Source organism: Eschrichtius robustus, chromosome 1 (genome assembly GCF_028021215.1).
Source record: "Eschrichtius robustus isolate mEscRob2 chromosome 1, mEscRob2.pri, whole genome shotgun sequence".
Classification (NCBI taxonomy): domain Eukaryota; kingdom Metazoa; phylum Chordata; class Mammalia; order Artiodactyla; family Eschrichtiidae; genus Eschrichtius; species Eschrichtius robustus.
In genome coordinates, this window is record NC_090824.1 from 53,472 (window position 1) to 125,560 (window position 72,089).

The 72,089-nt window shown below is 40.3% G+C and overlaps 1 pseudogene and 1 gene segment (V, D, J or C); both read left to right on the forward strand.

Moving 5' to 3' along the window:
• Positions 1–19,704: 19,704 nt before the first annotated feature.
• On the forward strand, positions 19,705–49,691 carry LOC137770152 (uncharacterized; annotated as a pseudogene).
• Positions 49,692–55,579: 5,888 nt separating this feature from the next.
• Positions 55,580–56,119, forward strand: LOC137770250 (Ig heavy chain V region MC101-like). The segment is given in 2 exon segments: positions 55,580–55,643; positions 55,728–56,119. Coding segments are annotated over 2 exon segments (456 nt in total).
• Positions 56,120–72,089: the final 15,970 nt, after the last annotated feature.

Genomic DNA, 72,089 nt, shown 5'->3' on the forward strand with positions numbered 1-72,089 from the left:
AGTTACCAGCATAAAGGGTAGTGGGGGAGGGATAGATTGGGAGTTTGGGATTGACAGGTATACACTACTATATTGAAAATAGACAACTAATAAGGACCTACTGTATAGCACATGGAAATCTGCTCAATATTCAGTAATAACCTAATGGGAAAAGAATTTGAAAAAGCATGTATACTTGTATGGGTATAACTGAATCACTTTGCTGTATACCTGTAACTGACACATCATTGCTAATCAACTGTACTCCAATATATAATAAAAATATTAAAATTAAAAAAATTTTGCAGTGATAACACAGAGTCCTAGTTCCTCCTCAAGGGATATACATAACAATATATCTTTTAGTTCTTTGACAGAACATCAGGCCCCCACCCAGGTGGAGGATGGTAAATTCATGTTGAGCACAATATTCCTGGAACACCATGCTGTTCCCTCATCACCAACCCATCAGAAGAAAGTCACACGCTCTGCAGCCCTCACCCAAAATTTCACCTTTCAAAACTCTTTCCCAAAAACTGTTGGCGAGTTCATATCTTTTGAGCGGGAGCTGCCCATAGACCTTGCTGGGCCCTGAAACAAATGCTATACTTTTCTTCATTACAACTTGGTGTCAGTAAACTGGCTTTGCTGTGGGGCGGGCAAGAGGCCCAAGATCAGTTCAGTAACAGGTAGAGAATGAAATAGTTTTGAGATGAATGATACAACAAGCCTACATTGCCATGTAGGGTTTATTAAGGGTGATTTTGCTAAGGGCTCAGAAAAAACAGAGGACACCTATAGAGACAGCCCCAATCTTCTGAGAGAACTAAGTAGTTGTGAGCAGAATTCACTAGAAATAGACACTCTGATGAGGTGTCAGGTAGAATGAGAGAAATGCCATTTGAAACTGGAGGAAATGTAATCATGTTATAAAGTGCAAAGTTGGTTGCACTGTGCTTGTGTCCTAGTGTTTTGTGGAAGATAAAACTTGTGAGAGATGACTGTATATTTGGCTGAGGAAATTTCTAAGTGAATGTTGAAGAATCAACCTCGTTTCTCTTGAATACTATTGTAAGTGTGAGATGAGAGAAATGACTTAAAGACATAATTGTTAATCATGAAGAAATACAACTTAAATTTTTTCAACAGCCTCAGCCTATCCATATTTCAAGAAAGTTGAAAGCTTGTTCCAAATAAATTAAGAAGGGTGTCACTAAACCTGATATTGAGAGGAATATGGATTGACCAACTCAAAAGAACCTAGTGGATATTCATCAGGGCATGGGGATTTTTTCAGATCTTTATTGGCGTATAATTGCTTTACAATGTTGTGTTACTTTCTGCTGTACAGAAAAGTGAATCAGCTATACATATACATATATCCCCATATACCCTTCCTCTTGAACCTCCCTCCCACCCTCCCTATCCCACTGCTCTAGGTTGTCACAAAACATCAAGCTGATTTCCCTGTGCTATGCAGCGGCTTCCCACTAGCCATCCATTTTACATTTGGTAGTGTATATATGTCAATTCTACTCTCTAGCTTCATCCCAGCTTCCCCTTTGCCCCTGTGTCCTCAAGTCTGTTCTCTACATCTGTGTTTTTTGCCTGCCCTGCCACTAGGTTCATCAGTACCATTTTTTTTTCAGATTCCATAAATGTGCGTAAGCATACAGTGTTTGTTTTTCTCTTTCTAACTTACTTCACTCTGTATGACAGACTCTAGGTCCATCCACCTCATTACAAATAACTCAATTTCGTTCCTTTTGTGGCTGAGTAATATTCCATTGTACATATGAGCCACATCTTCTTTACCTATTCATCTGTCAATGGACATTTAGGTTGCTTCCAAGGGCATGGAGATATTAGTGAGCCTTCTAAACAGTTTCCACACACTAGGAAACCCCTTCACTTGTGGAGACAGGGGGTGGTGGGGTGGAAGCTTTGGAGTCATGGAGGAGAGCGCAGCAACAGGGGTGCAGAGGGAAAACTGGAGAGATTCCTGCACAGAGGATCGGTGCCGACCAGCACTCACTATCCTGAGAGGCTTGTCTGCTCATCCACTGGGGCTCGTGGGGGCTGGGAGCTGAGGTTCCAGCTTCAGAGATCAGATCCCAGGGAGAGGACTGCTGTTGGTTGTGTGAACACAAACTGAGGGGGGCTGGTGCACCAGAGCTAGCCAGGAGGGAGTCCGGGAAAAACTCTGGAACTGCCTAAGAGGCAAGACACCATTGTTTTGGGGTGCATGAGGAGAGGGGATTCAGAGCACCACCTAAATGAGCCCCAGAGTTGGGCACGAGCCGAGACTATCAGCCGGACACCAGAGACAGGCATGAAACGCTAAGGCTGCTGCTGCCGCCACCAAGAAGCCTGTGTGCGAGCCCAGGTCACCATCCACACCGCCCCTCCTGGGAGCCTGTGCAGCCTGCCACTGCCAGGGTCCCGTGATCCAGGACAAATTCACGAGGAGAACACACAGCGCGCCTCAGGCTGATGAAATGTCACACTGGCCTCTTCTGCCACAGGCTCGCCCTGCATTCCTTACCCTTCCTTCCCCCCAGTCTGAGTGAGCCAAAACCACCTAATCAGCCGATCCTTTAACCCCGTCCTATCTGGGCAAAGAACAGATGCCCTCATACCTACATACAGAGGCGGGGCCAAATCCAAAGCTGAACACAAGGAGCTGTGGGAACAAAGAAGAGAAAGAGAATTTTCTCCCAGCAGCCTCAGGAATAGTAGATTAAATCTCCACAAACAACTTGATGTACCCTACATCTCTGGAATACCTGAATAGACAACGAATCATCCCAAAATTGAAGTGATGGACTTTGTGTGATTTTGTCTGTGTAGCTTCGATTTTACCATTTGTCCTAGCGTTCTGTCTGTCCGTTTTTGCTTCTTTGTTTGCTTGGCATAGTTTTTAGCGCTTGTTATCATTGGTGGTTTTTTTTTTTGGTTTGGTTGCTCTCTTCTTTCTTTCTTTCTTTTTTTTCATTACTTTTCAATTTTTTTATTTTTAATATTTTTTAATTTTTGATTTTAATAACTTTAATTTATTTTATTTTTCCCTTTCTTTCTTTTGTTTTTCTCCCTTTAATTCTGAGCTGTGTCACTGACAGTGTCTTGGTGCTCCAGCCAGGTGTCAGGTCTGTGCCTCTGAGGTGGGAGAGCCGAGTTCAGGACATTGGTCCACCAGACACCTCCTGGATCCACATATAGCAAATGGCAAAGCTCTCCCAGAGATCTCCATCTCAATGCTAAGACCCGGCTCCACTCAATGAGCAGCAAGATAGAGTGCTGGACACCCCAGGACAAACAACTTGCAAGACAGGAACACAACCCCACCAATTTGCAGAGAGGCTGCCTAAAATCATAATAAGGTCACAAACACCCCAAAACACACCACCAGATGCAGTCCTGCCCACCAGAAAGACAAGATCCAGCCTCATCCACCAGAACACAGGTGCCAGTCCCCTCCACCAGGAAGCCTACACAACCCACTGAACCAACCTTAGCCACTGAGGACAGACACCAAAAACAACAGGAACTACGAACTTGCAGCCTGCAAAAAGGAGGCCCCAAACACAGTAAGTTAAGCAAAATGAGAAGACAGAGAAACACACAGCAGATAAAGGAGCAAGGTAAAAACCCAGCAGACCAAGCAAATGAAGAGGAAATAGGCAATCTACCTGAAAAAGATTCAGAGTAATGATAGTAAAGATGATTCTAAATTTTGGAAATAGAATAGAGAAAATAAAAGAAAGGTTTAACAAGGACATAGAAAAACTAAACAGCAAACAAACAATGATGAACAACACAATAAATGAAATTAAAAATTCTCTAGAAGGAATCAATAGCAGAATAACTCAGGCAGAAGAATGTATAAGTGATCTGGAATATAAAATACTGCAATTAACTACTGCAAAGTACAATAAAGAAAAGAATTAAGGACAGTATCAGAGACCTCTGAGACAACATTAAATGCACCAACATTCAAATTATAGGGGTCCCAAGAGAAGAACAGAAAAAGAAAGCCGCTGAGAAAATATTTGAAGAGATTATAGTTGAAAACTTCCCGAATATAGGAAAGGAAATAATCAATCAAGTCCAGGAAGCACAGAGAGTCCCATACAGGATAAATCCAAGGAGAAACACGCCAAGACACATATTAATCAAACTATCAAAAATTAAATACAAAGAAAAAATATTAAAAGCAGCAAGGGAAAAACAACAAATAACATACAAGGGACTCGTCATAAGGTCAACAGATGACGGAGAAATTAAAACCTTTACAGGCAAGCAAAAGCTAAGAGAATTCAGCACCACCAAACCAGCTTTACAACAAATGCTAAAGGAACTTCTCTAGGTAGGAAACACAAGAGAAGGAAAAGAGCTACAATAACAAACCCCCAAAAATTAAGAAAATGGTAATAGGAATATACATATTGATAATTACCTAAAATGTAAATGGATTAAATGCTCCAACCAAAAGACATAGACTGGCTGAATGGATACCAAAAAAAAGACCCGTATAAATGCTGTCTACAAGAGATCCACTTCAGACCTAGGGACACATATAGACTGAAAGTGAGGGGATGGAAAAATATATTCCATACAAATGGAAATCAAAAGAAAGCTGGAGTAGCAATTCTCCTATCACACAACATAGACTGTAAAATAAAGACTATTACAAGAGACAAAGAAGGACACTACATAATGATCAACGGATCAATCCAAGAAGAAGATATAACAATTTTAAATTTTTATGCACCGAACATAGGAGCGCCTCAATACATAAGGCAAATGTTAACAGCCATGATAGAGGAAATCAACAGTAATACAGTCATAGCAGGGGACTTTAGCACCCCACTTTCACCAATGGACATATCATCCAAAATGAAAATAAATAAGGAAACACAAGCTTTAAATGATACATTAAACAAGATGGACTTAATTGATATTTATAGGACATTCCATCCAAAAACAACAGAATACACTTTCTTCTCAAGTGCTCATGGAACACTCTCCAGGATAGATCATATCTTGGGTCACAAATGAAGCCTTGGTAAATTTAACAAAATTGAAATCTTATCAAGTATCTTTTCCGACCACAATGCTATGAGACTAGATACAAATTACAGGAAAAAATCTGTAAAAAATACAAACACATGGAGGCTAAACAATACACTACTAAATAACCAAGAGATCACTGAAAAAATCAAAGAGGAAATCAAAAAATACCTACAAACAAATGGCCATGAAAACACGATGACCCAAAACCTATGGGATGCAGCGAAAGCAGTTCTAAGAGGGAAGTTTATAGCAATACAATCCTACCTCAAGAAACAAGAAACATCTCAAATAAGCAACCTAACCTTACACCTAAAGTAATTTGAGAAAGAAGAACAAAAAACCCCCAAAAAGTTAGCAGAAGGAAAGAAATCATAAAGATCAGATCAGAAATAAATGAAAAAGAAATGAAGGAAATGATAGCAAAGATCAATAAAATTAAAAGCTGGTCCTTTGAGAAGATAAACAAAATTAATAAACCATTCACCAGACTCATCAAGGAAAAAAGGGAGAAGACTCAAATCAATAGAATTAGAAATGAAAAAGGAGAAGTAACAACTGACACTGCAGAAATACAAAGGATCATGAGAGATTACTACAACCAACTGTATGGCAATAAAATGGACAACCTGGAAGAAATGGACAAATTCTTAGAAAAGCACAACCTTCCAAGACTGAATCAGGAAGAAATAGAAAATATGAACAGACCAATCACAAGCACTGAAGTTGAAACTGTGATTAAAAATCTTCCAACAAACAAAAGTCCAGGACCAGATGGCTTCACAGGTGAATTCTATCAAACATTTACAGAAGAGCTAACACCTATCCTTCTCAAACTCTTCCAAAATATAGCAGAGGGAGGAAAACTCCCAAACTCATTCTACAAGGTCACCATCACTCTGATACCAAAACCAGAGAAAGATGTCACAAAGAAAGAAAACTACAGGCCAATATCAGTGATGAACATAGATGCAAAAGTCCTCAACAGGGCTTCCCTGGTGGCGCAGTGGTTGAGAATCTGCCTGCCAATGCAGGGGACGCGGGTTCGAGCCCTGGTCTGGGAAGATCCCACATGCCGCGGAGCAACTGGGCCCGTGAGCCACAACTACTGAGCCTGCGCGTCTGGAGCCTGTGCTCCGCAACAAGAGAGGCCACGATAGTGAGAGGCCCACGCACCGCGATGAAGAGTGGCCCCCGCTTGCCACAACTAGAGAAAGCCCTTGCACAGAAACGGAGACCCAACACAGCCATGAATAGATAAATAAATAATAAAAGAAAAAAAAATCCTCAACAAAATACTAGCAAACAGAATCCAACAGCACATTAAAAGGATCATACACTATGACCAAGTGGGGTTTATCCCAGGAATGTAAGGATTCTTCAATATACGCAAATCAATCAATGTGATACACCATATTAACAAATGGAAGGAGAAAAACCATATGATCATCTCAATAGATGCAGAGAAAGCTTTCAACAAAATTCAACACCCATTTATGATAAAAACCCTCCAGAAAGTAGGCATAGAGGGAACTTTCCTCAACATAATAAAGGCCATATATGACAAACCCACAGCCAACATCGTCCTCAACGGTGAAAAACAAACCATTTCTTCTAAGATCAGGAACAAGGCAAGGTTGTCCACTCTCACCACTATTATTCAACATACTTTTGGAAGTTTTAGCCACAGCAATCAGGGAAGAAGAAGAAATAAAAGGAATCCAAATCAGAAAAGAAGAAGTAAAGCTGTCACTGTTTGCAGATGACATGATACTATACATAGAGGATCCTAAAGATGCTACCAGAAAACTACTAGAGCTCATCAATGAATTTGGTAAAGTAGCAGGATACAAAATTAATGCACAAAAATCTCTTGCATCCCTATACACTAATGATGAAAAATCTGAAAGAGAAATTAAGGAAACACTCCCATTTACCATTGCAACAAAAAGAATAAGATACCAGGAATAAACCTACCTAAGGAGGCAAAAGACCTATATGCAGAAAACTATAAGACACTGATGAAAGAAATCAAAGACTAAACAAACAGATGGAGAGATATACCAGTTTCTTGGATTGGAAGAATCTATATTGTGAAAATGACTATACTACCCAAAGCCATCTATAGATTCAGTGCAATCCCTACCAAATTACGAATGGCATTTTTCACAGGGTTAGAACAAAAAATTTTACAATTTTTTGAGCAGCAAAAGCACACATTTCTTTGTCCTGTCAATTCCTCACAAATATATTGGATCTTTGTCTACAAGTATAAAAACTCTTTGCTTTGGTTACTTCTGGGTCCATTTCTATGACAAGTCATGTCCATGGTTAAAATTTATTTCTTTTCTCCTATTAATCTCTCTTTGTCCATTTTATTATGAGTGCAACCTCAAGAACTCAAGAGGGGCAGAGGGGCAAAAATTTCCCTCCTGACAAACCCAAGCTGTCTTCTCTTCAGCCTCACTCTGTACAGCCTCTCAGGAGCCTCAGTTCTCACGGACTACTTTCACATTCCTGACATCATCTTGCCAGTTTTGTTGTTCTGGCATCTCTACTTTGCATCTCCATCACAACCTTGGAGTTTTCTTGCCAAACTTTGGGACATTTCAGTGTCCATTTGCTGCATGTACACAGTTTATTCACCTATGAAAAGACATCTTGGTTGTTTTCAAATTTCGGCAAATGTGAATAAAGCTAAGTAAATATCGTGTGCTGGTTTTTCTCTTGACATAAGTGTTATTCTCTTTCAGATACATACAAAAGAGTACTACTGCTGAAACATGAGGTGAGAGTATGTTTATTTTGTAAGAAGCCACCAGAATTTCTCTCAAGCTGCATCCCATTTTGCATCCCCACCAGCAGTGAATGGACCCCCTGACTTTGTCCAGGAGGGGAGATGTGGATGTTCCACATCTCCCCAGTGTTTGAGGGTTTCAGTGTCCTGACTTGGACCACTTTAGTATGTTTGCTGGGATCTGCCCTTGTTGTTTTATTTTGCATTTCCCTGTGACATACGTTCTCCCATAGCCTTATTTGCAATCTGTATGTCTTTTTGGTGAGGTGTGTGTTAAAGATTTTGACCCATGTTTTTAGTAGTCTGCTTGTTTCTTTTTTTTAAAAACATCTTTACTGGAGTATAATTGCTTTACGATGGTGTTAGTTTCTGCTGTATAATAAAGTGAATTGGCGACATGTATACATATATCCCCATATCCCCTCTCTCTTGCGTCTCTCTCCCACCCTCCCTATTCCACCCCTCTCGGTGGCCACAAAGCACAGAGCTAATCTCCCTGTGCTATGCAGCCGCTCCCACTAGCTATCTATTTTACATTTGGTAGTGTATATATGTCCATGCCACTCTCTCACTTCGTCCCAGCTTACACTTCCCCATCCCCATGTCCTCAAGTCCATTCTCTATGTCTAGTCTGCTTGTTTCTTCTACTTGAGATTGACTTCTTTGCATATTTTAGATAACAATCAGATATACTACATATGTCTTTGGCAAATATTTTATTCTAATCTATGGTTTGTCTTTGGGCAAATTTAAATATATGTGTTTTTTTCATGCTTCTCAAATATTAGGTGTTTCTACTTCAGTGAAAAGTGAAGTTAAATGAACTTTCACTGCCTAAACCTTGGGGAACTTTATGCATGAACTTGTGACAGTGAACTCAAAGACCTCTTTTAGATACGAGGATGGAATGCGTAAATGGAGGATGGGTTTCTTCAGAGATGCTCTTCTGGATAAACTGAAATGCCCCAACAAACTTCCCTGTTGTCTTGCTGATGAGAACTATGCTGCATGTCCACAGAGACACAGATCCTCCAGGAGAGAGAGTGAGATTTCATCTATCATAAATACCATTTTCTAACCCTAACTTTTACCAGAGATGGATATCAAGCTGTGAATGATTGTTATTTGAATTATTCTATGGATTTAGCAATGCCTGAAAACAAAATCAGTGGTTCTTTGTATTATTATCATTAGCCTTAATTTATTTCACCCCAGTGCAGTGATTGACAATTACAATATCAGTAACATATTTACATAGCTTTGACTTATACCTCTTAAAATTTAGGCACCATTTTGTTTCGTAATAAATAAGTTTCATCTATATCCCTCATGTTTGAAATTGGATTCCAAGTGGAACCAGAGTATGAAATGTGAGGACAGTGAATCCTTGTATATTCAGTAACATCTACGGCAAATAATCTAATATCACCTGGGCACACTGATGTTTTCCAAATATAGTTTCTGGTCCCTCTTTTCTCACTGATTCCAGCAAAGATGCTAAATGACCTCAACCATCTGGCCTCAACTCTCCTGAAGTCCACACCTCATTCTAAGCTTATGCTCTCGAGCATTCATAAAGGGAAATACAGAGGCCATGAGATGTACCTGTCCATGTGGTCAACACCAACACGAAGTCCACCAACATCTGTCCTTCTCCTGCCCATCACAATGGTTGTCCCTATTTCTGTGACCATCACTGGTAACCTGCAAAAGTATGTGATTTAATCTCACCACTTCTTTTTACCATCACCCATTGCTCCCGTATAATGGATATTACCTCCAGAATTATAATATGATCTGGTCTCCAGAAATAAAGCCCTCCAATTATCTCCACAAAGGACAAAATTAAATTTTTAGTCCTGGTGAGCTAACACATTTTTCCTAGGGTGAAATAGACACTAACAACAAATCCCCACCCACTGAAACATAAAGACACCTGTTATATTTCCTTCTATTTTAACATGGATTTGTATGGGTCTCCTCCAGTCCACCAGCTCATGAAGGCCAGGTCAGATGCTAGTGCATCTGTTCAGATGTAGCCCCTGCTTCCACCTGGGGAATAATGGGTTCACCTTGTTCTAGGTGTTGGATGCCATCCCTTCCCCAACCCTGTCCCACAGCATCTCGACTCACTTTTCAGATCTAGACCATAAGGTCCAGAATTCTCTGGTGATTCTTGCCCAACCTGCCTTAGTTGACTCTCTTATTATCTACAATTCAGACAGGCAGATTCTTTATTATTTAAATAACTCTAATATTATTATTAATATTATTAAATATTAATTATTAATCAATTAATTTATTAATAATTAATTATTAAATAACTCTAATATTATTACTAATATTATTGAAATGAGAGAAGCAATTTAGGACTCTGTTCAGGAAAGAGTATGGAGGAAATATTTTCTCACAGACAGCGGGCTTGACATCAGTCAGTGTACAGGTGAGATCACTGGGCTGAGGGAGAGCTGACCTCCACCAGACCCACAGGTGTGACATCTCAGGGCAGGAGTGGAACCAGTGTTACATGTACAAGTGTGTCAGTCAGAGATGGGGACTCACATTGGCTCTTTCTTATTCCTAGGAGAGATAACATCACTGAGGACAACATTCAACACCCCTGGCAAACCCACTATAACCTTCAGACATACCATTACCATCGTGGTCCCCAATTTACATCCTTGCAGACTGAAATGCAGATGGTGAGGTCACATCCTCAGTGCCCACAGTGAGATGGGGTGGAGCTGTGTTCTGCTCTCCAGCACCACTTACTTATATGACCTCAGGCACAGTCTCAGGACTCAGTGACCCAGGGACTCGGGAAACCTGATCTCAGGTGGAGTTTTCAAGGGAACCTCCTTCCTGATTTGGGAGCTTTCTTCTGACCATGATGCCCTCATATTCTGAAGCCATTCAGGTGCAGGTTTACTTCCAAGAACGTTGCATATTCTCTCACACACTGTGGTGGGAACTATGTTCGCTGAGTTCCGATTTGACTGGCAGTGACACACAGAGTAAGAAATAAACACTTCTTGAAGGAGTGTGTCTTTGCACAGTGACCAGGTCACCTGCCCAGCATATTGGAGTCCTGAGGATCTTCCAGGAGCTGACTGTTTTTAGTCCTTGTTAGCCTTAGGGATTCCTCAATCTCCACCCTCAATGAGGGAGTCCTGAGGTTCACAGTGTTCCTGCAGACACTCAGTTGTGCACAGGAAAAACAGGACAGGCTCCTGGCCAAGCCAGCAGTGCTGGGAAAGATGACCATGTCAGCAGAAAAGACTACCTTGTCCACAAAGTAAACTGCATGTTTTGTTGTTATGAACAAACCCACCTCCAGAGCAACTGTTCACAATATTTAAGCTGTTTAAGGTGAAGAAATGGTCACCAAACTTAAGTGAGACAGTAAATGTCTTGTGATTTATGTTAAACAGTGAATTTTACACAACTTTGTCTGAATTCAAAGTGACTATTGCATGTAAGTTTTGTCTCCAATATTTGAATAATCAGTAAATAAACATGAGCTAATGCAGAAAGGAAAAAATGAGTTTGTGTCTGACAAATTTTAGGACCCTGAATGTGTGGTGGGTATTTGATAAGTGAAGATATATACTCCCATGGAATTAAAGTCTACACCCAAAATCTGCCATTGATGCTTGACCACAACTGATTTCATGACCAGCCCTTTAGCATCATTTCATTCGTGGGCAAAGAGGAACCCAGGCATGGGGAGGGAGAACCCATGTGGGGGCTGAGGTCTCTAAGGGCAGAGCCAGAGCCCTCCTCACAGGGGAAGCCCCAGAGATTGGGACTTACCTTCACTCCTTTCTACGTTTTATAGAAAGGTCCCCCCCATATGCAAATATCCACCTAGGTCACAAGGTAAAACCAACGGACCAGTTCACTTAAATTCAGTTTTCTTCTCATGTTTGATGAGATTTTCTGGGTGTCATGAATCTCATCTGCAAGAAGGTGAATCAAATGTTGTTCTTCCTCTTTCTGGTGTCAGCTCTCAGAGGTGAGTGTCTCAGGGATTCAGACATGGATGCATGGGGAAGCTGTAGCTGAGCTCATTAGTCACCGTGGTTGTCCCTGTCCACAGGTGTCCTGACCCAGGGGCAGCTGCAGGAGTCGGGACCCAGCCTGGTGAAGCCCTCACAGACCCTCTCCCTCACCTGCACTGTCTCTGGATTCTCATTAACCAGCTATGCTGTAGCCTGGGTCCGACAGCCTCCAGGAAATGGGCTAGAGTGGGTTGGTGCTATGTGAAGTGATGGAAACACATATTATAACCCAACTCTTAAGTCCCGGCTCAGCATCACCAGGGACACCTCCAAGAGCCAAGTCTATTTATCGCTGAGCAGCCTGACAACTGAAGACACAGCTGTGTATTACTGTGCGAGAGACACAGTGAGGGGAAGTCAGGGTGAGCCCAGACACAAAACTCCCTGCCCGGGGACCCATAACCACCAGGGGAAGATCAGGACACATCAAGGACAAAGCTACGCCCCAAGAGCAGGTGCAGCGGGGGCTGGGATGGGATTCTTGTTAGAACCAGTGCTTTCCTCTTCCTGCCCAGGAGCTCCACCAAAGATCCTGTTCTGTATCCTAAAGTTTCATCGTTGTGGTTTATGTCACGCTCAGAAAATTGTGTGTGTGTATATATATCTTAATTTTTTATTGAACTATGGTTGATTTTATACACACACACACACACACACAAAAACAAACCCACACACTTCTCAGCAGTTAAGGTTGTTTTTTGGCTTTATTTTTCTTCTTCTCAAAGGAACTCAATACAACACTGAGGGTCACCATCATATTCCGGGTGAGTCTGAATCTCAAAACTGGTGAATATCCTGAGAAGGCACATGAGATTTTTAAACATTATTCATTTGGGGTTTTTTTGTACATGTGGAAGGAAGAAACACACCCTCCTACTTTCAGTCATCCTGCACAAACAGTTTGAATTCTGCAGCAGGCACTGTTATAGACTCTAATGTCAGTGTGCCCCAATACTGCATATGTCACTATCCTCATTATTCAGACCCCATATTTTCAAATTCACCTACTTGCTATCTTTCATTAGCAGCCCAAAATAAATACTGTCATTTTGTAGTCATTCATGGACATTTACAATGTGGCTGGTCCTCTGAATCACCCAACACACACACACACATTCGCCGCTGAGGTCAGTCAAGGTGATGCTCTCCCTTCTTGTTTCAACTCCCGTCATGTAAATCAGCACTTTCTGGGGCCAACTTTGTGTCATGCTTTTCACATTTCCATGATTTTTGGCAATTGTTTAAAGTGACCCCAGGCATAGTGCTCAAGAACAGTCTAGTGTCCCTCAGCACAAATGGCTGTGAGTGGAGTTAGGAGAAATAATACATGACAGATCAGTTTCATTCAGGCATGAGTTATATGGCCATGGGCTGTGAGGTTGATATTCATGTTTCCAATATAAATTTCATCCAAAACATGAAGACAAAACTCACTGTTGCATATCTGAGGCAGCCTTGGAAGCTGGCTTAATTCCAAATACAGCATTGCAGGTGGGAGCTTATGACCAAGAAGAGGGTGGGGTGGAGGGGATTGGAAATTACTAACAGAAGAAATACATGCTAAGGGGATTCCGGTTACACAGACTCAAAAGCATTCTTGCTAAAGGGAGACCAGGGTGATCAGATATCATGTGGGTGAGAGGGGATTGGATGGATTTGATAAAATATTGACGGTGATCAGAGTTCAAGTGTTGGGGATTCTCATTATTCTCTGTTAGCAGGGTTCTTGACAAAACCTGGCCATGCAAATACAAACACAGAAACCCACAGGTCATGACTAGTTGAGAAGAGAATTACAAGGACCCTGTTGGGTAAGGTGTGGTCAAGGGTCTTTGTCACACTTACGAAGATTAATATTGACACACAAAGAAACCAGGGATGCACACACACACACACATAGAGAAAAGACAATCTGAGGATTCAGTGAGAAGAGGTCCATCTGCAGGCAAAGGAGAAAGGCCTGAGAAGAACCCAAAACCTGCTGACAGGTTGACATTAGACTTCTAGTCTCCAGGCCTGAGAGAAATACATTTCTGTTGTTTAAGATACCCAGTCTTTTATTTTGTAATGGTCACACTAGCCAGCTATTGTACAAATGATATAGACCCAGATAGAAATATATAGAAAGGTAAGTGTCATGTTGGAAAAGTAAAATCACCCATCCTCCAGTGGCGACTTGAACATCATCCCCAAAAGGACATATAAGTGCCCACTGTAACATTATTTAGAATTCATAATAGGATGTGAAATGATTGTGGGATAAATTAATGTCAGAAATATTTCTTCATGAGAACTTTATCTGAAATTTAGGCCACTACCTACTCTTATTAGTTGTCAAGTTTTTAAGTGTTTAATAACATAAATGATTCTTCTGTTGAACTTCAAATCTACTTTCCACTCTCATATGGATTCCCAAGTTCTTTCAGCCTGAAAAATTCCCTCAGTCCTTTTTGATGCAATTCCTTTCACTTGAATAGTATGAGTAATGTTTATATTTGGAAATTGTTGTCCATATAGCACTGGAGTCATTTTGTCCCCTAGAGGACATTTGGAAATGTTTGGACACAGGTTGGGCTGTAACATTTGGGCTGTGCTGTCAGTACCTAGTTATCTAGTGGGTAGAGTCCATCCGTGCTGACACACATCCTACAATGCACACGACATCATGAACCATGTGCAAGTCCCCAGTAAAAATGGAGAGAATAACTCTTTTATCAAGGTAAAGAGGGAGTTGAGAGGGCTATAGAGAACTAAGTCCATTTTTTTTTTTTGGCTGAGTTCTTGCCAGAAAAGTAGAGGTAAACTTTCTTCTTGTAGGATTCTGAGATCTCCAAAGGGAATGAGAATTCCCCTTTCTGTTCACCCGATTTTATTTAATTGAGGTTTCTCTTCATTATTATTATTGTTGCTGTTGTTGTTTTATATTTTCTACTTTTTTTAAACATCTTTTTCTAATTTTAATCAGAGATGAGGTTTGACATAAACAATAACCTTTGGAACCAATTGAATACAATTGTACCAATTTTGCTTCATGAGTTGTAATTATCCTACCATAAGAAAACACATGTCATTGCAGAGAAAAGCTTTTTTTTTTTTACTTTTTATTTTTTAATTAGTTTATTTTATTGAAGTATTGTTGATTTACTATGTTGTGTTAGTTTGAGGTGTACAGAAAATGATTCATTTAAACCTACATATATATATATGTATATATATATGTATATATATACATATATATATATATCCTTTATCAGATTCTCATCCCATATATGTTATTAGAAAATATTGAGAAGAGTACCCTGTGCTATGCAGTAGGTCTTTGTTGATTATCTATTTTATATACAGTAGTGTGTATATGTTAATGCCAAATACCTAATTTATTCCTCCCTCCCACTTTTTCCTTTAGCTAGCCATAAGTTTTATTTTGAAGTCTCTGTGTCTCTCTTACGTAAATAAGTTCATTTGTACCATTTTTATTTACATTCCACATATAAGTGATATCATATGGTATTTGTCTTTATCTTTCTGACTTACTTCACCTAGTATGATAATTTCAAAATCCCGTCACATTGCTGCAAATGACATTCTTTCATTCTTTTTTATGGCTTAGTAGTATTCCATTGTGTGTGTGTATATATATATATATATATATATATATATATATATATATATATATATATATATGTATATATATATATATATATATATATATATATATATATAATCACATCTTATTTCTCTATTCATCTGTCAATGGACATTTAGGTTGCTTCCATGTCATGACTATTGTAAATAGTGCTTCAGTGAATATTGGGGTGCATGTATCTTTTTGAATTATGGTTTTCTCCAGATATATGCCCAGGGATGGGATTGCTGGATCATATGGTAGTTCAATATTTAGTAATTTAAGGAAACTCCACTCTGCAAATTGGCTGTTCCAATTTACGCTTCCATCAACAGTGTAGGAGGGTTTCCTTTTCTCCACATCCTCTCCAGCATTTATTAATTGTAGACTTTTTAATGATGGCCATTTTGACTGGTGTGAGGTGATACCTGATTATAGTTTTGATTTGCATTTCTCTAATAATTAGCGATCTTGAGCATCATTTCATGTGCCTTTTGGCCATCTGTGTATCTTTTCTGGGGAAATGTCTATTTAGATCTTCTGCTCAATTTTTTAAATTAATTTTTATTGGAGTACAGTTGCCTAACAATGTTGTGTTACTTTCTACTGTACAGCAAAAAGAATCATCCATACATACATGAGAGGTGACAATTTTTGTTTGGATTGTTTGTGTTTTTGATATTGAGCTGTATGAGATTTTTATGCATTTTGAAGTTTAATCCCTTGTTGGTTGCATCATTTACAACTATTTTCTCCCATTCTCTAGTTTGTCTTTTTTTCCCCCCCAATTTCATTTGCTCTGCAAAAGCTTTAACATTTAATTAGGTCTCATTGTTTATTTTTGTTTTTATTTCCATTACTCTAAGAGATGGATTGAAAATGATATTGCTGTGATTTATGTCAAAGAGTATTCTGTCTGTTTTCCTCTAAGAGTTTTATAGTACCAGCCTTACATTTAGGTTTTTAATCCATTTTGAGTTTATTTTTCTGTGTGGTGTTAGAGAATGTTCTAATTTCATTCTTTTACTTGTAGCTGTCCAGTTTTCCCAGCACCAATCATTGAAAAGACTGTCCTTTCTCCTTTGCATATTCTTGCCTCCTTTGTCATTAGTTAAATGACCATATGTGTGGGTTTTTTTTTTTCTGGGCTTTCTATCCTGTTCCATTGATCTATATTTCTGTTTTTGTGTCAGCATAATAATGTTTTAATGACTGTAGGTTTGTAGTATAGTCTAAATTCAGTGAGCCTGATTCCTCAGCTCTTTTTATCTTTCTTGAGTTTCCTACTTAAGGGTTTTTCCTGTTTTCATACAAATTTAAATTTTTTCATTTCTGTTATAAATGCAGTTGGCAATTTAATTGGAATTGCATTTAATCTGTAGATTACATCAGGTAGTTCAGTCATTTTCACAATATTGATTCTTCTAGTCCAAGAACATGGTATATCTTTCCATCTGTTTATGTCATCTTCAACTTCTTTCATTGGTATTTAATAGTTTTCAGAGTACAGGTCTTTTGTCTCCATAGGTAGGTTTATTTTTAAGTATTTTATTCTTTTTTGAGTGATAGTAAATGGGATTGTTTCCTTAATTTCCGTTTCTGATCTTTTGATTTTAATGTAGAGAAATGCAACAGATTTCTGTGTATTAATTTTGCATCCTTCAACTTTACCAAATTCATGGACGAGCTCTAGTAGCATTCTGGTGGCATCTTTAAGATTTTCTATGTATAGTATCATGTCATCTGCTTCTGTCACCAGTGTCCTCACTCCCACAGTAAGACACAGCTGACCCCTGCCTCCCCAGGAGATACTACAAGGCATGTAGGTATGTCTGGCCCAGGTTCCTGTGGAGTCACTGCTTTGCCCTGGGTCCCATTGCACGTGAAAATTTGTGTGTGTCCTCCAAGAGTGGAGTCTCTGCTTCCCCCAGTCCTGTGCAGCTACTGCACACAATCCCCATGGACCTTCAAAGCCGAACTGTCTGGGGGCTCCTCTTCCCAATGCCAGATGCTCCAGCTGGGGAGCCTGACTTGGGGCTCAGAACTTTCACTCCTGTGGGAGAATCTCTGAAATATAATTATTTTCCTGTTTGTGGGTCACCCATCCAATGCATATGGGATTAATTATATTAAGAAAGTGGCCCTCCTACCATCTCGCTGTGGCTTCTTTTTCCATGGATGTAAAATCTATAATGGCTTCTTTTTAAATAATGTTCAGCACTCTCCTACTTTGATCCTCTGTCTGTGTTTTGATATCCATTATTATGCTTCCAGCTCTAGTCAAGACATCACGTGAGGTCTTCTGGAATAGTGATACCGGTTGCTAAATATCATCCTATTCTGCGTGCCTTGGGCAGGAGTTGGGGGAACTGAGAACTCACAAGATGTGTACCCACAGCTGAAATTGACCAGGAACACAGGTGAGTGAAGGATGCTCAGCCTCCATTCTGCAGTCTGTGTGCATCTGTATTTCCACATACATGAAAATCCATGTAGGTTTATCTGATGACCTGGCTGGGCTGAGTGTTTAAAATCAATGAAGTGAATCTCTACAGTGATTAGGAATCTCATGAGTGGCAGAGAATGCCGTGTTGCCCTCAATTGAGATTGTCACGACAAGGGACTTTCTCCAAACCATGCCTGCACATTTGCACAGGACTCTTAACTCCTCCCCCTGAAATACCTCCCCTCACAGCAATCTGAGAAGCATTTCTACAATGAATGCTGTGGTGTATTATTTCCCTGCTGGTATCTTTCTCCTGATAACTCAGGACCTTCAGTGTGATGACAAAACCACACAAGCCTTCCTAGTGAGCCACTGAATGTTATGGGAAGTGAAATTTTCACTCCATAAGAAATTGTCAAAATGTCTTCCAAAGTGGATGTGCCCTTTTGCATTCTCAGCAGCAGTGAGTGAGAGTTCCTGTTGCTCCATGTCCTTATCAGCACTTGTTATTGTCAGTATGTTGGATTTTGGCCACTCTAATAGGTGAGTAGTATTTCATTGTTGTTTAAAAGTGCACTTTCCTAATGAAAATTATTCTGAACACTTTTTTGCATCTTCTTCATTGAGATGTCTGTTCATATTCTGGCCTATTTTTAAATTAGGTTATCGGTTTTCTTTTCTCCCATATGTGTCTTTGTTACTCATGGGACAAATATGCAATTTGAAAATATATCTTTCGAGACTGTGTCTTGTAATTTCACTCATTCAACAGTGCCTTTGGTAGAGCAAAATTTACATTTTGGACGCAGTTAAATATATAATTTTTTTCTTTCATGGATTATATATTTGGTGTTTTGTCTAAAATCTCATTGCTACATTCAAATTCAACCTTGAAATTCTCCCATGTGCAAAAGTGGAGGCAACACTTTAGGTAGAATGTATACTTCACATCCATGAACGTGAATAACAGATTTTCATTCTACTGAATTCTATTTTTTTTAATTTTTTTTATATTATAACATAGCTGATTAAAATGTTGTGTAAGTTGCACGTGTACAGCAAAGTGATTCAGTTATACATATACATGAATCTATTCCTTTTCAAATTCTTCTCGCATTTAGGTTATTACACAATACTGAGCAGAGTTCCCTGTGCTATACAGTATGTCCTTGTTGGTTATATATTTTAAATATAGTAGTGTGTAGAGGCCAATCCCAAACTCCCAATCTGTCCCTCCCCCCACCCCACCAATCTTCCCTCCTTTTAACCATAAGTTCATTCTCTAAGTCTGTGAGTCTGTTTTCGATCTACTGAATTCTTACTGGGTATTTTCAGGTGGGGTCTAGAAACCCTTGAAAGAAGGGGAATCTACATAAGTTATTTGTAATTATTCTTTAAGAGAGATATGTCCCTTCATTCCATATGTTTTATTTATTCAGCCTTGAATTAATATCAGTCTGGATGACTAAGTATTTATTTTATATGTAACAAGTGCTTGGGGGTGATGAGAGCCACAACACAGGAGAGATGATAGGGAAAGAAAGCAGGAAGGATCAGAGGACTCTGACCTCAGTCCTTCCCCACTTATAAGGACAGGGCTTGCCCACATGCAAATTCCTCTTCAAGATCGAGGGTGAAATCCACTCTTGGGCTGAGGGAGCTCACAGCTCTCCCCTCAGGCAGGGCTGAGATCTCTGAGGAAGGCAGAGCTGTGGTCTAAAAGAAGATGAGGCTGTGGGGTCTTCTCCTCTGCCTGGTGACAGATTCTCAGGTGAGTGTCTCAGGGGTCAGACATGAGTCTGTGGGCATGGTTGTGACTGCAGGTGACTGACAGGGACTGATTCCCCTTGTCCCCAGGTTTCCTGTCCCAGATGCAGCTGCAGAAGTCGGGCCGAGGCCTGGTGAATCCACAGCAGACCCTCTCCCTCCCTTGTGCTGTCTCTGGATTCTCCATCACAACCAGTAGTTACTACTGGAGCTGGATCCGCCAACCCCCAGGCAAGGGACAAGAGTGGATGCAGGACATAGAGTACGATGGTAGCACTTACTACAGCCCATCACTCAAGAGCTGCACCCCCATCTCCAGAGACACATCCAAGAACCAGTTCTCCCTGCAGCTGAGCTCTGTGACAACCGAGGACACGGCCATGTATTACTGTGCAAGAGACACAGGGAGGGGAAGTCAGTGTGAGCCCTGACACAAACCTCCCTGCACAGGGGCCCATAACCACCAGGTGGGACTCAGGACCCACCAAGTACAGGGCTGAACCCAGGAGCAGGTGCAGAGGGGGCGGGGAAGAGTTTGTATGGGGTTGGCGGAAAAGTTCATTCGGGTTTCTGGCCAACCCAATATTGAGAATCCCTGGATTCCTTTTCCTGCCCATCAATCTACTAGAGCTCCCCTGATATATTCTACTTTTTCTTGATGTGGCTTATGTTGCTTTCAGAAAATAATATTTTTACTCATGAATTAAGTATATTTTTTACTACTTCTCAAAGAAGCTACAACAACACCATTCTTATCAAGGTGATTCTGAAGTTCTCGAAATTGGTGAATGTCCTGAGAAGGCACAAGCAACTGTAAAACATGTATAAAGTATTATTTTGTTTTTTGCTTTTTGTACACATGTAAGGAAGAGCCACACCCTCCAGGTTTCTGTCAATGGGCATAGAGAGTCTGAATCCTTCTGCATTCAGTGTAATAGACTCTAATGGAAGAGAGCCCCAATACTGCATATACAATGATCTTCATTCACGGATTCCATATTTGTAAATTCACATCCTCAGTAAAATTTTTGTGCAGTCCAAAAGGAACACTGCTGTTGTATTTATGGTCATTCATGGACATTTACACTGTGGTCAGTAGTTGAAGCACCCAACACACACACATTCCCACCTGAAGCCAGTCAGTCAAGGCTCTGCCTTCTTGTTTCAACTCCTATCATGCAAATGAGTCTCTTTTGTGGTCAAGTTAGTGCCATATTTTTAATACTTTTGTCCTATTAGTTGACAATTTCCCTGTTAAAGTGGCCCCGTGTATAGACCTGAAGTACAGGCTAGCATCCCTAAGCACAAAATGCTATGAGTTGACTTAAGTAGAAAATATCTATGACAGATAAGCTTAATTCAGGTATGAATTATACTGCTGGGAGTGTGAGCTTGCTATTAATGTTTCAAATATAAATACTATTAAAAATAAAAATACACATCTCACTTTTGGTATTTGAGGGAGACTAGGAACCTTGGCTCAATTTCAAATATAGGTGGTAAAATGGAGATTTATGGCCAAGAAGATGGTGAGGTTGACTGGATGGAAAATGACTATGAGGAGACTTCAAGTTCAGGGGGATTCTGGCTAGACTGTGTCCAGAGAATTCTTGATAAAAGGAGGCCAGGATGATCAGATATCACATGGGAGATAGCAGGTTCACTGAATTGGATCAAATATTGACAGTGAACCGAGTTCAATGGTAAGAATTCTCACTAATCTTATTTAGCAGTTGTCGTGATAAAACTAGGCAAAGATGGACACAGAAAGCCACGGGTCAAGACATGGTTGAGAAAAGCACTTCAAGAAGCCTGACTAAAGTAAGGTCAAGGGGTCCTATACAAATTCAGGCTCAGAGTTCTTATCTTCACTGCTGTAATTCTCTGAAAGTCAAAGTTATAATCCAAAAGAACATGAAATCCTCTGGTCATTCCTCCTCTTGCTGGCATCTCTCAGCTGTGAGCATCTTCTTGGAAGATGGAATTATGGGGTGACGTCTGTGAAGCAGGTGTCTCATAATTTTTCCTTCCCCAGGTGTCCTGTCCCAGATGCTGGTGCAGGTGTCGGGCCCAGGACTATTGAAGACCCTCTCCCTCACCTGCTCTGTCTCTGGATTCTCCATCACAAACAGTGCTGACTGCTGGGACTGGATCCATCATCCCCCAGGGAAAGGGCTGGGTCATCTGAGGTGCATTGAGTCTGTGCAAAGCACAGTGTACATCCTGTCTCTCCAAAAATTACATTCCATCTCCAGAGACACATCAGAGAACCAGTTCTCCCTGCAGATCAGCTCCGTGATATCTGAGGACACAGCCATGTATTACTGCACTACACACAGTGAGGGGAAGTCAGTGTGAGTCCAGACACACACCTCCCTGCAAGTGGACAGGGTGGGCTGCAGGGGGCACTCAGGACCTCCCAGACGATGTTCAATATCATCAGAGAATGCTGAGGTTCTCCAGGAAAACCAGCGAACATATTTCAGAACAGGTGCAGAGGAAGATATGGACGGGTTTTCTCTCAGAAGCTGTGAATTCTCCACTGGATAATTGCCCTCCCTGGAAACCTCATCCATAATGATTCCAGGTAAGAGATAACGTTCTTATTTCTGAACTTGAAACTTTCTTTTTTCATGGAGTTACATATGTCTTTGTTTTCCCATCTATCTTAGGACAGCTGCAGAGAAATACTTCTTCATGGCAACTTGATTTTAAATTTAGGCTACCATAGAAGCTATTAATTGCCTAATAACCAATAAGACAGGTTTATAAGCCTGTACCTAAAGTTTACAATTTATAAACATTTAATAGCACGAATGGTTCTTCTGTTGAACTTCAAATCTTCCCTCCACTCTCAGGAAAACCTGCAAGTCCTCTTATTCTGAAGTGTCCAACCCAGTCCTTTTTCATGAAGTGACTTTCTCTTGAAGAGTAGGAGTAATGTTGCATATTTGGAAATTTATGTCAATATATCACTGGAGTTATTTTGTCCTTCAGATGATATTTGGCAATGTTTGAAGACAGGCTGGTTTGTAACAACAGGAGGAGGTGGTACAGGTACCTAGTAATTTAGTTGGGAGAGTCCACTGATGCTGCCAGACATCCTACACTGCACAAGACAGCACCCACAACACGGGAATATCTGAGCACATAGTCAATAATGGTGAGGTACTCTGATTTAAAATGTTATATCTGGTCAAATTGTGTATAAATATTTCCCTGTAGAAGGCATATTTGCTGTGCTTAAGTTATCCTAACTAAATGGTAAAATGAAAAAAGAAAAAAAACCCTCTGGATTTCTGTGCACTCAGAGAAACCATTAAATAATCTTCTACAGTATACTTCAGATGTGGGCAGAGGGGACCTAAGCATGGAGCTAACAAGAGAATGGGGGGAGGGACTTGGAAGAGACCCAGGACTGGGTAGGGAACTCTGCATGGTTTGCATGGATTTTAGAACCTGGAGCCCAGTTCTTTCTGTGCCAAAACTAAGTCCCCAAGAACAAGTCTGTGTCAAGGCTGACTTGACTATTTTAATGCCTACAACTTCCCACCTGTACTTGTATAGATACTGAATATTTGAGAGTTTTACTTTGGAATGATAGTTTAGCCCATGGTTAATAAGTATTTTAAAAATATGAAGAACATATCCGATATTTTATTTTCTAAGTCTAAAATACATTTAATAGTAATTTTTCAAACCAAACCAATATATTCAAGATGCATTGTCGCAGAAATGACTAGACCTTCTCCAAAAGATTTCCAATTTGTGCACTGTTTTTCTGACATGAGACACTACAACCAGGAAAGGTCCTTACTGGCATTGAGAATCAAAAAGCCACTGAAACTGGAAAACCTTACTATTGATCAGTGATGCGTTCAGAGAATCATCTGGATCAAAAGAGGGAAATGTAGGGAACAAAAGAGAGAGAGAGAGAGAAAAACCCTTCAACTAAATACAGTTAGGAGGCCATAACGGGGAGATTTCATACCCAAGAATGATAGCAGAGTCCAACAGGAAGAAGGAAGATGCATGTCTTTTCCTAGCAAGAGCTCAGTCAATGAGAGACTGTCAGAACTCTGCCAAAGAATACCCATGGGCACTCGGTATACTATAGCTCTCAAAACTTCCTTTTACTTTCAATAAACACATTCTCTTCTACATTATTGCTGGGGATTTCCGTGTGGCTCACCATGGTTGCAGACCCTGAACTGCAATTCTCTGTTGATTCCCAATAAACGAATTTTTGTATGAAGAATTAACTAGCAGTCTCTTTGGTTTAGGTCACCAAAGGTCTTAACCTCCATGGTACTTTATGTTTACTCTCCTATAATTTACTCAGCAGATCACTGAGATGGACATTTGTGACAGAAACATTGTGCAGAAAGTACTAGATCTTCACCAATATGCATATCTCCTCCCCATCAGAAGCACAGTGCTAAAATTCATGCCCCCTCATCTCTTGCACACTTCTTGTTGGCCACACTCTCTCTTATAAACAAGATTTTCCAGGAATGTCTGTGAAGCGAGTACCACATCAGAATGGAGGAGGCTGGCTGAGAAATGTTGAGTGTGATGGTTACTCCATAACCACTATTTATGGTTGGGGCTGGATCCTCGAGTTCCCAGTGATGAGGCTGGAATGGAGGAAATGTACAAATTCTGGTGGCAGCACTTACTACAGTCCATCCCTCATAAGTAGCACCTCCATATCTGGAGACACTTCCAAGAACCAGTTCTCCCTGCGTCTGAGCTATGTGACCACCAAGAAAAAGGACTTGTGTTACTGTGCAAGAGACACAGTGAGGGAAATTCTTCCAAGCCCAGACAAAAACCTCCCTGCAGGGACACAGAAGGGGCTAGGCTGAAGGGGGTTTTCAGGACCTCCAGGGGGTGCTCAAGATGAAACAGCACAAATTTCAACCCCAGGAGCAAATACACAAGGGGTTAAGGAAGAGGCTTCCTGTTGGGCATCAGTGATTTTTTTAAAAAGCTCTCAGCAAAGATGGTGGATTAGGAGGACATGGAGTTTGTGTCTCCACACAACTAGGACACCTACTGGGGGCTGGTGGGGCACCTTGGACACCAAAGGTGATGGGAAGAATCCCCACACAAAGGTTAGGATGTAGCGGGGGAAGAAGAGAGGGGAGGAAAAGTAGAGGCCAGATGGAACTGGCGTTCCTGAGAGGCGGCTGGTGAGAGAAGGGTATTCCATGCTTGGAGGGGTCCTCTCGCGGCGAGGGGATCAGCAGAGACCAGAAGAGAACTTCTGGGGATCTGAGGGGATCTCGGCCAGCATCTCTCCTGCCCACTCGGGCAACAGAGAGACTGCTGGGGTCCCAGACCTGAACCTCCACACTCCAGGGCCTGTCCAGCCACACTGGCCCTTAGCCTGAGCCCCATCCCAACAGAGCCTCTTCTGGCTTGTTTTGTTTTGACTGTTGTGGTTTTGTTTTGCCTTGTTGTTGTTTCATTTTTATTTTTATTTTTTCAAATATATTTTTTATTTTTCTAATTTTTAAAATTTTTATTCTTTGCTATTGTACTGCACCTTTTTGTTTGTTGCTTTTTCTTTTCTTTTCTTTTCTTTTTTTTTTGCCGTACTGTGCAGCTTTCAGGGTCTTGGATATCAGGCTGCAGGTTAAGCCTGAGCTAATGTAGTGGGAGTGCTGAATCCAAGCTGCTGGACTAACAGAGAACTTCAGCCCCCAGGGAATATTAATTGGTGCAAGCCCTCCTGGAGGTCCTCATCTTGGCACCAAAGCCAAGCTCCTCACAACTGCTTGCAAACTTCAGTGCTGGATACTTAAGGACAAACAACCACCAAGACAGAAACACAGCCCCATTCATCAAAAAAACTGAGATGACAGAAAAATATGTTACAGACGAAGGAGCAAGGTAAAAACCTAAAAGACCAAATAAATGAAGAGGAAACAGGTAACCTACCTGAAGAAGAATTCAGAGTAATGATAGTAAACATGATCCAAAATCTCAGAAATAGAATGGAGGCACAGATTGAGAAAATACAAGACATGTTTAACAAGGACCTAGAAGAACTAAAGAACAAACAAACAGTGATGAACAATAACTGAACTGAAAAATACTCCAGAAGGAATTAATAACAGAATACCTGAGGCAGAAGAACGAATAAGTGAGCTGGAAGACAGAATGGTGGAAATAACTGACAAGGAGCAGAATAAAGAAAAAAGAATGAAGAGAAATGAGGAGTCTCAGAGACCTCTGGAACAACATTAAACATGCCAATGTTTGACGTATAGGGGTCCCAGAAGAAGAAGAGAGAGAGAAAGGTTCTGAGAAAATATTTGAAAAAATTATAGTCAAAAACTTCCCTAACATGGGAAAGGAAATAGCCACCCAAGTCCAGGAAGTGCATAGAGTCCCAAACAGGATAAATGCAAGGAGTAACATACTGAGACACATACTAATCAAACTAACAAAAATTAAATTCAAAGAAAAAATATTAATATAGCAAGGGAAAAATAACACCAGGGAATCACGATGAGGTTATGAGCAGATTTTTCAGTAGAAAGTCTGCAAACCAGAAGGCAGTGGCAGGATATATTTAAAGGGATGAAAGGCAAAAACCTACAACCAAAATTACTCTACCCAGCCAGGATCTCATTCATATTTGATGAGGAAATCAAAAGCTTTACAGACAAGCAAAAGTTAATAGAATTCAGCACCACAAAACCAGCTTTACAACAAATGCTAAAGGAATTTCTCTAGGTGCAATACATGAGAGAAGAAAAAGATCCCCCAAAAAACCCCAAAACAATTAAGAAAATGACAATAGGAAAATACATATTGATAATTACCTTGAATGTAATGGAATTAAATGCTCCAACCAAAAGACACAGACTGGCTGAATGGCTACAAAAAAAAGACCCATATATATGCTGCCTACAAGAGACCCACTTCATACTTAGGAACACACAGACTGAAAGTGAGGGGATGGAAAATATATTTCATGCAAGTGGAAATCAAAAGAAAGCTGGTGTAGCAAAACTCATATCAGATAGAATAGACTTTAAAATGAAGACTGTTACAAGAGACAAGGAAGGACACTAAATAATGATCAAGGGATCAATTAAAGAAGATGATAACAATTGTAAATATTTATGCACCCAATATAGGAGCACCTCAATACATAAGGCAAATGGTAACAGTCAATAATGGAGAAATCAACAGTAACACAATAATGCTGGGGGACTTTAACACCTCACTTACACCACTGAACAGATCATCCAGAAAGAAAAATAAATAAGGAAACACAAGCTTTAAATGACACAAGAGAACAAAGAGACTTAATTTATATTTATAGGACATTCCACCCAAAAGTGGCAGAATATACATTCTTCTCTAGTGCAAATGGAACATTCTCCAGGGTAGATCACATCTTGGGTCACAAATAAATCCTTGGTAAATTTTTAAAAATTAGAATTGTTTCAATCATCTTTTCTGACCAAAACACTATGAGATTAGAAATCACTTACAGGAAAAAAAATGTAAAAAATACAGACATATAGAGGATAAACTATATGCTACTAAACAACCAAGATATCACTGAAGAAATCAAAGAGGAAATGAAAAAATTCATAGAAACAAATGACAATGAAACACGACGACCCAAAACCTATGGGACTGAGCAAGAGCAGTTCTAAGAGGGAAGTTTATAGCAATTCAATCCTACCTCAAGAAACAAGGAAAAGCTCAACTTGGGAAGCAGCTGCATAGCACAGGGAGATCAGCTCGGTGCTTTGTGACCACCTAGAGGGGTGGGATAGGGAGGGTGGGAGGGAGACACAAGAGGGAGGGGATATGGGGATATATGTATGCATATAGCTGATTCACTTTGTTATACAGCAGCAACTAACACAAAAATGTAAAGCAATTATACTCCAATAAAGATGTTAAAAAAAAAAAAGCCTTACACCTAAAGCAACTATAGAAAGAAGAACAAACAAAACCCAAAGTTAGTAGAAGGTAAGAAATCATAAAAATAAAAGCAAATGAACTAGAAATAAATGAACTAGAAGAAAAGAAAACAATAGCAAAAGTCAATGAAACAAAAAGTTGGTTGTTTGAGAAGATAAAAAGAAATTGATAAACATTTAGCCACACTCATCAAGAAAAACAAGGGAGAGGATTCAAATCAATAAAATTAGAAATGATAAAAAAGAAATTACATCTGACACCACAGAAATACAAAGGATCATTAGAGACTACTGCAAGCAACTATATGCCAATAAAATGAACAAATTGGAAGAAATAGACAAATTCTTGGAAAAGTACAAACTTCGAAGACTGAACCAGGAAGAAATAATATAAACAGAACAATCACAAGTAATGAAATTGAAACGGTACTAAACTATCTTTGAACAAACAAAAGTCCAGGACAGACCAGATAGCTTCACAGGCAAATTCTATAAAACATTTAGAGAACAGCTAACACCAATTCTTCTCAAACTCTTCCAAAAAATTGCAGAGGGAAGAACACAGCCAAACTCATGCTATGAGGCCACCATCACCCTGATACCAAAACCAGACAAAGATATTACCAAAAAAGAGAAAATTACAGACCTATATCACTGATGAACATAGACGCAAAAATCCTCAACAAGATACTAGCAAACCAAATCCATCAACACATTAAAAGGAGTATACACCATGATAAGTGGGATTTAATCCAGTGATGCAAGGATTCTTCAAGATACAGAAATTAATCAATATGATACATCATATTACCAAATTAAAGAATAAAAAACATATGATCATCTCAATAGATGCAAAAACCACTTTGACAAAATTCAATACCCATTTATCATAAAAACTCTCCAGAAGAATCAAATTTTCCCATGCTCCCCCTGCTCCCCACGCTCCCTACGCCTCAGACGGCCCTGCTGCATTACTCTCTATCCGATAAATACCCCAGCCCCTTGTCTTCCAGGAGCCAGATTTGAGATTTGTTCTCCTGTCTCCTCCTTGGCGGCCCTGTGAATAAGCCCTGTCTTCACTGCAAACTTCGGATGTCTCAGAGTTTTGGCTTGCCATGTTTCTGACAAAGAGAACCTGGCTCAGATAAATCACCCAACAAAGAAAAATCCAAGACACCAGTCAGATTTTTACCACAGTTGTCCATGCCATGTGACTCACAGGGTCTTGGTGCTCCAGCCGGGTGTCAGACCTGAATTTCTGAGGTTGGAGAGCCGAGTTCAGGACATTGGACCACCAGAGACCTCCTGGTCCTATGGAATATCAATCGGTGAGACCTCTCCCACCGATCTCTGTCTCAACGCTAACACCCAGCAAGCTCCAGAGCTTGACAGCCCATGCCAAACAACTACCAAGACAGGAACACAACACCACCCATTAACAGAGGGACTGCCTAAGATCATACTGAGTTCACAGACACCCCAAAACACACCACCGGACGTGGTCCTCCCCACCAGAAAAACAAGATACAACCTCATCTACCAGAACACAGGCACAAGTCCCATCTACTAGGAAGACTACACAATCCACTGAACCAACCTTACCCACTGGGGGCAGACACCAAGAAAAACGGGAACTATGAACCTGGAGCCAGCGAAAAGTAGATGCCAAACACAGTAAGTTAAGCAAAATGGGAAGACAGAGAAATGTGCAGCAGATGAAGGAGCAAGATAAAAACCCACCAGACCAAACAAATGACGAGGAAATGGACAGTCTACCTGAAAAGGAATTCAGAGTGATGATAGTAAAGATGATCCAAAATCTTGGAAACAGAATGGAGAAAATACAAGAAACATTTAACAAGGACCTAGAAGAACTAAAGAGCAAACAAACAATGATGAACAACACAATAAATGTAATTTAAGATTCTCTAGAAGGAAACAATAGTAGAATAAGTGAGGCAGAAGAACAGATATGTAACCTGGAAGAAAAAATAGTGGAAATGACTGCCACAGAGCACAATAAAGAAAAAAGAATGAAAAGAATGGAGGACAGTCTCAGAGACTTCTGGGACAAAATTAAACACACCAGCATTCGAATTATAGGGGTCCCAGAAGAAGAAGAGAAAAAGAAAGAGACTGAGTAAATATTTGAAGAGATTATAGTTGAAAACTTCCTTAATATGGGAAAGGAAATTGTCAACCAAGTCCAGGAAGTGCAGAGTGTCCCATACAGGATAAATCCAAGGAGAAACACACCAAGACACATATTAATTGAACTATCAAAAATTAAACACACACAAAAATATTAAAAGCAGCAAGAGAAAGCTACAAATAACATACAATGGAAAACCCATAACAGTACCAGCTGATCTTTCAGCAGAAACCCTGCAAGCCAGAAGGGGGTGGCAGGACGTATTTAAAGTGATGAAAGGGAAAAACCTACAAGCAAGATTAATCTACCCAGCAAGGATCTCATTCAGATAAAACGGAAAAAATTAAAACCTTTACAGACAAGCAAAAGCTAAGAGACTTCAGCACCACCAAACCAGCTTCACAGCAAATGCTAAAGGAACTACTCTAGGCAGGAAACAAAAGAGAAGGAAAAGACCTACAATAACAAACCTAAAACTATTGAGAAAATGGTAATAGGAACATACATATCGATAATTACCTTAAATGTAAAAGGATTAAATGCTCCAACTAAAAGACATAAACTGGCTGAATGCATACAAAAACAAGACCCATATATATGCTGTCTACAAGAGACCCACTTCAGACCTAGAGACACATACAGACTGAAAGTGAGGGGATGGAAAAAGATATTCCATGCAAATGGAAATCAAAAGAAAGCTGGAGTAGCACTTCTCATATCAGACAAAATAGACTTTAAAATAAAGACTGTTAAAAGAGATAAAGAAAGACACTACATAATAGTCAAGGGATCTATCCAAGAAGAAGATATAACAATAGTAAATTTTTATGCACCCAACATAGGAGCACCTCAATACATAAGGAAAATGTTAACAGCCATAAAACGGGAAATCAACAGTAACAGAGTAATAGTAGGGGACTTAAACACCCCACTCTCACCAATGGACAGATGAACCAAAATGAAAATAAAAAAGAAAACACAGGCTTCAAATGATACAATAAACAAGATGGACTTAATTGATATTTATAGGACATTCCATCCAAAAACAACAGAATACACTTTCTTCTCAAGTGCTCGTGATATATTCTCCAGGATAGATCATATCTTGGGTCACAAATCAAGCATTGGTAAATTTAACAAAATTGAAATCTTATCCAACCACAATGCTTTGAGACTAGATATCAATTACAGGAAAAAATGTGTAAAAAATACAAACACATGGAGGCTAAACAAAATGCTAATAAATAACCAAGAGATCACTGAAGAAATCAAAGAGGAAATCAAAATCAAAAAATATCTAGAAACAAATGACCATGAAAACTCGATTACCCAAAGCCTATGGGATGCAGCAAAAGCAGTTCTAAGAGGGCAGATTATAGCAATATAATCCTACCTCAAGAAACAAAAAACATCTCAAATAAAAAACCTAACCTTACACCTAAAGCAATTAGAGAAAGAAGAACAAAAAAACCCCCCAAAGTTAGCAGAAGGAAAGAAATCATAAAGATCAGATCAGAAATAAATGAAGGAAACAATAGCAAAGATCAATAAAACTAAACACTGGTTCTTTGAGAAGATAAACAAAATTGATAAATCATTAGCCAGACTCATCAAGAACAAAAGGGAGAAGACTCAGTTCAACAGAATTAGAAATGAAAATGGAGAAGTACCAACTGACACTGCAGAAATACGAAAGATCATGATGAGAGATTACTAGAAGCAACTATATGCCAATAAAATGGACAACCTGGAAGAAATGGACAAATTCTTAGAAAAGCACAACCTTCTGAGACTGAACCAGGAAGAAATAGAAAATATAAACAGACAAATCACAAAAACTGAAATTGAAACTGTGATTAAAAATCTTCCAACAAACAAAAGCCCAAGACCAGATGGCTTCACAGGCGAATTTTATCAAACATTTAGAGAAGAGCTAACACCCATCCTTCTCAAACTCTTCCAAAAAATTGTGGAGGAAGGAACACTCCCTAACTCATTCTATGAGGCCACCATCACCCTGATACCAAAACCAGACAAAGATACTGCAAAAAAAGAAAATTAGAGGCCAATATCACTGATGAATATAGATGCAAAAATCCTCAACAAAATACTAGCAAACAGAATCCAGCCGCATATTAAAAGGATCATACACCAGGATCAAGTGGGGTTTAACCCAGGAGTGAAAGGATTCTTCAGTATACGCAAGTCAATACACCATATCAACAAATGAAGTATACACCATATCAACAAATGAAGGATAAAAACAATATGATCATCTCAATAGATGCAGAAAAAGCTTTCAAAAAAATTCAACACCAATTTGTGATAAAAACTATCCAGAAAGTAGGCAGAGAGGGAAGTTACCTCAACATATTAAGGCCATATATGACAAACCCACAGCCAACATCGTGCTCAATGGTGAAAAACTGAAACCATTTCTTCTAAGATCAGGAACAAGACAAGGTTGTCCACTCTCACCACTATTATTCAACATACTTTTGGAAGTTTTAGCCACAGCAATCAGGGAAGAAAAAGAAATAAAAATAATCCAAATCGGAAAAAAAGAAGTAAAGCTGTTACTGTTTTCAGATGACATGATACTATAAATAGAGAATCCAAAAGATGCCACTAGAAAACTACTAGAGCTAATCAATGAATTTGGTAAAGTAGCAGGACACAAAATTAACACACAGAAATCTCTTGCATTCCTGTACACTAATGATGAAAAATCTGAAAGAGAAATTAAGGAAACACTCCCATTTACCATTGCAACAAAAAGAATAAAATACCTAGGAATAAACCTACCTAAGGAGACAAAAGACCTGTATGCAGAAAACTATAAGACACTGATGAAATAAATTAAAGATGACACAAACAGATGGAGAAGATATACCATGTTCTTGGATTGGAAGAATCAACATTGTGAAAATAACTATACAACCCAAAGCAATCTACAGATTCAATGCAATCCCTATCAAACTACCAATGGCATTTTTCACAGAACTACAAAAAAAGATTTCACAATTTGTATGGAAACACAGAAGACCCTGAATTGCCAAAGCAATCTTGAGAAAGAAAACGAGACTGGAGGAATCAGGCTCCCAGACTTCAGATGATACTACAAAGCTACAGTAATGAAGACAGTATGGTACTGGCACAAAAACAGAAATATAGATCATTGGAACGGGATAGAAAACCCAGATATAAACGCAAACACATATGGTCACCTTATTTTTGATAAAGGAGGCAAGAATATACAATGGAGAAAAGATAACCTCTTTAATAAGTGGTGCTGGGAAAACTGGACAGCTACATCTAAAGGAACGAAATTAAAACACTCCCTAACACCATACACAAAAATAAACTCAAAATGGAGTAAAGACTTAAATGTAAGGCCAGACACTGTAAAACTCTTAGAGGAAAACATAGGCAGAACACTCTATGACATAAATCACAGCAAGATCATTTTTCTTTTTCTTTTTTTCTGTTTTATTTATTTATTTTTTTTACTTCTCCAGGAATCTCAAGTTCTTTTTATTGAGAAGATCTAATATTTAAACACTAAGGTCTGAATGCTTGGTGTGCTCTTTGCTGCTAAGCTGTCATTGATTCTAGGACCTCTCACAGGTTAAGATTAGATTAAGCAGGGCTTCCCTGGTGGCGCAGTGGTTGAGAATCTGCCTGCCAATGCAGGGGACACGGGTTCGAGCCCTGGTCTGGGAAGATCCCACATGCCGTGGAGCAACTAGGCCCGTGAGCCACAATTACTGAGCCTGCGCGTTTGGAGCCTGTGCTCCGCAACAAGAGAGGCCGCGATAGTGAGAGGCCCGTGCACCGCGATGAAGAGTGACCCCCACTTGCCACAACTAGAGAAAGCCCTCGCACAGAAAAGAAGACCCAACACAGCCATAAATTTAAAAATTAATTAATTAATTAATTAATTAATTTAAAAAAAGATTAGATTAAGCACACGTACATAAAAACAGATTTGGATTTTTTCTGTATCTAAATATTTGTGTATATATATATATATTAAAAACCATAAGTTCATCATATTTCTACTTATAGTTCAACCCCATAGGGGGTTTTTTTGGATTTTTTTAAATTTATTTTTTTATACAGAAGCTTCTTATTAGTCATCAATTTTATACACATCAGTGTATACATGTCAATCCCAATCGCCCAATTCATCACACCACGCCCTCCACCCCACACCGCTTTCCCCCTTTGGTGTCCATAAGTTTGTTCTCTACATCTGTGTCTCAATTTCTGCCCTGCAAACTGGTTCATCTGTACCATTTTTCCAGGTTCCACATATATGCATTAACATATGATATTTGTTTTTCTCTTTCTGACTTACTTCACTCTGTATGACAGTCTCTGGATCCATCCACGTCTCAACAAATGACTCAATTTCGTTCCTTTTTATGGCTGAGTAATATTCCATTTTATATATGTACCACATCTTCTTTATCCATTCATCTGTCAATGGGCATTTAGGTTGCTTCCATGACCTGGCTATTGTAAATAGTATTGCAATGAACATTGGGGTGCATGTGTCTTTTTGAATTATGGTTTTCTATGGGTATATGCCCAGTAGTAGGATTGCTGGATCATATGGTAATTCTATTTTTAGTTTTTTAAGGAACCTCCATACTGTTCTCCATAGTGGCTGCATCAAGTTACATTCCCATCAACAGTGCAAGAGGGTTCCCTTTTCTCCACACCCTCTCCAGCATTTGTTGTCTGTAGATTTTCTGATGATGCCAATTCTAACTGGTGTGAGGTGATACCTCATTGTAGTTTTGATTTGCATTTCTCTAATAATTAGTGATGTTGAGCAGCTTTTCATGTGCTTCTTGGCCAACTGTATGTCTTCTTTGAGGAAATGTCTATTTAGGTCTTCTGCCCATTTTTTGGATTGGGTTGTTTGTTTTTTTAATATTGAGCTGCATGAACTTTTTATATTTTTTGGAGATTAATCCTTTGTCTGTTGATTCATTTGCAAATATTTTCTCCCAGTCTGAGGGTTGTCTTTTCGTCTTGTTTATGGTTTCCTTTGCTGTGCAAAAACTTTGAAGTTTCATTAGGTCCCATTTGTTTATTTTTGTTTTTGTTTCCATTACTCTAGGAGGTGGATCAAAAAAGATCTTGCTGTGATTTATGTCAAAGAGTGTTCTTCCTATGTTTTCCTCTAAGAGTTTTATAGTGTCCAGTCTTACATTTAGGTCTCTATATCCATTTTGAGTTTATTTTTGTGTATGGTGTTAGGGAGTGTTCTAACTTCATTCTTTTACATGTAGCTGTCCAGTTTTCCCAGCACCACTTATTGAAGAGGATGTCTTTTCTCCATTGTGTATCCTTGCCTCCTTTGTCATAGATTACTTGAAAATAGGTGCATGGGTTTATCTCTGGGCTTTCTATCTTGTTCCATTGATCTATGTTTCTGTTTTTGTGCCAGTACCATATTCTCTTGATTACTGTAGCTTTGTAGTATAGTCTGAAGTCAGGGAGTCTGATTCCTCCAGCTCTGTTTTTTCCCCTCAAGACTGCTTTGGCTATTTGGGGGCTTTTGTGTCTCCATACAAATTTTAAGATTTTTTGTTCTAGTTCCGTGAAAAATGCCATTGGTAATTTGATAGGGATTGCATTGAATCTGTAGATTGCTTTGGGTAGAAGAGTCATTTTCACAATATTGATGCTTCCAATCCAAGAACATGGTATATCTCTCCATCTGTTGGAATCATCTTGAATTTCCTTCAACAGTATTTTATAGTTTTCTGCATACAGGTCTTTTGTCTCCCTAGGTAGTTTTATTCCTAGGTATTTTGTTCGTTTTGTTGCAGTGGTAAATGGGAGTGTTTCCTTAATTTATCTTTCAGATTTTTCATCATTAGTGTATAGGAATGCAAGACATTTCTGTGCATTAATTTTGTATCCTGCAACTTTGCCAAATTCATTGATTAGCTCTAGTACTTTTCTGGTGGCATCTTTAGGATTCTCTATGTATAGTATCATGTCATCTGCAAACAGTGACAGTTTTATTTCTTCTTTTCCAATTTGCATTCCTTTTATTTCTTTTTCTTCTCTGATTGCCATGGCTAGGACTTCCAAAACTATGTTGAATAAGAGTGGTGAGAGTGAACATCCTTGTCTTCTTCCTGATCTTAGAGGAAATGCTTTCAGTTTTTCACCATTGAGAATGATGTTGGCTGTGGGTTTGTCATATATGGCCTTTATTATGTTGCGGTTGGTTCCCTCTGTGCCCACTTTCTGGAGAGTTTTTATCATAAATGGGTGTTGGATTTTGTCAAAAGCTTTTTCTGCATCTATTGAGAGGATCATATGGTTTTTCTTCTAAAATTTGTTAATATGGTGTATCACATTCATTGATTTGCATATATTGAAGAATCCTTGCATCCCTGGGATAAATCCCACTTGCTCATAATGTATGATCCCTTTAATGTGTTGTTGGATTCTGTTTGCTAGTATTTTGTTGAGGATTTTTGCATCCACATTCATCAGTGATATTCGTCTGTAATTTTCGTTTTTTGTAGTATCTTTGCCTGGTTTTGGTATCAGGGTGAGTGTTCCTTCCTCTGCAATTTTTTGGAAGAGTTTGGGAAAGATCGGTGTTAGCTCTTCTCTAAATGTTTGATAGAATTCACCTGTGAAGCCATCTGGTCCTGGACTTTTGTTTGTTGGAAGATTTTTAATCACAGTCTCAATTTCATTACTTGTGATTGGTCTGTTCATATTTTCTATTTCCTCCTGGTTCCACCTTGAAAGGTTATACCTTTCTAAGAATTTGTCCCTTTCTTCCAGGTTGTACATTTTATTGGCATAGAGTTGCTTGTAGTAGTCTCTTAGGATGCTTTGTATTTCTGCGGTGTCTGTTGTAACTTCTCCTTTTTCATTTCTAATTTTATTGAGTCCTCTCCCTCTTTTCCTTTATGAGTCTGGCTAATGGTTTATCTGTTTTGTTTACCTTCTCAAAGAACCAGCTTTTAATTTTATTGATCTTTGCTATTGTTTTCTTTGTTTCTATTTCATTTATTTCTGCTCTGATCTTTATGATTTTTTTCCTTCTGCTAACTTTGGGTTTTGTTTGTTCTTCTTTCTCTAGTTCCTTTAGGTGTAAGGTTAGATTGTTTATTTGTGATTTTTCTTGTTTCCTGAGGTAGGCTTGTATAGCTATAGACTTCCTTCTTAGAGCTGCCTTTACTGCATCCCATAGGTTTTGGATCATCTTGTTTTCATTGTCATTTATCTCTAGGAATTTTTTGATTTCCTCTGATTTCTTCAGTCATCTCTTGGTTATTCAGTAACGTATTGTTTAGCCTCCATGTGTTTGTGTTTTTTACATTTTTCCCCTGTAATTCATTTCTAATATCAAAGCATTGTGGTCACAAAAGATGCTTGATATGATTTCAATTTTCTTAAATTTACTGAGGCTTGATTTGTGACCCAAGATGTGATCTATCCTGGAGAATGTTTCGTGCGCACTTGAGAAGGAAGTGTAGACTGCTGGTTTTGGATGGAATGTCCTATAAATATCAATAAAATCTATCTGGTCTATTGTGTCATTTAAAGCTTGTGTTTCCTTATTAATTTTCTGTTTCCATAATCTGTCTATGGGTGTAAGTGAGGTGTTAACGTCTCCCACTATTATTGTGTTACTGTTGATTTCCTCTTTTATAGCTGTTAGCAGTTTCCTTATGTATTGAGGTGCTCCTATGTTGGGTGCATATATATTTATAATTATTATATCTTCTTCTTGGATTGATCCCTTGAAAATTATGTAGTGCCCTTCCTTTTCTCTTGTAACATTCTTTATTTTAAAGTCTATTTTATCTGATATGAGTATGGCTACTCCAGCTTTCTTTGGATTTCCATTTGCATTGAATATCTTTTTCCATCCCCTCACTTTCAGTCTGTATGTGTCCCTAGGTCTGAAGTGGCTCTCTTGTAGACAGCATATATATGGATCTTGTTTTTATATCCATTCAGTGAGCCTGTGTCTTTTGGTTGGAGCATTTAATCCATTCATGTTTAAGGTGATTATGGATATGTATGTTCCTATTACCATTTTCTTAATTGTTTTGGGTTTGTTTTTGTATGTCCTTTTCTTCTCTTGTGTTTCCCACTTAGAGAAGTTCACTTAGCATTTGTTGTAGAGCTGGTTTGGTGGTGCTGAATTCTCTTAGCTTTTGCTTGTCTGTAAAACTTTTGATTTCTCCATCGAATCTGAATGAGATCCTTGCTGGGTAGAGTAATCTTGGTTGTAGGTTCTTCCCTTTCATCACTTTAAGTATATCATGCCACTCCCTTCTGGCTTGTAAAGTTTCTACTGATAAATCAGCTGTTAACCTTATGGGAGTTCCCTTGTACGTTACTTGTCATTTTTTCCTTGCTGCTTTCAATAATTTTTCTTTGTCTTTAATTTTTGCTCATTTGATACTATGTGTCTCAGCGTGTTTCTCCCTGGGTTTATCCTGTATGGGACTCTCTGCACTTCCGGGACTTTGGTGTCTCTTTCCTTTCCTATGTTAGGGAAGTTTTCAACTATAATCTCTTCAAATATTTTCTCGGCTCCTTACTCTCTCTTTTCTCCTTCTGGGACTCCTATAATTCGAATGTTGTTGCATTTAATGTTGTCCCAGAGATCTCTTAGGCTGTCTTCATATCTTTTCATTCTTTTTTCTTTATTCTGTTCCACAGCAGTGAATTCCATCATTCTGTCTTCCAGGTCACTTATCCGTTCTTCTGCCTCAGTTATTCTGCTATTGATTCCTTCTAGTGTAGTTTTCATTTCAGTTATTGCATTGTTCATCTCTGTTTGTTTGTTCTTTAATTCTTCTAGGTCTTTGTTAAACATTTCTTGCATCTTCTCGATCTTTGCTTCCATTCTTTTTCCGAGGTCCTGGATAATCTTCACTATCATTATTCTGTATTCTTTTTCTGGAAAGTTGCCTATCTTCACTTCATTTAGTTGTTTTTCTGGGGTTTTATCTTGTTCCTTCATCTGGTACATAGCCCTCTGCCTTCTCATCTTGTCTATCTTTCTGTGAATGTGGTTTTTGTTCCACAGGCTGCAGGACTGTAGTTTCTCTTGCTTCTGCTGTCTGCCCTCTGGTGGATGAGGCTCTCTTAGAGGCTTGTGCAAGTGTCCTGATGGGAGGGACTGGTGGTGGGTAGAGCTGGCTGTTGCTCTAGCAAGATCCTTTTTGACCCACCTCCTAGAGAAATGGAAATACAAACAAAAATAAACAAATGGGACCTAAGGAAACTTAAAATTTTTGCACAGCAAAGTAAACCATAAACAAGATGAAAAGACAGCCCTCAGAATAGGAGAAAATATTTGCAATGAAGCAGCAGAAAAAGGATTAATCTCCAAGATATACAAGCAGCACGTGCAGCTCAATATCAAAAAAAAAACAAACAACCCAATCCAAAAAAGGGGAGTACAGCTAAGTATACATTTCTCCCAAGAAGATATACAGATTGCCAACAAACTTATGAAAAGATTCTCAACATCACTAATCATTAGAGAAATACAAATCAAAACTACAATGAGGTATCACCTCACACTGGTCAGAATAGCCATCATCAAAATATCTACAAACAGCAAATGCTGGAGAGGGTGTGGAGTAAAGGGAACCCTCTTGCACTGTTGGTGGGAATGTAAATTGATCCAGCCACTATGGAGAACACTATGAAAGTTCCTTAAAAAACTAAAAATAGAACTACCATATGACCCAGAAATCCCACTACTGGGCATATCCCTGAGAAAACCATAATTCAAAAGGAGTCATGTACCACAATGTTCATTGCAGGTATATTTACAATAGCCAGGGCATGGAAGCTAACTAAGTGTCCATCGACAGATGAATGGATAAAAAGATGTGGCACATATGTACAATGGAATATTAGCCATAAAAAGAAACAAAATTGAGTTATTTGTAGTGAAATGGATGGACGTAGAGTCTGTCATACAGAGTGAAGTAAGTCAGAAAGAGTTAAATAAATACTGTATGCTAACACATATATATGGAATCTAAAAATAAGAAAAAAAAGGGGGGGTTCTGAAGAACCTAGGGACAGGACAGGAATAAAGATGCAGACGTAGAGAATGGACTTGAGGACATGGGGAGGGGGAAGGGTAAGCTGAGACGAAGTGAGAGAGTGGCATTGACATGTATAACTACCAAATGTAAAATGGATAGCTAGTGGGAAACAGCCACATAGGACAGGGAGATCAGCTCAGTGCTTTGTGACCACCTAGAGGGGTAGGATTGGCAGAATGGGAGGGAGATGCAAGAGGGAGGGCATATGGAGATATATGTATACGTATAGGTGATTCACTTTGTTATACAGCAGAAACTAACACATCAAGGTAAAGTAATTATACTTCAGTAAAGATGTTAAAAAAAAAAAACTCTCCAGAAACTGGGCATACATAGAACATATCTTGAGATAATAAAGGCCATATATGACAAGCCCACAGGAAGCATCATTCTCAATGGTGAAAAACTGAATGCATTTCCTCTAAGATCAAGAAAAACTCAAGGATGTCCACTCTCACCATTATTATTCAATGTCATTTGGAAGTCCTATCCACGGAAATCAGAGAAGAAAAAGAAAAAACAAAAGGAATCCAAATTGGAAAAGAGAAGTATAACAGTCACTGTTTAGAGATGACACGATACTTTACATAGAAAATCCTAAAAATGCCACCAGAAAACTACTAGAGCTCATAAATGAATTTGGTAAAGTTGCAGGACACAAACTTAATGCACAGAAATCTCTGGCATTCCCATACACTAACAATGAAAGATCAACAAGAGTAATTAAGGAAACAATCCCATTTACCATTTACTAAGCAGGAAAAAGGGCTTTGTGCAGAAAACTCTAAAACACTGATGGAAGAAATCAAAGATGACACAAACAGATGGAGACATATACCATGTTCTTAGATTGGAAGACTCAATATTGTGAAAATGACTACACTACCCAAAGCAATCTACAGATTCAATGCAATGCCTATCAAATTACCAAGGGCATTTTTCATGGAATTAGAACAAAAATTTTAACATTTGTATGGAAACACAAAAGACCCCGTATAGCAAAAACAATCTTGAGAAAGAAAAACAGAGCTGGAGGAATCAGGCTCCATTATTTCAAACTACACTTCAAAGCTACACTAATCAAGAGAGTATAGTACTGGCACCAAAACAGAAAAATAGGTCAATGGAACAGGATACAAAGCCCAGAGATAAACCCACACACCTATGGACATCTAATCTATGACAAAGATAGAAGAATATACAATGGAGAAAAGACAGTCTCTTCAATAAGTGGTGCTGGGAAACCTGGACAGCTATATGTAAAAGAATGAAATTAGAACACTATCTAACACCATACACAAAAATAAACCCAAGGGACTTCCCTGTTGGTGCAGTGGTTAAGAATCCACCTGTCAATGCAGGGGACATGGGTTCGAGCCCTGGTCTGGGAGGATCTCACATGCCACGGAGCAACTAAGCTGGTGGACCATAACCACTGAGCCTGTGCTCTAGAGCCCATGAGCCACAACTACTGAGCCCGTGTGCCAAAACTACTGAAGCCTGCACACCAAGAGCCCATGCTCCGCAACAAGAGAAGCCACCACAATGAAAATCCCATGCACCACAACAAAGAGTAGTCCCCGCTCACTGCAACTAGAGAAAAGCCCATGCAGCAACTAAGACCCAACACAGCCATAAATAAATAAATTAATTAAATAAATTTAAAAAGTGATTTTAAAAAACTCAAAATGGATTAAAGACCTAAATATAAGAACAGACACTATAAAATTCTTAGAGTAAAACATAGGAAAAACACTCTGACATAAATCACAGCAAGATATTTTTTAACCCACCTCCTAGACTAATGAAAATAAAAACAAAAATAAACAAATGGGACCTAACTAAACTTAAAAGCATTTGCACCACAAAGAAAACCATAAAAGAGATGAATAGACATCCCTCATAATGGGAGGAAATATTTGTATGTGAAGCAACTGACATAGGATCAATCTCCAAAATATACAAAAGAACACACGCAGGTCAGTATCAGAAAAACAAACAATCCAATCAAAAAATGGGCAGAAAAACTAAATAGACAGTTTTCCAAGAAAGACATATAGATCACCGTGAGGTACATGAAAAGATGCAAAACATCACTAATTATTAGAGAACTGTAATCAAAACTGCAATGAGATATCACCTCACACCGGTCAGAATGGCCATCATCAAAAAATCTACAAACAGTGAATGCTGCAGACGGTGTGGAGAAAAGGAAACCCTCCTGCACTGTTGGTGAGGATGTAAATTGACACAGCCACTATGGAGAACTGTATGGAGGTCCCTTTCAAAAACTAAAAATGGAACTACCATATGTCCCAGGAACTCAATACTGGACATATACCCTGAGAAAACCGTAATTGAAAAGACACATGTAACAGATTGTTCAATGCAGCACTATTTACAATAGCCAAGACATTGGAGCAACGTAAATGTCCAAAAACATATGAATGGATAAAGAAGGTGTGGTATATATATATACAATGGAATATTATTCAGCCATAAAAAGGCACGAAATTGGGTCATTTGTAGTGATGTGACTGGACCTAGAGTCTGTCATACAGAGTGAAGTAAGTCAGAAAGGGAAAAACAAATATCGTATATTAATGCATATCTGTTGAACCTAGAAATATGATACAGAAGAACCAATTTGCCGGGCAGGAATAGAGATGCAGACATAGAAAACAGATGTGTGTACACGGGGGCAGAGGAAGGGGGGTTGAAATTAATTGGAAGATTAGGATTGACATATACACACTACCATGTGTAAAATTGATAGCTAGTGGGAACCTGCTCTATAGTGCAGGGAGCTCAGCTCGTTGCTCTGTGATGACCTAGATGGATGGGATGACGGTGGTGAGAGGGAAGTCCAAGGGGGAGGGGATATAGGTATACATATAGTTGATTCAATTCATTGTACAGCAGAAATTAACACAACATTGTAAAACAACTATAAACCAACCAAATAAATAAAAGCTGTCAGTGTCCACAGGCACATTTCTGGTTTTGTTTTCCTAGCTTTTCTTTTATATTTTTACTGTAGCCACCAAATGAGGAGCTAACATTGTGTATTTGGACATGAGATATCACCTATGACTAGGGAAACTTACTGTCAGTTCCTAATTGTTTTATTATACTGACAAACAGAATATTTCAAGAATTCTTAAGATCTCTGAGAAACACCAACACAATCCAGCCACTCCACGAGCTCAAGTCATGTTCTCTGCCCTCAGACTGGCACACACTGACTCCAGCATTAATGAGGATCCCCCCCAGGACATCTTCCTCAAAGGGTCCTTGTCCTCTCTGATACACTTTAACTTCTCACTGGTCATCCACTGGGGTGGACACTGATGATCAGGGGTTGCCCTCATCTGTATTCATCCTGAGTCTCCTAGATGGAGAAGCAGCCCACCTGAGGGATTTAGCTCTCAGATTTCCATGTGAATCAGGCAGGATGATGAGCAAAGGGACATATTCCCATCACAACACTGCTGGGTCAGGTTCTGGGCAGGTCTCTGAAAGCAGTTCCTGGGACCATGTTCTAATATGTCAACTTCCAGAAAGAGAACACTTACAGAAAATGTGAACCCGTCAGACAGAGACCTGACCCCTGCCCACCCTCTCTTGTCCCAGGAAACCGACCTCAACATTGCCCTCTCTTTCCTACTGTCCAAATTCTCACTAAGTCTGTCCTAGCTCCAAGGAGTGAGAACCGCTCTCACTCTTCCCAGATCCTGCACCAAGTGCCAGACACATTGAGGCTCAATAATGAATCTCAACAGTGATGGCAGAGACCTAAATGCAGTTGAAAGGGAATTCTACAGCTTAAAATACATTTTTAAAGAAAAATGAAATGTCAGAAACAAGTGAGATGATACAAAAGCATGATCCATGACAGAAATGTTGAGATATTGGAGTTAAAATGGAAAACCTTGTTTCTTTCAAACTCATTGTAAAAAAAAACAATGAAAAGAAAACCCAGGGCTTCCCTGGTGGCTCAGTGGTTAAGAATCCACCTGCCAGTGCACGGGACCTGTGTTCGAGCCCTGGGTCAAGAAGATTCCACATGCCACAGATCAACAAAGCCCATGCTCCACAACTACTGACTCTGCGCTCTAGAGCCTGTGAGCCACAACTACTGAAGCCTGCATGCCTAGAGCCCGTGCTCCACAACAAGAGAAGCCACTGCAATGAGAAACCTGCTCACCACAATGAAGAGTAGTCCCTGCTCGCAGCAACTAGAGGAAGCCCGCGCACAGCAATGAAGACCCAACGCAGCCAATAAATAAATAAATAAATACATTTATTAAAAGAAAAGAAAAGCCATAGTTTGAGGTAAACTTTCCTCTGATGTCCTTGCTTTTGTCTCCTTTGTTTACTCTGAGTTTCACTAGACACTTCTTAAATAAGGAGTGAGATGCATGTCTTTCCTTGATTTTTTTTGCCCTCTAGAAGACATCTGCTGGTACAAGATAGGTGTGGAGACAGGTGAGGCATTGATTGCCCTATGGTGGAGCTTTCTTTAACGGAGCATGTGCCTTTGTTGTGATCATCACCAGGGCTTCAAAGTTTACTCCCTTAATGGAGACAGGAAGCTTATCTGGGAAGAGGGGCTGGAAAGGTGTGCACTTCCTGTGTAGCAACTATACTTACATAACCAGTCACAGGGAACCTCCAGATACCATCAAAGGTGAACACAAAAGCAAATCGAGGAACATTCACACTTTGGAATACAACTCAGCACTATAAGAAGTGCCTGATGCAAACACAACACACACGTTTTGTCTGCATACAGGGTGGGAAGAGGGATGGAGTCGGGAAGGAATTACAGAGGAACAACAGGAAACATTCTGGGGTGAAGGATGTAGTCATTATTTTGGTTGCGGTGATGCTTGCATGCTGTACACAATGCCAATACTTGTAAAATGTACATGGTAAATATGTGCAGCTTATTATATGTCAGCTAGAACTCGATGCTACAAAAAACCAAATGCATGCATAGAGAAGGACACTTAGAGACACAGATGATGTCCCCTGAAACATCAGACCCCAACGCACCTGCGTAAACCCTGGTTCTCTATACATCCTCTAGGAAAACACTAAATAATACATACAGCAAAATCATGCCCAGTCTCATTACAAGAAGAGGGTTCTGCATACCTCACTGGGCATGCCCCCTGTGTCCTGAAGTTGTTTCTGGGAGCAATCAGGTTGAGTGGTAAAGAGCATAGGCCCAGACACTGGGGCCACTCTTACCAGACATTTGCTCTTGGAAATGTAGCCCTGTCCATCTGTGCTTCTGTTTGCACTTTTTCATCTGTAAAATTGTATCCTTGTTTCCAAATCAGCCAGTACGCAAACTTCTGCTCTCAGATACTGCCCTCTCTACAGAGACCACCCCCATGTTTGCTGTATAGTCAGATAACATGCAAATAAGGTCCTCCCTCTGCTGATGAAAACCAGCCCAGCCCTGACCCTGCAGCTCTGGGAGAGGAGCCCCAGCCCCAGGATTCCCAGGTGCTCCCATTCGGGGGTCAGGACTGAACACAGATGACTCACCATGGATTTTGGGCTGAGCTGGGTTTTCCTTGCAGCTATTTTATGAGGTAATTTACGGAGAAAAAGAGATACTGATAATATGAATGAGGGAATCAGTGCAAGTGTGAGAGTTTCCTGACCAGGATGTCTTTGTGTTTTCAGGTGTCCAATGTGAGGTGAAGCTGGTGGAGTCTGGGGGAGGTCTGGTGCAGCCTGGGGGGCCTCTGTGACTCTCCTCTGTGACCTCTGGATTCACATTCAGTAGCTATAACATGGTCTGTGTTCGCCAGGCTCCAGGGAAGGAGCTGGAGTGGGTCTCACCTATTAATACTGGTGATAGCACATACTATGCAGACTCTGTGAAGGGCAGATTCACCATCTTCAGATACAATTCCAAGAACACACTGTATCTCAGACTGAACAGCCTGAGAGCTGAGGACATGGCCGTGTATAACTGTGCGAGAGACACACAGTGAGGGGAAGTCAGTGTGAGCCCAGACACAAACCTCCCTGCAGGGAGACAGGAGGGGGCATGTACAGTGTGCTCAGGTCCCACAACTGTGTGTTTCAGCCCCAGTAGCAGACGCAGATCATAGCTAAGGGTGGTTTCCTGTCAGGATCTGGAGCTTGCTCTCCATATAGCAATTTTCCCAGGGGAACCTCTCTGGACTGTGGTTCTGTGCATACACATTCAGTTTCTGAATTAGAAAGGCTTTTCAAAATAGGGGGGGGAAATGTCTAAGGTACAAAGTCAGATAGTCGCTTAAAGTTAGATACTCAGGTTTTCCCTTGTCTAAATCTTGTTTAAATTCAGCAGTTTCAAAAGTATCATAGAGTATTTATTAAGAATTGAACATATTCTTCCTTTCTCATTGTGAAATCTCAGCCCTGCCCTACTGGTAGACCAGCTGTCCCTGCCAGGATGGTGGCTCTTTGCCTGCCTGCTAACCTCTTGCATGAGAAGCATAAATGAGCTGAGCAGCGCCATCAGATCCTCAGTGGGTCACTGGGAATGATGCCAGTAAGAGGGGACGTCAGTGGGGGTGTTTCTACGTGTGCTCCTTGTTTCCATGTCCAATAGAATCCCTATAGGCTTAGATAATACCTGCATCTTGTCCTATTATGTAGTTTATGTTGTGTGAAGTATGCATTGTTAATGCTATGACCAGTAGACACATAGATAATTGGAAGGGAAAGGTTATATTCAGGTGGGTAATAACATGAATTTTCAGAAACTGCTGAAAACAAATCTGTGCCCCTTTCTTCACCACAGTGTCTTAGGTGAGCACTAGAATGCAGGGAAATCACACATGTTCTCATTCCAGGAAGAGTCCTGCAGCCTCACCAGGCACGCCCACCCCTATCCAGAAACGCCTGCAGGGGCGGCCAGGTCCAGTGTGGAGAAGCCCAGGAATGGGTAAGCAAGCTCACTGTTCCCTGATGTGTGTCTCCAGCAAACTGCCTACCAAATCCAGGCTACAGTTTAGCTTCATATATGTAAAATGCAGGTAAATCGATACCTACATCACAATGCTTCTTGTGCATATGTAGAAACAAAATAATAAAACAAGGGACTTCCCTGATGGCATAGTGGTTAAGAATCAACCTGCCAATTCAGGGGACACGAGTTTGAGCCCTGGTCCAGGAAGATCCCACATGCTGCAGAGGAACTAAGCCCATGTGTCACAACTACTGAGCCTGCTCTGTAGAGCTGGCAAGCCACAACTATTGAGCCCAAGTGCCACAACTACTGGAGCCCATGAGCCTAGAGCCTGTGCCCCGCAACAAGAGAAGCCACCGCAATGAGAAGACCACTGCAATGCAATGAAGAGTAGCCCCAGCTCACCACAACCAGAGAAAAGCTCGTGTGCAGAAATGAAGACCCAATACAGCCATAAATAAAAAAATAAATAGATAAATAAATAAATAAATATTTTTAAAAATAATAAAATAGATACTGATTGTTGGGCCCAGGGTAGGCCACCCTAAAATGTGCCTCAATGGCATATTGATTGCTATGAATTAAAGTGAGTTAAGAAAGAGCCCACACAGAGGGACATTTTGACGTTCCTCCCTGAAGCAAGAAATAAACCTCCCATGTGAAAACTGCTCTCCCTGCATCTAGAAGTGGAAGTGAAATGTTCCTTCACCTCATGCCTTCTGCCTGCCTTTTGTCTGTGGAAAAACTTTAGCCAAGGAATAAATTTAATCAGAGAAGTGAGCAAATGCAGAAAGAAAGGAAAACTGTCCAACAAGACTAAATAATAATAGTTGAGTCATTAAGCAAATCAAGGACCTTTAGTTCCTCCTCAATGGCTATAGATAATATTCTTGTCCATGTCCTGTGAGCCGTCTTGTAGATACTGAAACTCCTGCCAGGAGGAAGAAGTTAACTGCATGATGACCAGACTGTAGCCATGGCATAAGCTGCCACAATTCCAGGAACTGGCCTCAAAGAAATGAGAAGAAACTGACCCTGGAACTGAAGGTTAACTGTACTTAAACAATCAAGATGACACTGGTCAGAGCACCGCATGACCAATATCAAGATGACTGTCAGAGCTGACTCTGCTGCTATGCATGTAGCCCCCTCCCTCAGCCCCCTCCCACTGATTCTCAGTTTGGGGGGCAGTGGCCTTTGGACAGAAGTCTTCCCCCTCCCCTGTTGCAGGCATCCAATAAAAAGCAAACTTTCCTTTCCACCAACTTTGCCTCTTTATTGGCTTTTGAGCAGCGAGCAGCCGGACCCTGCTTTCCATTACACAGGGACACTCTTATCACCAGGGATGGGGAATTCAGGCCTGGGAGCTTCTATGAACAAACTTTGTTCCTTCTTTAATGACTACACCAGCCCAAATTCTGCTTAGGTTCTTCACTAATTGAGCACCAAAGCATACATTTCTTTGTCCTGTCAATTCCTCACAAATATTGGATCTTTGTCTAAAAATATAAAAGCTGCCTGCTTTGGTAACTTCTAGATCCATTTTTATGGCATGTACATACTCATGCTTGAAATGTATTTTTTTTCTCCTGCTAATCTGTTTTTGTCCGCTTCATTATTAGTCCAGCCTCAAGAACTCAAGAGGAGCAGAGAGGGAAATTTCCCTCCTGACAAACCCAAGCTGTCTTCTCTTCAGCCTCACTCTGCACAACCTCTTAGGAACCTCAGTCCTCACGGGCCACTTTCACACTCCTGACATCATCTTGCCAGTTTTGTTCTTCTGGCATCTCTACTTTGCATTTCCATCACACCCTTGGAGGTTTCTTCCCAATTTGTGTGACATTTAAGTGTCCACTGTCTGAAAGTACACATTTTATAAAGTCATTGACCTATGAAAGAGCTACTTGGTTTTTCCCAAATTTTGACAAATATGAATAAAACTAGGTAAACAGCGTGTGCAGGTTTTTGCCTGGACCTAAATTTTATTCTCTTTCAGGTACATGCAAAAGAGCACTATTGCTTTCCCCCCCCTCATTGCAGTATAATTGTTTTACAATATTGTGTTAGTTTCTGCTGTATAACAAAGTGAATCAGATATATGTATACATATAGTCCCTCCCTCTTGAGCCACCCTCCCACCCTCCCTATCCCACCCCTCTATGTCATCACAAAGCATCGAACTGATCGCCCTGTGCTATACAACATCTTCCCACTAGCTATCTATTTTATACATGGTAGTGTATATATGTCAATGCTACTCTCCCAATTCGCCCCATCCTCCCCTTCTGCCCCATGGCCACAAGCCCATTCTCTATGTCTGCATCTCTGTTGCTGCCCTGCAAATAGGTTCATCAGTACCGTTTTTCTACATTCCATATATATGTGTTAATATACAGTATTTTTTTTACTCTTTTTGACTTACTTCATTCTGTATGACAGACTCGAGGTCCATCCACCTCATTGCAAATAACTCAATTTCTGTCCTTTTTATGGCTGAGTAATATTCCATTGTATATATGTGCCACATCTTCTTTGTCCATTCACCTGTAGATGGACATTCAGGTTGATTCCATGTCTTGGCTATTGGTAATAGTGCTGCAATGAACATTGTGGTGCATCTATCTTTAGTTCTTTAGTTCTTCTATGTCGTTTTTAAGCATTTCTTGTATATTCTTGATCTGTGCCTCCATTCTATTTCTGAGATTTTGGATCATCTTTACTATCATTACTCTGAATTCTTTTTCGGGTAGACCGCCTATTTCCTCTTCATTTATTTGGTCTTGTGGGTTTTTATCTTGCTCCTTTGCCTGCAATATATTTCTCTGTTTTCTCATTTTGTCTCATTTACAGTATTTGAGGTCTCCTTTCTCTAGGCTGCAGGGTCATAGTTCCTCTTGTTTCTGGTCTCTTCCCCTCGTGGGTGAGGTTGGTCCAGTGGTTTGCATGGGCTTCCTGATGGGAAGGACTGGTGCCCATGCTCTGGTGGGTACAGCTGAGTCTTCCCTCTGATGAGCAGGGCCATGTCAGGTGATGTGTTTTGGGATGTCTGTGAACTTAGTATGACTTTAGGCAGCCTGTCTGCTGATGGGTGGGTTTGTGTTCCTGTCTTGTTTGCTGTTTGGTGTAAGGCGTCCAGTGCTGGGGGTCCAGGCATTTGGGTGGAGCTGGGTCTTAGATTCAGATGGAGGCCTCCATGAGAGCTCTTGCCAATTATTATTCCCTGTGGCCAGGAATTCTCTGGTGGTCTAGCATACTGGACTTGGTGCTTCTGCCCCAGAGGCTCAGGTCCAAATTCTGGTTGGGGAACCATAACCCAGCAAGGCACTAGTCACAGCAATAAAGGTGATTAAAAAAAAAAAAAAAAAAGACAAGCAAAACCCCAGACAAATGGTTAAAGCAAAATCAAACAAAAACAAAAACAAGGAAACACTCACACACAAACACAATAGAAACAAAAACAGAAACAAAGAAAACAAAAACATGAGAACAACCAGACAAACAAAAGAACCCAAAAATGAAATCAAACAATTAAAAACCAAGTTAACAGAAACAAAACACAAACCAAAGTGGAGCACAAACTGGAGAATAAAGCAAAGAGAACAAAACAGACAAAAATGATTTTTAAAAAAGGGAAAGAAAAAAACCAAAATAACAGAAAATCAAAGTAAAAATAGAAATATATATACAAATAAAAAATAGGTTAAAAAAAATCCCAAAAGAGTAAATTAAAAAATAATAATAAAAACAAAACAAACAAAAAACAGAACCAACAACAGAACAAATCAAAACATAATAAAAAATAATAGTAATAATAATGTTTTCCTAGGGCCTCATGTCTCAGTGTCCTTGCCCCTGTCCTGAGCCAGGCCCACCTCTGCCTCCACAGGAGGCCCTCCAGTGCCTCTGTGCTGGGCTGTGGACCTGCTGTGGGCCCTGTGGGGACAGCTCAGACTCTGCTCTGGCCCAACTCCCACGTGTGCTGCCCCCAAAGTCCACAGCTGCCAGAGCTAGACCGTGTTCATTTGTGGGAGCACTCACTGTCCATTCAGACATTCCATAGACGTAAGATCTACCTGGCTGATCGCTGGGATTTAATCTGCAGCTTCTGCAGCTGATGGAAAGGTTTTTGATTCTCTTCCTTAGTCGCCCCGCACCTGGGGCTCAGCTGTGGTTTATCCCCACCTCTGCATGTGAGCCACCCACAGGGTTCTGCTCCTGAGGCTGCCCTGGGGCACCTGGGTCTCCCCAGGGTACAGAGGTGGCATGGCTGCTTGGATCCCAGGAGCCCTGGCAGCACTAGGTGTGCAGGGAATCCAGAGGCCATAAGTGCAAGATATATGACCCTAGCGGGGGCTTTTTCTAGTACTGGGTGGCAGGTGCATGAGGGCCAGCCCTGGCAATGCTTTTACTAAGGCCCAGCAGCAGGCGCCAGCATGTGGGGAGACAGAGGCTGCAATGGTGGCTCCACACCCTGCGTGTGACTCAGCAGTAGCGCCCTGCTTCCATGGCAGTCCAGTTTTCCTCCATAAGCACTCCCTGCTGTGGATTTCCTCCCTCCCGTCCCCTCAGGCCATCTCCCCACAGCCAATAGCAGTCCTCGCCCTGGATTTGCTCTCTAATCCCCCTGCTCCAGCTCCCAGCCACCGTGCACACTGGTGAACACACGTCCCAGTCCAGAGCAGGTAGGGACATGGCACAGACGGTCTGTGCAGTTTTCACTCTGTCCCATCTGCCACAGATCGGCAGTTACACCCTCTTCTGACAACTTCAAATGCTTCCTTTTGTCCCAACCGATTTCCCCATCAGTGAGGGGGCTTCCCCAGTTGCAGGAATCTCTCTTCTGCTTCAGCTCTTCAACCTCGCCCCCCCTCCATGGTGCAGGTCTCACTTCCTCTCCTCCTCCTTCTCCCTTCTTTCTTTCATCCTACCCAGTTATGTGGGGATCTTTATAGTCCTTTCCAGTGTCCAAGCTCTTCTGCTAGTGTTCAGCTGGTGTTCTGTGAGGGTTGCTGCACCTGTAGATGTGTTCCTGATGCATCCATGGAGAGAGAGGAACTCCACTTCCCCTACCGCTCCGCCATCTTGGAACTCCACCACTGCTATTTCTATTGGTCTTTTTTATGATGAGTATGTTTACTTTTGTAAGAAGCCACCACTATGTCTCCCAGGGTGCACCCCGTTTTGCATCCGCACCAGCAGTAAATGGACCCCCTGCTGTTCCACATCCTCCCACTGTTTGAGGTTCTGATTTGGGTCACTCTAGTAAATTTGCAGGGATTTGCCCTTGTTGTTTTGACTTGCATGTCCCTGTGACATATGTTCCTCCATAGCTTTATTTGCAACCTGTGTGTCTTTTTGGTGAGGTGTCTGTTAAGGATTTTGGCCGATTTTTAATAGTCTTCTCTGTTTCTTAGTGTTGAGATTAAGACTTCTTGGTATATTTTAGATAACAATCAGATATAATAGACATGTCTTTTGCAAGTATTTTCTTCCAGTCTGTGGCTTGTCTTTGGATAAAGTTCTAATGTAAGTGGTTTCATTTCAAGCTTCATAATTATTAGGTGTTCCTCCTTCAATGAAAAGTGAAGTTAAATGAACTTTAACTGCCTAAACAATGGGGAACTTTTTGTGTGAACATATGACAGTAGACTCAAAGGCTTCTATCAGATATGAGGATGGCATGGGTAAATGGAGGTGGGATTTCTTCAGAGATGCTCTTCTGGAAAAACAGAAATGGGCCAAAAGACACCCCCTCTCGTCCTGCAGGTAAGAACTATGCTGCACATCCACAGAGACTCAGATCCTTGATGAGAGAGTGAGATTTCCTCAGTTAGAATGACCATTTTCTAACCCTAACTTTTACCTGTGGTGGATCTGAAGCTGTGAATGATTGTTACTTGAATGATTCTATGGTTTTCACCATGGCTGAAAATGAAAGCAATGCTTTTTTGAACTATCATTATTACTTTTAGTTTATGTTGCTCTAGAGAAGAGATTGACAATTGCAATTCAGTAACACATATACATAACTTTGGCTTATATCTCTTAAAACTTAGCCACCACTTTTGCTCATAATAAGTGAGTTTCATCTACATCCCTCACATTTAAAACTGGATTCTAAGTGGAGCTATAGGATGAAATGTGAGGACAGTGAATCTCCGTATATTCAGTAACATCTAAGGCAAAAAATATAATATCACCCAGGGACACGGCTGTTTTCCAGTACATTTCATGTTTCTTCTTTGCCCAGCGATTCCAACAAAGAAGTTAAATGTCCTCAAGCATCTGTCCTCAACTCTCTTGAAGTCCACACCCCATTCTGAGTTTATGCTCTGGAACATTCATAAGGATAAATACAGAGGCCATCAGAGGGACCTGTCCTTGCGCTCACCATGAAGCCCACCATGATCTTTCCTTCTCCCTCCCATCACAGTCTGGGTGTGACCATCGCTGGTAACCTGCAAAAGAATATGACTTAAATCTCACCACTACTTTTTACCATCCACCTTGGTCATCTCTAATGGATGTTCCCTCCAGCATTATAATATGATCTAGTCTCCAGATATAATTGCCTCCACTTTTCTCTACAAAAGACAAAATGACAAAATAGCTTTTTTAGTGCTTATGGGCTAACACATTTTTCCTAGGGGTAAACAGACCCTAACAACACATCCCCAAACATAAAGACACTGGTTATATTTCCTTCTATGTGAACATGAATTTGTATGGGTCTCCTCCAGTCCACCAGCTCATGAAGGCCAGGTCAGATGCTAGTGCATCTGTTCAAATGCAGGCCCTGCTTCCACCTGGTGAATAATGGGCTCACCTGGTTCTAGGTGTTGGATGCCATCCTTCCCCTCCCCTGTCCCACAGCATATCAGCTCACTTTTCAGGTTCAGACGAGAGGGTCCAGACTTGTCCTGTGATTCTTGCCCATCCTGCTTTAGTTGACTCTCCTATTATCTACATTCAGGCAGGCTGACTCTTTATTATTTAATTTTCACTATTGATATTATCGAAAAACCTAGAAGCAATATGATATATTTTGAACTCTGTTCATGAAATAGTATGGAAGAAAGAGCTTTTCATAAACAGCAGGTTCTACATCAGTCAGTGTACAGGTGAGATCACTGGGCTGAGGGAGAGCTGACCTGCCCCAGTCCTACAGGTGTGACACCTCAGGGCAGGAGTAGACCAGTGTTACATGTAAAATGGTGTCAGTCAGATATGGGGACTGACATTGGTCTTTTCTGTTTCCCAGGGGAGATAATACCACTGATGGCACTGATGACAACATTCAACACCCCTGGCAAGCCCACTATAAAGTTCAGACATGCTGTTACCATCGTGATTCCCAATTTACATCCCTGCAGACTGAAATGCTGATGGTGAGGCCACATCCTCAGTGCCCACAGTGTAATGGGGTGGAACTGTGTTCTGCTCTCCAGCACCACTTATTTATATGACCTCAGGCACAGTCCGGGGACTCAGTGACACAGGGACTCAGGAAGCTGCTCTCAGGTGGAGTTTTCAAGGGAACCTGCTTCCTGAGGTGGGGGCTTTCCTCTGACCATGACACCCTCATACTCTGCAATCCATTCACTGTGAAGGTTTACTTCCAAGAATCATGCATGTTCTCTCACCCACTATGGTGGGAACTATGTGTGCTGGGTTTCAGTTTCACTGGCAGTGACACAGAGAGTAAGAAATAAACACTTTTAGGAGGAGTGAGTCTGTGCTTTGTGACCAGGTCACCTACCCAGCATACGGGAGTGCTGAGGAACTTCCTGTAGCTGTCTGTTCTTAGTCCTTGGTAGCCTTGAGGATTCCTCAATGTCCACCCACAAGGAGGGGGGTCCTAGGTTCACGATGTTCATGCAGACACTCAGTTGTGCACAGGAAAAAAGCAGGACACGCTGCTGGCCAAGTCAGCAATGCTGGAAACCATGAGTATCTTGTCAGAAATGACAACCTTGTCCACACAATTAACTGCATGGTTAGTTGTTATGAACAAATCCACCTCCAGAGAAACTTGATAGTATTTAAGCTGTTCACATGACGAAATGGTCACAAGTTAAGTGAGAAACTAACTCTGTTGTGAATTATAATAAATATTAATTTTTACCCATCTTTACCTGAATTCAGTGTGATTATTCCATGTAGGTTGTGTCTCCAATAATTGAATATCCAGTAAAAAAACATGAGCTAATGCAGAAAGGGAAAAATAAGAGTTTGTGTCTGACAACTTGAAGGATCCTGAATAATTGGTGGGTATTTGATAAGTGAAGATATATACCTCCATGGGATTAAAGTCTATTCCCCAAATCTTCCACTGAGCCTTTGCCAAACGAGCCTTCAGCATCGTTTCATTCTTGGACAAAGAGGCCTCCTGGGCATGGGGAGCGGGAGCCCAGGTTGAGGCTGAGTTCTCTGAGGGCACAGTCAGGCCTCTCCTCACTGGGGAAGCCCTGGAGACAGAGACCTCCCTTCACTACTTTCTGTTTTTTATGCAAAGTTCCCTCCTATACGCAAATATCCACTTAGGTCCCAAGGTAAAAACAAACTACCAGTTCACTCAAATTCAGACTTCTTCTCATGCTTGATGAGATTTTCTGGGCATAATGAATCTCATCGGCAAGAAGATGGATCAACTGTCGTTATTCTTTCTGGTGTCAGCTCCCAGAGGTGAGTGTCTCAGGGATTCAGCCATGAACACATGGGGAAGCTGCATCTGAGCCCATGAGTCACCGTGGTTCTCTCTGTCCACAGGTGTCCTGTCCCAGGTGCAGCTGCAGGAGTCAGGACCCAACCTGGTTAAGCCCTCCCAGACCCTCTCCCTCACATGCACTGTCTCTGGATTCTCATTAACCTGCTATGGTGTACACTGGGCCTGCCAGTCTCTGGGAAAGGGGCTGGAGTGGGTTGGTGCAATGTGGAGTGGTGGAAGCACATATTATAACCCAACTCTTAAGTCCCGGCTCAGCATCACCAGGGACACCTCCAAGAGCCAAGTCTATTTATTGCTGAGCAGCCTGACAACTGAAGACACCGCCGTGTATTACTGTGCGAGCGACACAGTGAGGGGAAATCAGTGTGAGCCCAGACACAAACCTCCCTGCAAGGGGGCCCGTAACAACCAGGGGACGCTCAGGACCCACTGAGTACAAATCTGAGCCCAAGGAGCTTGTGCAGCGAGGGCTGGGAGGGGATTCTTGTTAGAACCTGTGCTTTCCTCTTCTGCCCAGGACTCCACCAGAGACCCTCTTCCTTTTCCTAATGTTTCATTTCATTGTTGTGGTTTATATTGCTTTCAGAAAAGGGTTGTGTGTATATATTCTTTTAGTTTTTATTTTTATTGAAATATACATATATGTATATATATATATATATATATATCTCCACACATATAATATAATATTCAGGAATTAAGCTTGATTTCTCTGATTTATTTTTCCTCTCAACGGAGCTCAATGAAATACTGAGATTCACCATAATTTTCAAGGGGAGTCTGAAGTTCATGAAACTGGTGAATGTCCTGAGAAGGCCCAGGATATTTTTTTTTTTTTTGGCCCAGGGTATTTTTAAACATTAATTCTTTTTGTTTTTCTACTTGTGTAAGGAAGGATACTCTTTCTAGTTTTAGTCAACCTGCACAAACAGTTTGAATTCTGCAGCATGCAGTGTTATAGACTCTAATGCCAGAAAGCCCCAGTACTGCACATGCAATGATCCTCATTCGCAGATTCCATATTTGCAAATTCTGCTTGCTAGCTTTTATTAGCACGCCAAATAAATACTGTCATTCCATGGTCATTCATGGACATTTACAATGTGGCTGGTTCTTTGAATCACCCAACACACACACACACATACCAAGCTGAAGTCAGTAAAGGTGATAAACTCTTTTCTTAGTTCAACTCCTATCATGTAAATGAGCACTTTCTGGGGTCAACTTAGTGCCTTGATTTTCACAGTTCTGTGATTTTTGGCAATTGTTTAAAGTGGTCCCATGCACAGTGCTGAAGAACAGTCTAGTGTCCCTAAGCACAAATGGCCGTGAGTGGACTTAAGAGAAAATATACATGACAGATCAGCTTCCTTCAGGCGTGAGTTATATGGCCATGGGCTGGGTGATTGCTATTCATGTTTCCAATATAAATCTCATCCAAAACATGAAGACAAAACTCCCTGCTGCATATTAGAAGCAGCCTTGGAAACTTGGCTTAATTCCAAATACAGCACGGCAAGTGGGGGCTTATAGCCAAGAAGAGGGTGGGGTGGAGAGGACGGGAAATTATTAAGAGAAGAAATACAGGCTAAGGGGATTCTGGTTACATAAACTCACAAGGATTCTTGCTAAAGAGAGACCAGTGTGATCAGATATCATGTGGGTGATAGGAGGTTTGATGGATTTGATGAAATATTGAGGGTGATCAGAGTTCAAGGGTGGGGGATTCTCATTATTCTCACTTAGCAGGGGTCTTGACAAAACCTGGCCATGCAAATATAAACACAGAAGCCCACAGGTCAAGACTAGTTGAGAAGCAAATTACAAGGAGCCTGTTGGCTAAGGTGTGATCAAGGGTCTTTGTCACACATAAGAAGAGAAATATTGGACACACATGAAGAAACCAGGGATGCACACACACACAGAGAGAAAAAAGACCATCTGAGGATTCAGTGAGAAGAGGTCCATCTGCAAGCAAAGGAGAAAGGCTTGAGAAGAACCCAAACCTGCTGACACCTTGATCTTAGAGTTCTAGCATCTAGGTCTCAAAGAAATACATTTCTGTTGTTTAATCCACCAATTCTGTAATTCTGTAATGGCCACACTAGCCAATTAATACACATATGATATAAACTCAGATAGACATGTATGGAAATGTATCATATTGGAAAAGAGACATCACCCATTTTTCACAGGTGACATGATGATCATCCCCAAAAAGACATATAAGTGCTTAATGTAACAGTCATTAGCATTTATAATACGGTATAGAATGATTGCTGGATAAATTAATGACCAAATTATATTGCTCTGAGTGTAAGTTGGAAATGAATAATATAAAAATGGATTAAAATTAAAGGTGCGATTTTTCTTACAAAATAAAACTCAATTTTTTAAGGAAGCATGTTTTAAAGAATATGGAAAATTTGTCAGGGGATTTCTATGTAGGTATCGTTGACATAAGATGAGAGGTGAAGAACTGAGGTACAGAACAACAACAGAACCCATACTACTGTACTGTGTTCACTACATTTGCAGTAAAAATGCCAACACAGTGTGATGAAATGTGTAAAGCTGGTTGTGTGACAATGAGAAAGAGCACAGCACTTGTTTAACAAGCAGCTCAGATTTAGAACAGAGACACAGAGAAGGTGTGCAGGGAACAACGGAAGAGATCCGAGGAGAATGGGAGGGGACCAGAGGAGGAGTGTGAGAGATGCCCAGCTCTAGGTGTTAGTGTCAGATGTGTCCTCAGGAAGTTTTCACATAAAATCCTGGGAGGGAAAGTAAGTCCTGCTGTGCTTACTGTCACACCCCTGCCCTATGACTCTCCTTTGTCCAAACATTCCTGTTCTGGAAGGAGAGGACCTGTGGTCAGTGAACAGAAGCTGTGTCCATACTGGATCTCAGTCAGCACCTTCCTCCAGAGCCCTCGAGAGGGACCAGCCATGACCATCTTTATATGGAAACATGCACCACACCGGCACATCACATCCTGGGCTCAGGGGGAGAGCACAGCACCTGTGCTACTCAGAGTCAGGGTTCTCATCTTCACTGACATCATTCTCTGAAAGTCAAAGCATTAGTCAAAATGAACATGAAAATCTTCCGGTCATTCCTCCTCTTGCTGGCATCTCTGAGCTGTGAGCATCTCCTGGGTCTGAGGAAGGTGGAATTATGGGGTGACATCTGTGAAGTAGGTGTGTCATTGCTTTTCCTTCACCAGGTGTTCTGTCCCAGGTGCTGGTGCAGGTGTCAGGCCCAGGACTATTGAAGACCCTCTCCCTCACCTGCTCAGTCTCTGGATTCTCCATTACAAACAGTGCTGACTGCTGGAACTGGATCCCTCAGCCCCCAGGGAAAGGGCTGGGGTGACTGGGGTGCTTTGGTTCTGGGAATAGCACAGTATACAACCTGTCTCTCCAAAAATGGCTGTCCACCTCCAGAGAAACCTCACAAATTCAGTTTTCCCTGCAGCTCAGCTCCGTGATTACCTAGGACACAGTCCTGTATTACTATCCCAGGAGGCGCAGTGAGAAGTCAGGGTGAGTCCAGACATGACCCTCCCTGCAGGGGCTGCTCCAATCACCAGGGGGTGCCCAGGGTCATCAGGAAACAAGAGGATCAATTTCAGGGCAGTTGCAGAAGTGATAGAGGGGTTTTCTCTAGAAGCTGGGGTTTCTCTACTGGATAACTGCCACCCCTGCAAGCTCCATCCATCATGATTCCAGGGACCTTTTCTATTTCTGAACTTGGAACTTTATTTCATGGATTCAGGCTTGTCTTTCTTTCTCCTCCTATCTTAGGACAGGCTGCACAGAAATATTTCTTTATGGATTATGAGACCTGAACGACAGCACTGTCTGTGTCTTACCTGAGTACTCAGAAGATGAGACAGGGCCAAGGCTGGACGTGATTGTTTTAGTATTTACGACTTCCTACCTGTACTTAACTATTTCACAGTTTTACTTTGGGATGATATTTTATACCAAAATTAACTGATATTTAACATACAAAACATAACAATTTTTAATTTGTTTTATACATAGAATAGTTCGGGTTGTAATTTTTCAAATTACATTAATATAACCAAAATGCATGCAATTTGTTTCCCAGACACAGTATGACAGAAGTTACTACACCTTCACCAATATCCATATCCCTCCCCTCAGGAGAGCACAGCTAATCGTCATTTCCTCTTGTCTCTTCTCTCTCCTAAGCAAGGATGCTTTCAGGAAGGTCCACAAGTCCATCCCAGTGACCTGCTCAGTGAATTACAGAAAAATAAAAAGTAATAAAGTGAAAAAAAAAGCATCATGGGAAAATATTTTTTGACATAAAACAGACTGCCGGTTATTTCAATAGCAAAAAGGAGTTTATTCCGGACAAACCAAGAATTACAGTTTGGGGACTGATGAGCCACGTACAGGTCCCCAGTAAAGGTGGAGAGAATAACTCTTTTATCGAGGTAAAAAGGGAGTTGAGAGAGCTATAGCGAACTGTGTTCAATTTTTTGTTGTTGTTGTCTGAGTTCTTGACAGAAAGAAGAGGTAAACTTTCTTCTCCTTCTTGGATTCTGAGCTCACCGAAGGGCATGACAAATCCACCGTCTGTTCACCCAATTTTATTTAATTGAGGTTTCTCTTTATTATTGTTGTTGTTGTTGTTGTTATTTTACATTTTCTACTTTTTTTACATCTGTCTGCTAATTTTAATCAGAGGTAATAGCTGAAATATACAATAACCTTTGGAACCAATTCAATATAATTTTACGAATTTCTCTCCATGACTTGTTGTAATTATCCCACCATAACAAATTTCATTGCAGAGAAAAGCTTATTCTTTTAGTTTTTGCTTTTTTATTTTTAATTAGTATATTTTTATTGAAGTATAGTTAATTTACAATATTGTGTTAATTTCAGGTATACAGCTAAATGATTCAGTTATACATACATATATGCATATATATTCTTTTTCAGATTCTTGTCCCATGTAGGTTATTACAAAATATTGAGAAAAGTGCCCTGTGCTATACAGTAGGTCCTTGTTGATTATCTATTTTATATATTGTAGTGTGAATATGTTAATCCCAAATTCCTAATTTATCACTCCTTCCCACCTTCCCCTTTGTTAGCCGTAAGTTTGATTTTCAAGTCTCTGAGTCTGTTTCTGTTTTGTAAATAAGTTTTTATATCATGTTTTAGATTCCACATAAAAGTGATATCATATGTTTTTTGTTTTCTCTATCTGACTTCAACTAGTGTGATCATCTCTAAGTCCAGTCACATTGCTGCAAATGGCATTATTTCGTTCTTTTTTATGGCTGAGTAATATTCCATGGTGTATATATATATATATATATATATGTATATATATATATATATATATATATATATATATATATATATATATATATATATATATATCTCACATCTTCTTTGTTCACTCATCTGTTGATGGACATTTGGGTTGCTTCCATGTCTTGACTATTATAAATAGTGCTGCAATAAACATGGGTGTTCATATATCTTTTTGAACGATGGTTTTCTCCAGATATATGCCCAGGAGGGGGATTGCTGGATCATATGGTAGCTCTGTTTTTAGTTTATTTTTTAATGAACCTCCGTACTGTTCTCCATGGCGGCGGTACCAATTTACATTCCCACCAACAGTGTACGAGGGTTTCCTTTTCTCCACACCCTGTCTAGCATTTATTATTTGTAGATTTTTTGACAAAGGCCATTCTGACTGGTGTGAGGTGATATCTCATTTAGTTTTGATCTGCATCTCAAATAAGTAGCTATGTTGAGAATCATTTCATGTGCCTTCTGGTCATCTGAATGTCTTCTTTGGAGAAATGTCTATTTAGATCTTCTGCCCATTTTTTGATTGTATTTTTTTTTTACATTGGGCTTCAGGAGCTGTTTGTATATTTTGGAGATTAATCACTGTCAGTTGCATTGTTTGCAAATATTTAATACATTCTGTGGGCTGTCTTTTTTTTTTTAATTTTCTTTGCTGTGCAAAAGCTTTTACTCTTAATTAGGTCTCATTTGTTTATTTTTGTTTTTATTTCCATTATTTTAGGAGACAGATCAAAAAGGGTATTGCTGTAATTTATGTCAAAAATGTTCTGCTTATGTTTTCCTCTAAGAGTTTTATAGTATCCGGTCTTACATTTAGATGTTTAATCCATTTTGACTCTATTTTTGTGTATGGTATTAGGGAGTGTTCTAATTTCATTCTTTTCTACATAACTGTCCAGTTTTCTCAGCACCACTATTGAAGAGACTGTCTTTTCTCCGTTTTACACTCTTGCCTCCTTTGTCATTGGTTAATTGACCAAATGTGTGTGGGTTTATTTCTGGGCTTTCTATCCTGTCCAATTGATCTATATATCTGTATTTCTGACAGTTCTATACTGTTTTAATGACTGTAGGTTTGCAGTATTGTCTGGATTCAGTGAGCCAGATTCCTCAGCTCCTTTTCTCTTTCCCAAGATTGCTTTGTCTATTTGCATGTTTTTTCTGTTTTCATACAAATTTCAAAAAATTTTGTTCTAGTTCTGTGAAAAATGCCATTGGCAATTATTGGGATTGGGTTTAATCTGTAGATTACCTTGGGTAGTATAATCATTTTCACAATATTGATTCTTCCAATCCAAAAACATGGTGTATCGTTCCGTTTGTGTCATCTTGGATTTCTTTCATCAGCATCTTATAGTTTCCAGAGTACAAATATGTTGCCTCCTTAAGTAGATTTACTCCTAGGTGTTTTATTCTCTTAGAATCGATAGTAAATGGGATTGTTTCCTTAAATTCCATTTCGGATCTTTCACTGTTAGTGTATAGAAATGCAAACGATTTCTGTGTATTACTTTTGTAACTTGCAAATTTACCCAGTTCATTTATGAGCTCTAGAAGTTTCCTGGTAGCATCTTCAGGATTTTCTATGTATAGAATCATGTCTTGTGAAAACAGTGACAGTTTTACTTCTTCGTTTCCAATTTGGATCACATTTATTTCTTTTTCTTCTGTGATTGCTGTGGTTAGGACTTCCAAAACTATGTTGAATAAAGTTGTCAAGAGTGAACATCCTTTTCTTGTTCCTGATCTTAGAAGACATGCTTTCAGCTTTTCACAGTTGAGTTTGATGTTAGCTGTAGCTTTGTCATATGTGGCCTTTATTATTTTGAAGTAGGTTCCTTCTATTCCCACATTCTGGATAGTTTTTATCATAAATGGATATTGAATTTTATCAGGAGTTTTTTTCTGCATCTGTTAAGATGATCATATGGATTACATTCTTCAATTTGTTGATGTGGTTTATCACAGTGATTGATTTGTGGATATTGACAAAAATTTTCCTCCCTGGAATAAATCCCACTTAATCACGCTGTATGATCCTTCTAATGTATTTTTGGATTCAGTCTGCTGCTATTTCATTGAGGATTTTTGCATTTATGTTCATCAATGATATTGGCCTGTAATTTTCTTTTTTTGTGATATCTTTGTCTGCTTCTGTATTACAGTGATTGTGGCCTCAAAGAATGAGTTTGGAAGCGTTTCTTCCTCTGCAATTTTATGGAATATTTTCAGAAGGATGGGTGTTACCCTCTATAAATCTTTGTTAGAACTTGCCTGTGAAGTCTTTTGGTCCTGAACTTTTGTCTGTTCAGGATTTTTTTAATCACAGATTTGATTTCAGTACTTTTAATTGTTCTGTTCTTATTTTCTGTTTCTTCTTGGTTCAGTCTTGGGAGATTGTACCTTTCTAAGAATTTGTCCATTTCTTCTAGGTTGTCCATTTTATTGGCATATAGTTGCCTGTAGTAGTCTGTTACTCTTCTTTGTTTTTCTGTGGTGTAAGTTGTAAATTCTCATCTTCATTTCATTCAAATTTTTAATTTCTCATTTCATTTCATTTCATTTACTGATTTGGATCCTCTCCCTTTTTTCTTTAATGAATCTGGCTAAATATTTACCAATTTTCTTTACCTTTTCAAAGAACCAGGTTTTAGTTTCATTGATTTTTCTATTATTTTGTTTGTTTGTTTCTATTTCATTTATTTCTGCTCTGATGTTTATGATTTCTTTCCTTCTACTTACTTTCTGTTTTTTGTTCTTCTTTCTCTGGTTCCTTTAGGTGTAAGGTTCTGTTGTTTATTTGAGATTTTTCTTGTTTCTGAGGTAAGCTTTTTTTGCTAAAAACTTCCGTTTAGAACTGCATTTGCTGGATCTCATAGGTTTTGGATCATCATGTTTTCCTTTTCAATTGTCTCTAGGATGTTTTTGATTTCCTCTTTGATTTCTTCATTAGTCCATTTGTTGTTTAGTAGCATATTGTTTAGCCTCCATCTGTTCATGTTTTTCATCTTGTTTTTTTGTTGTTGTTGTTGATTTCTTTTTTTAAGATTTTTTTAATGTGGACCATTTTTACAGTCTTTATTGAATTTGTTGCAATATTGCTTCTGTTTTATGTTTTGGTTTTTTGGATGTGAAGCATGTGGGATCTTGGCTCCCTGACCAGGAATCGAACCCACACCCCTGCATTGGAAGTTGAAGTCCTAACCACTGGACAACCAGGAAAGTCCCTGCAGTTGGTTATTAGTCTTTTAGTGTTGTGGTTAAAAAAAAAAAACGATGCTTGATATAATTGCAGTTTTCTTAAATTTATGGAGAGTTATTTTGTGGTTCAGCATGTGATCTATCCTGGAGAATGTGCCACGTGCAGTTGAAAATAATGTGTAATCTGCTGCTTTCAGATGGAACACTCTATAGAGATCAACTAAGTCCATCTGATCTATTGTGGTTTTTCATTATTATTATTATTATTATTATTATTTTACATTTTCCAACTCTGATCAAGATATGTCTCTAAAAACATCACAGATCAAGCCTTGGGCTTTCCACGGAGGGGGGGTTGTTTGTTTGTTTGTTTGTTGTTTTGTTTGGATTTTTGTCTCTCAATGCCAGGAAGAAACTTTTCTGGGTGTAATGTTTCATGTCAGAGGGGAAGTGCAAAGAGTGAAAAACAGTTGAGGTCACATTTCAATAACAAGGAGGGGTAAGAGAGAGCTCTTGGGAGCTTTTTACATAAAGTCCCTATGTTATCAAGATCATAGATGTTGGAGATCACTGGACATGTTACATTATATTCAAAGGTTTGGCAGAAATATGTCCAATAGGTCTGGTCCAGATATCTTGGAAATCTCTCATAAGATATCATTTTCAATTCTAAAAATTCTTTATGTTCAGGTCACCTTTGATATGCAGGTCCATTCAGGGCTCAGCTCTTTTTTTAGGTGTGTCATGTGAATCCAAGTTCCTATTCTCTGGAGACTCGTGGCACAGGGGATGGTTAGCAGTGCTTGGTAGGGACTTTCCAGGGAGGTTGAAGAGTTCTTCTGGAGGTGACTTTTCCAATACATAAACTTTGCAGGTTGCAATATATGATGCTTAAGTCTTCATCTCCTGAGAGCCATTGTGAAGAGATTGCTTCAGAGGGCTTTCTTGTAAATGATCAGGAGTCAGGAGCTGGTCCATCCGTGTGAAGCACTCATGAGGGACGTCATTGGTGATGCAGCGGAGAGAGCAGCTGTATGAAGTTCACACAACAAACAAGAGTTAAGATTGGAGTAGCTAACAAAAGGACGTCTTAGAGGTGAGGCCGCTGACTGAGAAACGTTGAGTGTGATGAGTGGTCTTAACCAAAAGAGCAGTGGCCATAATGTTTCTAGGCAATGGGTTTATCCCCATGACACAGCATCCAGTTTCTGGCTATAACACCCTATATATCTGTGGTGGTCCCTGTGTTTTTTTGGTGAGTACCCGAATATGTTCCCTTCTTTTATTTATACAAAAAAAAAAAAAAAGGAATCTGGTAATTGGGACATCCACAAGCATGTGGCTTCTTCTAACTCTCCTTTAAGGACTTGAAATCTGTCTCATCTGCTTCCTCCCATAAAACTGGGTCTGGATTGTTACTGTTGAGAAAAGTCACCTAGATTTGACCATAAGAGAGAACTATGGAACCCAATCTCAACAATAATAAACAAGCCCAAGAAAAACCTCACATTAGGAACTCAATTTTGAGTGTTAGGAAACTTTGGAGACCATGAAGCGTCTCTGGATATAAGTATAGCACTTGTTCTGATATCAGATGCACAAAATATCATATATGAGTTTAAGCAAACTGCAATTTTTCTGTAGTGACCTGTCGTCCCTGTAAGGCTAAAATTTTAATAAGAGGATGCTGTCTTTTAGCAAGATAGTCTGAGAAGCAGAGAAAGAAGCTAATTATCCATATATTGCAACAAAATAGAACTTCTAGAACATTTTATATCATCCAGATCAGCCTTCAGGATTATCCAGAAATAAGAAGGTCTCTCAATAAAACCCTGAAGCATTCCCTTCCAGATAAATATTTAGTCTTCCCATTGGAGACAAAAAGGTATTGGTAGTTTTATCAACTGGAATCCTAATGAATGTACTGCATAAATTACTTACAGTAAAAAAAATATTTCCAGTGGGAATGGAGGTTAGTGTCATAAGAGAGTTAGGCACAACAGAGTGTTTCGGGTTTACAATACAGTTTATTGCTCCAAGGTTCTGGACATACCTCCACTCTTGGTCCTTAGGTTGTCTCTCCAGGAAAATAAGAGTATCTCAGGGACAAGTACAAGGGATAATGAGGCCTTGAGACTTGTAATCTTCTCTTATGCACTCTGTGGCTTGAAGGGCTTCTTTTCTTGTAGGATGTCAATTAATCCTAAGAAGGTGTTTAGGAGAATCTGTTTGTATCTTGAAGGGAGTTGTGGTGTGAATTTTGCCAATGTCAGTTGGAGATTTTGCCCACAGGGAAGGTGATAACTGATTCAAATGTAGCAAATAATCAGTGATTCCAGAATTAGCTTTAGTACCATCAGAAGCAGAATAAACAAAAGATGTCTATGGGTCATTTAATTAATATGGTTAGTTTCTTTGATAGCTATTATCAACTTCTAGAATTATTTCCCCTTTTTGTAAATAAAGAAATTCTAGCATGATGCTTCACTAAAGAGTCTCAATCTTAATAAATGGATAGGCGTGGAGTAACTAAGGAGAACAAGCTGTGTATCTCTCAAAAGGCCTAAACAGAAAGGAATAGGTTCAGAGGCACGCACCTCCTGAGGTTCATTACAGATCCCCCACCATTTGAACTGTTCTATTTCTCTGAAGCAGGGGCTGCTGTAAGTAGTTGAGTTCAGCACCAAGAGTATGGTTCTGGTGCCAGTTAGGACTGGAAGAGATTCATCCCCAATCTGGAGAAGTGTTTGCCCAAGCCCGTTAAGAGAAAAGATTGGGAAGAGTACCTGTATTTCCTGGGAGCCGTGCATTGAGAATTAGGAGGATGATAGAAGGGCTGGCTAGAGGGGCGGCTATGTCTGAAGTGCACACATATGTAACAATCTCTTTTCCAACGTCCTACATCTTTGCAATAAAAGCAGAAGCCAGGAGAGTTTTTTTTTTTTTTTTTCCAAGGCCTTCATTTGCCAGAATTGAACTTTAAGAATTTTGGAAATCTTCCTTTTAGGTGTCTCATCTATGCTGTGATAGAGCTATCTACATCTGGATTGGACATAATTTCCATTCCATCTTGTTTCTTTTCACAAGAATGGAAAAGTCCTGGTTCAGCCCATTGATAAACACAGAGTTAAAGGGAGCCCGGGTGGAATAAACATCTGAAGAAGCCCATAATTTTCTTTTAAAATTTTCTGAAGTTGCTTGTAATAGTCATGAAGAGCCTCACTAGATTTTTGTGAGCTAGCCTGAATTTTCTCCCAAACATTAGGCTTGAAAAAGCCCTAGGAATTTCCCAATGAAGTTGCCTAGCAAATGCTAGAGCCTGATCAAATAATAAGTCAGTGGGCTGCTCTCCTGACTGTAATTCTAAAGAACTTTTAAGGTTCTCCCAGTAATGAGTTTGCATCCAATGCTAGACCTGGCCTTCACCAACAAGCATAGGAACTCGATGATATAAGTCAGAGACACCAGGTTGATGAGTCTGAATGACCAGGTTAAATTTCTCAGTGAAGACCTTTTGTTTCTTTGGAAAAATCTTTGATGATTGTTTGTAGTTCAGCTTTAGTCCAGGGAATATAAGAACTTAGGATATTACCCTCTGGATCCTCAGGAGGATTAATTTTAAAAAGACAGGTCCCGACAAGCTCAGAGAAAATTTTTGTGGAGAAAATTTCAGAGAAAAAGGGAAGTTAGGTGAGATAATTTCTATGGAAGAATGAGGGTATAGAGGAGGTGTAGGGGTCAAGAAGAGATGGAGGAAGATGGTGCTGAAGGTGAAATCTGATGCTTCAGAAGCCAATTTTTCTTTCTTTAGTCTGTCCTTTCCTCCGTTAATCTTATCATCTTATTTTACAGAGAGACAATTGCAGGTTCCTAATAATGTTTGAAAGCCTCAGAATAACAATGGAAATAAGTTTTCCATTCAGTTTTGTAAACTTTAGAGCTATATTGGTTCAATTTACTTCTAAGAAAAGTAAGTTTGAGGATTTCAAATTTCCCCATAATGGACAGTGATATACAAATTTCATTGAAGTATGAGTTTCCTTTCACCAGGTCAGTCTATTTCATGAGAAATTTGAATAAGGAAGGTGCCTGATTTTAAAACAGAAAATAAGCTGGGGTCCCTGTAGGGGTGGAGGCCTCAAAATATTTAGATAACGGGGAACCCATTACTCAAAGGGTTTTTGAGAGAGTAAGAAAAAATTTCACACAGCCTAAATGATCAAACATCTCAAAGAAACAGTGGGCCTAATACCAATCAGTTCTAAGGGAGCAGTCTGGTTCTGAAGGACACAGGCTGAAGGCTGCTGAGCCCAGTTTCAATAGAACATCCCCTACTCCCAAGAAATAAGCTGAAGGACATCCAGCCAGTTCCAGGTGCAACAATCTGATCTTAAAATCAGGCTGATTGAGAAATAAATACTCACACATAATACAAGTACTTATCTAGAAATGATGAACCTTGAAATAGATCTCAAATAAGCCCTGGAGAGCTTCATAGTGCAAATATGTGGAAACTGGAACCCAAGGGGAAAATTTACCCTCGAACTCAAGAGTGGGTGAAAAAAGCAGCGAGCGACACTGGGCTCAATGCAGGTCCAGCACCTCTTTGCTCAACAGCCTCGAGTCATAGAGGAGTCTTCTCCTAATCCACATGGGCCACCAAAAGGTGACCAACACAAATAAATGGCCAGTTATTTCCTCAGGAAAAAGGGATTTATCTAGAACCAACAAATGCTTCAAATTCAGTGTCCCCAACCATGGTGCCCTCCTGCAAGTCCCAGCATAAATGGAGAGAATAACCCTTTTAGAGAGGAGAAATGAGGTTGGGAGGGCTCCAGTGAACAAAGAGCCCACGGCTTTTCATTGGATGGGTTGTGACAATATCTCCCTGGCTGAGTCCTTGCCAGGAAAGGAGAGTAATCCTTTCTTCTTTCTGATGGATTCTGCTGTCATTGTATGACATGAGATCCCACACTGCATGTCACCCAACTCCATTTAATTGAGGTTTTTCATTTATTTATTTATTCCAAAATGTACCAGTTTGGATTAATTTTGTATTAGAAGTTAGTTTTGTTTGGAATACATAGCCACAATTTCTTGACCGAATATTTTTGAATGCAGATATGAGACATGTGTGAGTCTTTGCAATATATGTGTGTGTACTTGTGTGTTCTGTGTGTGAGTTGGCATGGACATGTGTGTATACTCGGGTGGGGGGGGTGTCCTCAATCATCTGGTCTCAACTTTCCTGAAGTCCACATCCCATTCTGAGCTTATACTCTCCAGCCTTCATAAGGGGAAATACAGAGACCATCTGATGGACCTGTCCATGTGGTTAACATGAAGCCCAACACCGTCTGTGCTTCTCCCTTCCATCACAGTGGTAGGGCTCTCTTGGTGGGACCATCACTGGAGACCTGGGAAAGAATACAACTTAATCTCAGCACTTCTTTTTACCATCACCCATTGATCATCTCTTATGGATATTCCCTCCAGCATTATAATATGATCTAGTCTCTAGACATAATTGCCTTCAGTTACCCACACATAGACAAAATAACTTTTTTAGTGCACGTGACCTAACACATTTTCCTAGGGGCAAATACACCCTAACAGCACACCCCACCCACTGAAACATAAGGACACCAGTTATATTTCCTTCTACGTGAACATGAATTTGTATGGGTCTCCTCCAGTCCACCAGCTCATGAAGGCCAGGTCAGATGCTAGTGCATCTGTTCAAATGCAGGCCCTGCTTCCACCTGGTGAATAATGGGCTCACCTGGTTCTAGGTGGTGGATACCATCCCTTCCCCTCCCCTGTCCCACAGCATCTCGGCTCACTTTTCAGGTCGAGACCAGAGGGTCCAGACTTGTCCTCTGATTCTTGCTCATCCTGTTTTAGTTCACTGTCCTTTTGTCTACATTCAGGAACGCAGATTCTTTATTATTTAACTTTCTCTAGTAATATAATTGAAAAAGCTAGAAGCAATATGGTATATTTAGGACTCTGTTGATGAAATAGTATGGAGGAAAGGGCTTCTCATAGACAGCAGGTTCCACATCAGTCAGTGGGTGAGATCACTCGGCTGAGAGACAGCTGACCTGCTTCAGACCCACAGGTGTGATCTCTCAGGGCAGGAGTTGAGCCAGTGCTACATGTACAAGGGTGTCCATCAGAGATGGGGACTCACATTGGTCTTTCTGGTTCCCAGGAGAGGTAACATCACTGATGACACTGATGACAACATGCAACACCCCTGACAAACCCACTATAAATTTCAGACATATCATTACCATCGTGATCCCCAATTTACATCCTTGCAGACTGAAATGCAGATGGTGAGGCCACATCCTCAGTGCCCACAGTGAGATGGGATGGAGCTGTGCTCTGCTCTCCAGCACCGCTTACTTATATGACCTCAGGCACACTTCCAGGACTCACTGACCCAGGGACTTGGGAAAGCTGCTCTAAGGTGGACTTTTCAAAGAAACCTGCTTCCTGAGGTGGGGGCCTTCCTCTGACTATCACGCCCTCATATTCTGCAAGCCATTCACTGTGAAAGTTTACTTCCAAAAATCATGCATGTTCTCTCACCCATTGCAGTGGGAACTGTGTTTCCTGAGCTCCAATGTCACTGGCAGTGACAGAGGTAGAAATGAACACTTCTAGAAAGAGTGAGTCTGTGCACTGTGACCAGGTCACCTGCCCAGCATATTGGAGTCCTGAGGAGCCTCCCGAAGCTGTCTGTTCTTAGTCCTTGGTAGCCTTGGGGATTCCTCAATGTCCACCCTCAAGGAAGGAGCCCTGAAGCTCACGGTGTTCCTGCAGACACTCAGTTGTGCACAGGAAAAAACCAGGACACGCTACTGGCCAAGTCAGCAGTGCTAGAAACCATGACCATCTCAGCAAGAATGACTACCTTGTCCACAAAATACACTGTGTGTTTAGTTGTTATGAATAAATCCACCTCCAGAGCAACTCTTCATAATATTTAAACTGTTTCAGGTGAAGAAATGTTCACCCAAGTTAAGGGAAACATGAAGTCCGTTGTGAATTATGATAAACATTAAATTTTACCTAACTTTGTCTGAATTCAATGTGATTATTACATGTATGGTTTGACTCAAATACTTGGGTGTCCAGGAAATATACATGAGGTAATGCAGAAAGGAAAAAACAAAAGTTTTTGTCTGACATCTTGGAGGACCCTGAATGTTTGAAGGGTATTTATGAGAAATATTTACATCCTTGGGATTAAAGTCTATTCCCCGAATCTGCCATTGATGCTTGACCACATCTGATTTCCTGACTAGCCCTTCAGCATCATTTCATTCCTGGACAAAGGGTCCCCCAGGCAGCAGGAGGGGGACCCCAGGTGGGGGCTGAGTTCTCTGAGGGCACAGTCAGCACCCCGCTCACAGGGGGAGCCCCAGATACAGGGGCCTCCCTTCACTACTTGATGTTTTTTATAAAAAGGTCCCTCCTATATGCAAATATCCCCTTAGACCACAAGATTAAAACACAGAACCAGTTCACATAAATTCGGGTTTTTCCTCATGCTTGAAGAGATTTTCTGGGTTTCATGAATCTCATCTGCAAGAAGATGAATCCACTGTGGTTCTTCCTCTTTCTGGTGTCAGCTCCCAGAGGTGAGTGTCTCAGGGATTCAGACGTGAACACATGGGGAAGCTGCATCTGAGCCCTTGAGTCACCTTGGTTCTCTCTGTCCACAGGTGTCCTGTCCCGGATGCAGCTGCAGGTGTCGGGACCCAGCCTGGTGAAGCCCTCACAGACCCTCTCCCTCACCTGCACTGTCTCTGGATTCTCATTAAC